The following is a 55,711-nucleotide window of genomic DNA, read 5'->3' as shown; positions in this document are numbered from 1 at the left end:
GTAGAGATTTAGCCCAATCAAATTTAAGTAGAAAGCAAAGGTTTAGAAACCCATTTCCAGAGGCACTGTAGCCTACACAACACATAAGGTAAAATGCGAATTCCATTGTTAGCCAGCTATGTAAACTCTAACATTGATTCATCCCTAAAAAGGTGTTCAGTTGGTTATAGGCTATTCCTATTTGTTTTCCAATGCCTCTTAAAATGAAAGTAATCTAAAAGTAATTCAACGTAATCAGATTACCTTACTGTGTTTGAGTAATCAAAAAGTTACGTTACTGATTACAAATGTGGACAGTGTTATGGAAATTTTGAACTAGGGTACATTTGAGAAATGTCTGTCTTTCTATTGGCTGGTATGTAAATCTTTACTTTGATTGTGACACACGTCTGTATAATATCAGAGGATTATTAGATATTTGGGCCATGTCCTCCTGCCTAGACAAAGGAATGTAGGAGAGAGGGATCTGGTATATGTCTTAGGGGTCATTCTTGATTGGTCACAATGGGTTGTGGGGTTAATCATCTGCCGACCTGGAGGTTGTCTAGATGCTTTAAGTTTCCCTTAAGGGTTGAGAAAGTTAACCACATGAGGGAAGACACCATGTCCCAATTGTGTCAAGCCCAGGACATGTGATAGAACAAAGGGCATGTGTTTGATTGACATGAGACCGATGGGCAACAACTTACCACACCCCTTTTTCTATATAATAAATACGGATTGTTCATGTATGGAGTTAGAGACTCCTCGGATGATTATGTCTGTAAGCGTTTGACGCGTCTCTCATATTTTGCATAATAGTTAATAAAACTGTTAGTATGTGCCGAGATACATTTTTGTCTCTGTGTTCCTTACTCCGAGTGTCGATACATTGTAAATTGCCATCACAACAGGTAACTTGTAACTGTAACGGATTACATTTAAAAATTAACCTACCCCACCCTGACTGTACTGTCAATAGCAACAGCAAAGACTTGATGGTTAGATAGGTAAGGCAGCTACTGGTAACATCCATTTAAAGCAGGTTTGTAATAGTTTTACGTTCTAGAATGCTCACATACTCGAGGAAGATTCAAAGAGAGGGAGGTGTGAACATGTGACAGTATTATAGTGTGATATTGTCGTTGATGTAATGCCCACGTCTGACTGGTTAATTTAATGCGCCAATCACCTGACCTGGAAGGGTTCATATGATTCATATGATGTGGTAGATTGACTAGAAATGAAATAGAACCGTGAGCTTCTAGCACGTTGTCACAAATGTGTCGTTGTGACGTGTCAAATAAAAGGAGTCAAACGCAGGGAGGCAGTAAACGTAGCTGTGTATTGTTTCCTTCTTTAAATGGCACGCAGTAAAACAAGCGCACAAGCGCAAAACACATGTGCATAAGTATCTCCAGGATTACACTGAACATAGAACAATACCTCACAAATTGTTTGGGGATGCTCCCCTCCCGGGGGGGAGGGCGTACGTCTCCCACGCGAGACCTCGCTACACACGTACAGTTAAAAAAATTACGAATGCAAGCCTTTAAATATACATAAATATTATTTTTTATTTTTAGAGCAAATTTTATTTTTTTATTAATTTGATTAATAATAAAGATTAATGTCAACGTTTATAGCAAAATTGTTTTTTTTTTAACAGTTATTGAAAATTTATTTTTGGTGAACAGATTAATGGTTAACAAAGTAAAGTTTTTGATTAACTGTGCCCAGCTTTGGTGTCAACACAGTATTTATTTTACCATATTGATTCACTGGGACAGCATGATATTGACTCATTTTGATAGATATCACTGCAGATATTTGTTCATGGCAAATATATTATAGTCATCCTTGAGTAATGCAATTAGTCACATTCTCCTAATCTTAAAACAGCTAATGGGAGGGGTGAACTGTTTGAAAATAAGTATACAGTAGGCCTATATACCAGGGGTATTGAAATCTGGACCCCAAAGCCAGTTCCACTAATGTTTTTATTGCATCCCTCTAATCAGCAGAAATGTAAAAAGTACAATTAAAGTATTCAACTAGGTCCGGCTGTTTTCACCACTTGAGGGAATTATCTAATTAAGATCTAAGTACCCAGGTAAAGGGAGTTCAAAACTAAACATGGATCAAGAAATTAAAAAGGTAGAGTGTAAAATATAAATTAAATCACGGGTTAGTTATGAACTCTTAAGGCTAAAACATCTTAAGGCTAAAAGTAGCTCCTAACTTGCTGATTTAGGTGTAACTCTTAAAAAAATGGGCGTGTCAGTCCTTTAGGACTCTAAGAGTATTTCACAAAGCATTTTAGCACTAAAACCAGCTCCTAAATCTGTGAAAAGTTAGGAGTAGTCAAGAGGACTCCTATGTCACTAAGACCAAATCATAAACAATCCAAAAGGGCTGCTGCTGGCAATCCGCCTCGTAATCAGGTTGACGTTTTAGAAAAATGTATTGATACTGAGCTTTTAACAAGGTATCACCTTAATCGCAAGGGTATAATGGTCATAGTAGAACCAGTCATTGATGCAGTCACTTCACCAACTAACAGAAACAACCCAATAACATCGGAGATCAAGGCTGTGACAAATCTACACTACTTGGCCACAGGAAAAATGCAACCATGCAGACAAACTACATATATCCCAGTCATCTAGAATCAGTAGAATATTACATCAAACAATAAATGCCCTCCCCCAGACCCCATTTCGTGTGACAAATCATTTGTTTTTGTCATCATGTCCATCAACTACAAAGAAACAAAACCGACTTCATGGCCATGTAGTTGGTGCCACGAATTACACCGATCAGCCATAACATAGAAGTGAAGTGAATAACACAATAATCTTGTTATCATGGCACCTGTCAGTGGGTGGGATATATTAGGCAGCAAGTGAACACTGTGTCCTCAAAGTTGAAGTATTAGAAGCAGGAAAAATGGCAAACATAAGGATCTGAGAGACTTTGATGGCTAGACGACTGGGTTAGGGCATCTCCAAAACTGCTGCCCTTGTAGGGTGTTCCTGGTCTGCAGTGGTCAGTACCTATCAAAAGTGGTCCAAGGAAAGAAAAGCGGTGAACCAGTGACAGGGTCAGACATGGGCAGCCAAGCCTCACTGATACATGTGGGGAGCGAAGGCTAAGGCGAATAACATGCGTGTGCATTTTATAATTTGCACACAGGCTTTCCAGCAGTAGAAACCATGAAACACATGAGTACAAAAGAGTTTTAAACTAGACAACATCAGCCCCTAGCTTTATGCTGCTATATTAGTGTGCAGGGGGACTGTTGTGAGTCTGAAACATATGCTGAGGTATGCTCTCTCTACTTTTCCTGGTGTCCTGTTTAACCTTAAGACCTAAGTCTTCTGTTTGAAGACTCTGGACACATGTCATTTGAACATGTCATTTGAACATGCAAAAACATTGACATGGCCCAAAAGGTTGTGTCCTTTTATAATCTTTATCCGGCACAGCAAGAACAGGACTGGCCACCCCTCAGAGTCTGGTTCCTCTTTAGGTGTCTTCCAAAGGTTGGACCCTATTAGGGAGGTTTTCCGAGACACTGTGCATCAGTTATTTTTGTTGTTTGCTCTTTGGGGTATCAGGCTGGGTATTTATAAAAGTGCTGATGTAAAAAGGACTTAATAAAATACATTTGATTGATTGAACATACTATTAATTATTATTCATGGTAGAATACACTGCTCTGCATATATCCCCAATGCTATCTAAACCTTTGGAACGTTTTGATGCAGCGTTTTCGCAAATTAATATGGTACAACTCATCGAAAAATTTGAAGAAATTACAGAAATTAAAATGCAGATTCACATAGTCCCATAGCAATTTTTTAAATTTAAATTTGTACTAAACTAGTGTTCCCCCTGACCTAAACTTCTCCCGGATACTGAAAAAAGTAGTGGGTAAACTAATTGTGGGACCCAGCTCAGTTTCACAGTCAATGGTGTACACAACCAGGCAGGCACAGTTCAGCTGAACTTCATATCTCATGGACAGTTTCTGTTGGGAAATTTAAAACTGTCTTTTACTGCTGGATAACCCAGATGAAGTTAAATTTGGTTCAGGCCAGTAGAGTGAAGTGTACAGATAGCGACACACCCAGTCTGCCCCACCTTTAAGATGACAGTTAGAGCTATGTTGTAATTTAGCCATTGGTTATTAGTGTTAAGGGACATAACTAGAAAAACCGGAAAGATAATTTGACATGAAAACACCCTCTTACTCACCCAAAGTTTTGTGAATGTGATAAAAACTAGATGGATTTAATTACCTTTTAATGTTGTATGACTATCAGGAATGTGCACAGGTAGGACTCAACCTGTTCAGAGCACATCTTTCTTTGCTAGATTTCCCATCGACACACGTATCTTACTCTGATGAGCATGCACCGTGCGCCTGTTGGTGGCAAAATGATGAATTGCATGGGTTTTCTTCAGTCATTGTCATGTTTACTTTAGGTGACTGTCAATCTTTTGTAAGCTATCCAGTATGGAGGACCAAAGGATTCAAATTTAAATAATTAATTATATAATTAATTGTTTAAATATCTATTATTTTAAGTGGCACATTATTATGAAATATGTTTTATACTGCCCCTTTTCAAAATAATGGTAGGATATTTAATTATAATATATGGTATTTCCCTATGTTTTACTAGATGTATTTCATAAAATGATGGCCTTCTCCATAATATCATGACCTGTTTTGTTATTGCATGGCATATTTCATCATTTTATTACATATTTTAAAATGTTATGCAATATTTCATGCATATTTCATGATCACAATAGATATGACAATAAATGCAAGTGGGGTATTTAGCTACTGATTGGCTTATCCAGCGACAACTAGCTTCACTGACAGTTGCTTGTTTGTGGGCTTTCAAACAAGATTTATCTACTTGCGACTAAATGTTAGTTTTATTTCAATGGGTGAGCAATATATAACTTAAAATAGTGACATGCCAATTGGCCAACATAAATGCCCCTACATAACAACATTATAGTATGGTATGTTATGGTGTAGCCATCAGTATCAATGGTAACCATCTGGACAACGGCGTATTTTTGTATTGTTTATTGGGGCGGTCGGGGTCAATGGATCCCAGGATTTGTGTACTTTTCCTGGGGGTCACATTGACCTGCCTGTAATATGTGGGGGGAGGTCATGACCCCCGGCCACCCCTAATTCTACAACCGGGCTATAGCCCCGGATCTTTTATGAATAGCCCCGGATCTATTCATCTATAATTCTGATTGCGCATTATGACAGTGTAGACGTGTAGGCCGCTAGCATGTACATCATAATTTTTCTCCTGTACGTTCCAAACCCTGAACTTCCTGTCCTGCGGGGCAAGGGTGGTGCTAAGCCCTGAATGTATAGTGATCCTAGCAATGCCTCTGCACACATCACTGATTTGCTTTGTGAGTAACACTGCCAAAACAGATGTGCTATGTTGGTGAAACATGCGGGATACACCATCTGTTTAGCAAGATACAACTTTGCAAAATTGAACGGAAGCATGCACTTTGAAAATGTCTGCTCTCTTAACCACATTCCAGCTCAAAAACAAACAGACGTCTTCATGTATTTTTTTGGAATTGTGTCAAAAGACACCGGGCCCAAACCCCAGAAGCCCAGGCCTAACCACGCTACTGCCAGTGTTAGACTTGCATTTTTATTGCCAAATACTAGGATTGTACTTAATAAGAGTGCTTGTACAATAAAAAAAATTATACAAACTTGCTAAATTGCTTCAACTCAGCACAACCGCTAATGCTGCAAAATCCTGTTTGAAAACCCAGAAACCATAGAGCCAGAAACCAGCAACTCTCCGCGAAGCTCGTGTCGCTGGATTAGCCTATCAGCGGCTAAAGACTTGCATTGATTGACATATCCCTTGTGATCATGAAATATGCTACGAAATATAATATAAAAAATATTTCATGATGAATGTGCCACTCAAAATAATATATTTATTTAAATATTTATATATTTAATTTTGACTGCTTTGGTTCTCCATACTATCATACAGACAGCAGCACAATATTAATTATTCTTACCATGGGAATGGTTTCGGAACATTCACTGTATGTACATTGTCATCTAGTGGTTATTTGTATATAGATAGTCATTATATCCAATCTTGTTCAAGCTTTACGGTAAATGTGTACGCTTCTCGTACAGTAAATCCTTCAGCACGAAAGAAAATTGATTAACCTTCAATACATTATGCAAGCAGAACTAACTCCGATACTTATTTCACAATAAAAGCCACCATGGAAAAGAATGGCAAGGAGCATAATTCCTTAATTCCTTCGAATGCCATGTTCCACCTAACAACGAATTTTTTTTTTATTAGGCAATTTGCATAGGGCATTTTCGGGTATAGTGTATTGCACTGGAGCCAATGGAGTGGGTGGCTTAGAAAGTGCTGCTATAGCCTCTATTTTCCCCCATGAATTGACAGTTTATATCACAGGTGTCAAACCGGTTCCACGGAGGGCCGAGTGTCTGCAGGTTTTCGCACTCACCTTGTACCTGATTGATTAATTAGTTCACTAATTGGTTAATTTCTACCCCCACCTGGTTGTTCAGGTCTGACCTGGGAACCAATTTAAAGGAAAACCCAAAGACCTGCAGACACTCTGCCCTCCGTGGAACCGGTTTGACACCCCTGGTTTATATGGATTCTTCATACCCTAGTGAGTAACTCTCGAATGCCATGTTCCAACATACAACGTCCAGTTTTTTTTTTATTTGCAATTTGCATAGGCCTAAATTTGGTTATAGAGCCTTGCATATTTTATGCTTTAATATTGTTGTTAAAAGTATTTAATTTTAAATCTATATAATTCAATTATTTTCTCTTTGCAGTCATTAGAAAACGTAATCATTTTAAAAACGAATTATACACTATGCAATATATTGATGTTGGCGCTTCTATTCTGAAGGTTTCCTCATTACAATACGATTATGACGTCATCTATGTTGCTGCTGGCAGAATACGTGTATAAAATTTAAACTAGCTGGTATCCGTGGTGCAACTATGTTCTCCCCATTTGAATCTAAGGTAAAGCTATATTTCTTTGTTAGTTTGAAATAGGATTAATATAAGTAGGCCGTTATAAACTCGGGAAATTTGGTGTTAGCGGACAACGTTTCCCCCCTCGTCAGCACAACCTAGTATGGAGGCGTTGTACTAGAATCGCATAGCCCGTTATTACACTAACTCGCTTTTTAACTATTCAGTCGGCAAGTTACAATCAGACGAGTTTTATCGCGCTGTGTATTGCAATTCTACTGTGTTAAATACATACACTAGACATAGGTTGGATACAAACATGCGAACGTCACAGTCTACTCGTTAAAAATAGTGTAAAAACAAAAATGATCCCCATGTCGTAACGCAGTCGTTCTCAACTGGTGAGTTGCGAAACACATATCAGTCGTATGTATAGTAGCGGCTTTTCTATTTTCTTATTGATTTCTTAATGTCTTTCTTAAGTCTGAATTCAAACAGTCAATATCTGTAACAACTGTAACGCACTTTTACAGAAAAATGTTTTGGACCATTTTTGTCATAGGGTAGCGCCCTGTTCCGTCTTTATATATATGCATATACATTAAGTTATGTTTGCCTAGTGTTATTACTAACTACTGGTGAATTTAAAAGTTGCAGAAACTTTCGTCTGTATGAGAAACCAAGATAAATACATCTTTGGCGGACTTTTTTCGTAAGATCTCAACCTTTTAGACCCCCATATAATTCTAGAATGCTGCTGTAGATTACCCAGAATTCAGTTTACTGTTTTAGAGCACTATACACATCTTAAATTTGACACCACATTCTTGTAACTCGGAATAATGAATTCGTTTTCTCATTGTATAGGCCAGGTGTGTTAAAACGGTTCCACGGAGGGCTGAGTGTCTTCTGGTTTTAGTTTTTTTTCCAAAAATGTGGTTCCCAGTTCAGACCTAAACAACCAGGTGAGGGTAGAAACTAACCAATTAGTGACCTAATTAATCAAGTACAAGGTGAGAGCGAAAACCCGCAGACACTCGGCCCTCTGTGGAACTGTTTTGACACCTCTGGTCTAGGCACTAGGATCAAAAAACAATTCAGTCAACACAACAAATAAATGTAATTCTAGATTCCCTTCTATGATGTGCTCAGCCTCCTATACCTCATCCTCCATCTTTCCCTCCTCTTCTCTATTCCTCATTATGAGAGAAGCCCACATTTGCAGCCCAGAAACCTTTCTAAGTAGCTTGACAGATGAACTGAACAGTTAATTGGCTAGTTAACTAGTGTAAGCAGCTGTTTCCATATTAAAATGCTATAGGAAGAAACACAAAAAAACATGACTCATTAGCCCAACTATACAACTAAACACTGCACTCTTTCCAGTACGAGACTGAGCAAGCAATCATTTGAGCGCCACAGCAAATGTGCCTGCCTATCAAGTGATAAGGACAGGGTTCCTACTTTCAAGTAAAACATACCATATTTCAAAGCGTCAAATATGTACAAAATCAAACGTTGTTAATTTTGTCAAATAAAACTTTAATAAGTAAAATGACAGCATACTCTGTTTCTGGTTAATAAAATCACAACCATGCTGTAAGTTTTATTTATATATATATATATATTTATTTATTTTTTGCAAAGATATTTTAAGATTTACGCATTTTTAAGTAACAAGGCCATTCACGGCGGCTCGTTTAATTTCAAGGAAGGCTGTTGATGGACCTTCTAGGGATTAAAGGGTACTGTGCAGAATCCTAACATTTACAAGACTGAATTTAAACAAAAACACGACTTGTCTCCTCTTCCTTTACTGAATGAGAATATAGTAGTATTGTTTGCTAGTCCAGGACGGTTTAGGGCAGGGGGGATACTTCTATGATTGTCTAAAGCGAATATGAGTAGAATACAGGCCAATGTACAGTGATAGACGGACTGGTTAAAAGTTTAAATCAAGAATATCTCTAACAGTTTTGTTTTAAATTATTGTAGTATAAAAACTACAGCTGACTTTTGATCTTTCGTGCTTGTATTTATAGGTCAATTAGTAGTACAATATAAATTGTAAATATTGTCAATAATGTTTGAGAAAGAAGTGTTTGTATTTATGTGTATATTGCTATTTTACCTGAATGTTGTATAAAGCAATTGCTTGTATCAGCTCTTGTCTCATATCACATGCAAATCTGTGGTATGAACCAATATTCTGATATATTTAAATACTATATAATCTGTAAAATACAATTGTTTATTTTTTTTATTCAGTTTATTGTTTTTTGGCCAGGCGCTAGTGCTATTTTGGCCTTTCTCAATGATGGTCTTCACTGATTTATCTAATGACTTTGAAATTATTTTATATCCCTCTCCTTATCTATATCTTTCAGCAATAAGATCCAGTAGATCTTTTGTTCTCTTTTTGTGGACCCTCTTTGCTCTTTGTAGTAGGCTATTTTGCAATATTAATGAAGGACCATTAAGCTGATTTTATTTGGGTCAGAGTCACTTCAGTTGATGTTAGGTGACAGTTGTACATTATTTGGAATATCATTAATTAATTCTGAACACTGTTACAATCACCACACTTATGTTTTTCCACTTGAATATTGTTGATTAAAAGATTTTATTAAAGTTGAAAAAGGTTCCACATGATTTCTCTTGATGTCAGCCAACAGAACCTGCATTTTAACTTAAGTGTGTATAGACTTTTGATATCCACTGACCGTTTAAACTTTGTTTTTTTACCTCCTCCAGGCTATTAATGCTATGCATGAGCCTTCCGTTTCAATAGTATACTAACAAATCTTTTTTTGTTTTACAGATGCCACTGAATCTATGGAGCTGTACTTTTTTTAAAGCTGTTCATTTTGTTTCAAACAACTAAATCCATTATATTTATACAGAGCATTGGTTGAACTCCTCCAGTCTGGTTGCTCTATGTAGATGTTTCTTTGCCCACCTGCTGTTTATTGCACTTGTTAACCATTAGCCCCAACTCCTCTCCCACACACCAAACCAACCAAAAAATTAACAGCTGTCCAAAGGTGCTGCCCAACCTTAAGACTGCAATCAGCTCTGAGTAAATATCTCCTTTTACACCTAAAGCTTGTAAAATCGCTATTAAGACTCAACTATATTCATGAGTACAGCTTCACCAATGCGTCGATGGAAAGCTCTGGCAACCCAACATTTACGATGGTCCAGCCCTGTTGCCAAAGGACTAGTCTTATGTATCATAACGTTCGGCTTCGTTCTGCCGTTGTGCTGCCACAAGCTACTTTACTCTTATTACTACATCAAATCTGTGTATCTGAATGACATGAGTGACAAGTTTTTAGCAGAGAGCTATGAAAGAGGGGAAGAGGCTTTTGGTTTCTGGAAGGCGTCGCGGTCTACTGCCATGTCACCTGAGTTCGCCAACATTGCCAAGGGATCGGAACTGTTGATCACCATAGTGACTGCCAGGCGTACAGAAGGCAGAGAATTCCACTACCTGCTTCAGGTGATGCAGAGGCTGGAGATCCTTCTGACGGGGTGCGGTGAGGGCCGGCGGTGTGCTGAAGTGCTGGTGTGTGACGTGGAAAGCGGAACCATGGAAAACGAGGATGCAGCACTGCTGGAGAGCCGATTCCGGGTGGTGCGGAGGACCACCGAGGAGCAGCGGGGAAACCAGGCTCAGGTCAACATCTTTGAGAAGGAGAAGCAAGACTACGTCTACTGCCTGCGCAAAGGATGGGAGCTTGCGAGGCCCAAAAACGTGGTGGTCCTCGAGGATGACGCACTACCCAGTGCCGACTTCTTCACCGTCATCCGTGATTTGCTCTCACGGCGTTTTGCCCTCCATAGCCTCTACGTCAAGCTCTACCACCCTGAAAGGCTGCAGCGCTACTGGAACCCAGAACCCTACCGCATCTTGGAATGGGTGGGGCTTGGACTAGTTGGGGCCTCTGCCCTTCTCCTAGTGCTGTCATACCGTACTGCCTTTACCTCCGTCTCCGCCACCCACTTCCTCTTTTTCACTTTGTATATCATGGTCGCTGTGGAGCTGGCAGGTCGGCACTACCTCCTGGAGGTGCGGCGCCTGTCACCGCAGCTCTACGCCGTATCCCCAGCTACTGAGTGCTGCACCCCCGCAATGCTGTTTCCAGGTAATTCGTCACTCAGGGTGGCAGAGTACCTGGACGGTTCGTTCTGCGTTAAGGGCAACGCAAAGGATATGGTTCTGTATCAGATGGCTCGGACTATATCTGGGGAGTGGGCGCACAGCCTAGAGCCCAACCTGGTGTCCCATATCGGGGCTTTCTCGTCGGTCAGGCCCAACCCTTTGAGGCCCAAACTTCTTTGAGAAAATAATCCCAAAAGATTTGAGGCTGCTTTCCAGAAGGTGTCCTACTCCCTACATACATTACTATAGAGCTTCTTTTGAACTCCAGTATAGCTCTAGTCAATTGTTGTGCATGCTGAGAATGTAGGTAGGAGACAATTCCACTCCCTGCCCCCAGCAAGTAAGCTGACTTGCCTTAAATAAAATGGAATTCAACTCTACATCAGAAATATTACTTAATATCACCTAATAGTGCCAGTTCAACACTTCATTGCATGGCACTAGGCTAGTGTCTCCCAAATCTAACCTATTCACCAATGGTGCCTGTAATGTTAGACCTCTCCAGCCTACTGTAAGAATTGACCCATGATAATTGACCTGTTTTATCCATCTAGAATCAGTCTAGTTTTCTTATGGAGGAAATGGGTGCAACTCACATTGGGTAAACTTTAGAGCTGGGTGAAAATCTGTATAGCAATACAATCCCTGAATGGATATCATAAAACACAGTAAATGCAACCATATTTTTTTTACATACATATAACAATGTTTTTTTTGTATTGCCCTACAAAGGACACTTTCAAATCACAATTGTTAAAGGGGACAGGCAAATGTGTGTATATTAAATCATAAAATGTATCAATAATGATTCATAGAATATTGTGGTATTTTTGGACTATCATTACACTTGCAGCCAGTACTTTCTGGTGAAGATGATATTTTCTAGCCACAGAACGCCAAGATTGACAATCATTTTTGTTATTCAATGATGGCTTTACTAAATGTTGTGCAAAATAATAGAAAATATGTAGCTCCAGCTCATAGCTGGAGCAAATTTAAAATCTGAACATGTTCACTATAACCTTAAATGAAATCATTACCAATCATTCCAAGTTGATATGTTGTCATGGCTGAAATCAAGGATACCAATTCTACTGTCAAATTGTGGAGATGAATTGTGGAAATGATGCATTTAGCAGTTACAGTGAAACCTTGGCCTGTTTCCTTTAGTGTCAAGTAAAACAGCAAGTTGCAAGACAAACTGGAGAAGATTTGAGAAAATAATGATCCATACTAGCAAGTTATTTCAAATGTCTCTAATTTTTGCTACTTCATCACCTACAGTAAGTGCCTGCAATAAGTGGTTGGTATGGTTGGTGTAAAATTAAGATTAGTGTGTTACAATTCACTGCATATACACTGCCATTCAATAGTTTAGGGTCACTTAGAAATCTCCTTGTTTTCAAAAGAAAGCAATTTTTTTTGTCCATTTAAATAACATTAAATTGGTCACAAATACAATGTAGACGTTGTTAATGTTGTAAATGAGTATTGTAGCTAGAAACGACTGATTTTCAGTAGAATATCTACATTATCAGCAACCATCAGTCTTATGTTCCAATGGCCAGAAACAAAGAACTTCTGAAATTCATCAGTCTATTTTTGTTTGGAGAAGTTAAGGCTATTCCATTTGAGAAATTGCCAAGACAGTGAAGACTTCATGCAACAATGTGTACTACCTTGACAGAATGGCGCAAACTGGCACCAACCAGAATAGAAAGAGTGGGAGGGCAGGTGCACAACTGAGCAAGAGGACAAATCCTTTAGAGGGTCTAGTTTGAGAAACAGACACCTCACAGGTCCTCAACTGGGGGCTTGTGAAATAGTACCCGCAAAACACCAGTTTCAGCGTCAGCCATGAATAGGCGACTCTGGGATGCTGGGCATCTAGACAGAGTTCTTCCTTCAGTGTCTGTTCTTTTGCCCATCTTAATCTTTTTTTTTTGGGGTCACTGAGATATGGCTTTTTCTTTGCAACTCTGCCTAGAAGGCCAGCATCCCGGAGTCACCTCTTCACTGTTGACTCAGTAGTAGTAAGTCTACTCAAATAATTAATTATTGGCAGAAGTCAGTGCTGGAACGACTATAATATAAATACCAAAACGGATTGTCATTGTTGTTTTTTTTAACTTGGGCTACTGATGACTATAGGGATAACAATGTTAATAGGGTTGAACTTTTTGAACACTGGACAATGGAAATATTGCTTCATTGCAAATGTTTGAAATATATTCACATATCTTGATGAAATACAACACATTTTAAAGGCTTTAACTGATACTGTGATACTGTGTGCATACCTACTGTTGTAAATGAAAGCCCACAAGAATCATAGGAATTACAATTGTGTGAGATTTGGTTTACATGCTCTTTCTAATTACCTATATTGTGTTTACTTAAGTCACTGTATAACTGTGTGCTTTTTATCACTTGCTGTTTTTTTGTACATTTATTTTTCTGATATTTACAATTCCATTAAAGGAATACATCATTCAAAACAATTTTCACCAGTACTTCAATTGTACAGAATTGCTGCCTGTTTTACTTTCTCAGGATCAAATTATACTGACTTGGAAGTCGGTCTGGATAAATGTATCTGCTACATTTCTGAAATGTAAAATAATTAAAATAATGTAAATGCGGGTCAGAAGATTGTGCATTTATTTTGTAGCCTATTTTCTACTCGGGAACTTTACGATGCCACCTACCTAGAGTAGGCTTTTGTCAACAGAATCAAGGGTTTGATGCACATTTTTAGGATCTTATATTTGTAAAACCTGTCTGGCAATTCAATATATGTAATTAAAAGTAATTTAATCATGGCTATTTTCTTTGTCAGCATCAGTCTCGATAAGGGAGGATAATATCTGTTATATAGGTAATCACCTATATTTTGGCATGTAGGCTTATTATGTAAAAAAAAATAAAAAATTGTATTTGTTTCTAATTAATTTAATTGTCTAATCTGGTTATTGGCTTTTTGGGAGGTGCAGATAGGGCACCTTGAACGCCAAATCACAAAATGTCAGTCCTTAATGATTCCATGCCACCAGAGAAAAGCGAGTTAGCTACAGTCATTTAATCCATTGAAATTGGTATAAGTTAGTGACAATTGTTCAGTCTTTATGATGAAACAATATTTGGGTAAAGCCTTTACTACTTAATAATCTACTTGAATAAATCTTCATTCCATAATTTGTAAAAACATGATTTAGTTACCATAACATCTGGCCTGGTCTACAAAAATTGCAACTTTCAATGTCATCAACTCTTGCATTTTATAGTGTATGTCCCAAGTGTTAAGCAATTATGAAGACTAAGATAAATAATTTATCTTGGCAACATCCTTATTCAGAATTTAAAAGAAACAATCAAATGTTATTTATGAAGCCCTTTTTACTAACCCAAAACTCCAACAAGAAAGAAAAACAAGAAATGTATGCCCAGTGCCTAGGTGAAAAACACTAGTGAGGGTCAAACATTTTAAAGAAACCCAGACTAGTCCCAGGTGAAGATTACCTTTAAAGGATTTGGAGAGAGAATATCCCAGTTTAGAGAATATCCCAGTAAAGAAGCCAGCTAATGTTAACTGTTAGCTGGAAAGTAGGAAATCCAATGCATTGTGCGTCAAATTCTGTTGAATACAGTATTTGATACTACACAATTGTAAGCTGCAAATAATGTGTTCTTATTATGGTTCATAACAGATTTCACATACACTGGGGAGAACAAGTATTTGATACACTTCTGATTTTGCAGGTTTCCTACTTACAAAGCATGTAGAGGTCTGTAATTTTTAGCATAGGTACACTTCAACTGTGAGAGACAGAATCTAAAAAAAAATCCTGAAAATCACATTGTATGATTTTTACATTATTCTTTAGCATTTTATTGCATGACACAAGTATTTGATCACCTACCAACCAGTAAGAATGCCATCTCTCAAAGACCTGTTAGTTTTTCTTTAATAAGCCCTCCTGTTCTCCACTCATTACCTGTATTAACTTCACCTGTTTGAATTTGTTACCTGTATAGAAGACACCTGTCCACACACTCAATCAAACAGACTCCAACCTCTCCACAATGGCCAAGACCTGAAGAGAGCTGGGACCACAGTCTCAAAGAAAACCATTAGTAACACACTACGCTGTCATGGATTAAAATCCTGCAGCGCACGCAAGGTCCCCCTGCTCAAGCCAGCGCATGTCCAGGCCCGTCTGAAGTTTGCCAATGACCATCTGGATGATCCAGAGGAGGAATGGGAGAAGGTCATGTGGTCTGATGAGACAAAAATAGAGCTTTTTGGTCTAAACTTCACTTGCCGTGTTTGGAGGAAGAAGAAGGATGAGTACAACCCCAAGAACACCATCCCAACCGTGAAGGTGGAACCCCCATTCTTTGGGTATGCTTTTCTGTAAAGGGGACAGGACGACTGCACCGTATTGAGGGGAGGATGGATGAGGCCATGTATCGCAAGATCTTGGCCAACAACCTCCTTCCCCCAGTAAGAGCATTGAAGATGGGTCGTGGCTGGGTCTTCCAGCATAACAACGACCCGATACACACAGACAGGGCAACTAAGGAGTACATTATTTATTGGTAGCTAGGGTTGCAAATGTTTACCTTGATTAACTAACAAGATACACGTTACTGGTAACATTTGTTATTACTAACGGTTAGGTATGAGACTAACTTGGCAAACATGAGGTTACTGTATATTGCATTGTGGGCAATGGGGTGGGCGGAGTAAAACACCAGCAACAATTGCAAATACACAGTGCCCCTTGATTTCTTTGCATATAATCACTGTATAGAGTCTCCTGAACATTTCCTACAATACATTCACTGCGGCGTATAGAATAGTTTTTTCTGTACAGGGCAATATGTATTTCATATCCATTGAGTTGCATGGGATGGGTTGAGTAAAACACCAGCAACAATTGCAAATACACAGTGCCCCTTGATTCTTTTGTACATAAACACTATATATTCTCCTAAACATTTCCATACAATACATTCACTGCGGCATATAGAATAGTTTTTTCTGTATGAGTCAATATGTATTTAATATCCATGAAGTTGCATTGTGGAAAAAAAGGGTGTGGAAATATTGTGTAGCTAGATGTAGTACACCGCACCCCATGATTAAACAGGTTTGTCTTACTCTACACATTCTCCTTGACACTGCTTTCTCTGTGGAATATTCAAGTTTATGAGCTACGTGACCCGGAAGTGTTTCTTTAATGTTGCTCCCAAGACGCAGATCTGATCACTGATCTGAATTTAGCTGGCGCTGTTAACTACTGGGATCATGTTGTGATGGGCAGTGGACGTCTTACAACGGGTTTCATTCTGCAGTGAGTCCATTTATAGTTGTAATTGCTAACTACAGAAAACCAAACATTTAATTTCCGTAACTTGTTATTGCAATACAGTACATCCACCGTATCCGCGAGGGACCGGTTCTGCGAACCCTCGCGGATTTGGAAAATCGCAGATAAATGACACAAAAGTATTAATTCAACACAATAGCATTGTAATGGACAGTTTACTTTATTTTCTTTATATTTGCAATTAAGCGGATCGACGCTTGGATGGCTGAAATTAGCGCATTTTTTGAATTTCGGACTTCTTGAAAAATCTTCACCGATACTTGAGTTCGCGAATTTTGAACCGCGGATAGCTGGGGGTTTACTGTAACAAAGAAACCTCTGAACTGCTGTATGGTTGCTGCATATGGTTGCTACCGTTCGCTGCATGCCTGGCTAGCTGTCTGGAGTTGTGTACCTAGCTAGCTCAGTCACCAACGTAACAGACTGATAATTTAGGGACACGGTGTTGAATATATCCAGGTATTATTTGCAGTGCAAATAATGCTTCGTTTTCCCGTATGGCTAGCTAACGTTAGTTTACATGGACACTTAGCATTTTGCCTCAGCAACGTTTGTCAGCTAGCTCATTAGTAGTCCATTAGTAAATATGCAGCATAGACTTTATAAAAAGTACACGACTTTTTGTTGTTTATCCAGATACATATTAGTAGTACTCTACGTTTGCCAGGCGAAGTCGTTGGCTAGGTAACGTTAGCTTGATATTACCGTGGTAATGAGTTTGACGTTCGATATTTGACAGACATTCAAAGCTCAATAGCTCGCAAACAGTTTAAGCTACAGGCCTCGGGTTAGTCTCGTTATGAAAGAAAAAAGTTGGACAACAATGCACAGGTCGCGTTTTCTCGATTCTGGCAGGAGACGTTTATGGCAACAATGTAGTCAGTGTGCACATCACCAACGAACGTCAACAAATTGCATCGTCAGTATATTCACATCTCAACTCTTTGACAATATCTCCTAAATACCTCAAACCAATGTTAAACTATTCAGGGAGAAAGGGAAATGGCCTGCTCTTTATAGAATGCTAGACCTTTGTATGGATAAGCTAGATATCAATATATTTTATATGAAGACATTTTAAAACGTAATGTATGAATCTCGATAAAAATAAATACATATACATGACCAAATCACTTGCAAATTCAGTAGCAAGTGATTTTGATGTCTCAAATCTCTGATATTATCTTATCGTCAGACATTGCACAGCCTTTGGTTTCCCAGTTAGGCACCTATAAAAATTTAGGGAAGCATTTGCTAATTTAACATTTCAATAGCATTCTCAGCATTAGACTGAGACACATCTGTTTGATGCTAGATTATTCCCTACATTGAGCTGCATGTTGCACAGGTTTACACAAAATATGACAAAATTGCATTTACCAGCAGTAACGAGAGCACGTGTGAGCTGTAACTTTTGTCTTGCATTGTAGACTGCAAAAATGTTTAGAAATGGTTAGACAGCTGCTGTTTGCCATTAAATTAATCTGGGTGCTGAGCTAGTGTCTAACAGCTTAATTATAAGGCATGACTAAAGTTCCAAACTATGAAGAGACCTCAGCCGAACTGCAGAAAATCACAAGTTTAAATCACTAAATCGTGAGAAAGGCATGAAGGGGAATCCCTGAATATGTAGATCTATATTTGTTGGAACATCCAAATCACACCATTGAAGTCATGGCACACTCTTAGGAATAAGACCATCCTCAAGGATGTGTGATGGATGGTTGATATTTGAGAGTGGATACTACTTTGAACAGTGCAAATGTATGCTAGTTAGGCTATTGAAAAACTAAGGGGTTTTTAGAAAGTTAATAGGCTTGTCGGGGCTCTCACGGGGGTTCTGATGGGGATAATGTGTTGATTTTAACGCCAGTGCAAAGGTCCAAACTGAGAGGAGTTTTGGGAAAATCTGATTGCTTAAATTATCTGTTGTTTGTCCAGACATTGTGACTCCTCATGAGTTGAGAAGGTTATCCATGTGAGGGAGGATAGCCTGTCCCTTTGTTTGAAGCCCAGGATATGTAATGGAACAAGTGGAATGTGTTTTATTGACAAGACAAATGGGCAGCAACTTACCACACCCCTTTTTGCTCAATTAATACATACTGTTTATGTATTAAGATAGAGACTCCTTGAATTATTATGTTTGTAAGCGTTTGATGTGTCTCTCTGTTTGCAAATACTCTATTAAATTGTGCCAAGAGAATTTTGTCTCTGTACTTCCTCCTTTAAGAGTTCTGATCGATGGAATTGCCATCACAACAGGCACTGAAAATAACCCATTTCAATGCAAGGGCTCATGGGACAGACCATATGGAGACCTATATCAATATACCCTGTCATTCCGGTTTTGGAAAACCGAATGTATCATATAATTTCAAACACTATATCCGTTGCCCTGTTCATCTTCATTTTAGCTGGGAGAGGCTTCCTAAAAAAAAATCATGCTCTCAAAGCTGTATTAATTCCAAAAAGGAATGTCTCCACAGTTCAGGATTAGGCTAGATAATCAGAAAAAAGTCACCTTGCACATATCTTTTCATGTGCCAACACTGAAAAAATTACGCTACAACGTAAAGTAGTGAGTGTACAGCTTGTATGACAGTGTAAAATTGCTGTCCCCTAAAAATAACTCAACACACAGCCATTAATGAGTTAAAAATCATTAAAATTGAAAATGTGCACAGGAGATGTGCTCGCAATCTGACAGATTTGGAGCGTTTTTGCAAAGATGAGTGGGCAATTATTGCCACGTCAATATGTGCCATGCTAATAGACTCCTACCCGAAAAGACTGAGTGGAGTAATAAAATAAGGTGCTTCAACAAAATTTCTGTTTATGGGCGTGCACACTTATGCAACCAGGTTATTGAGTTTTTTTATTTTTCCCCCTCAAAGATTTCAGTTTGTTTTTCAATTGAAGGGGTTTAACAGGGGTGTGTAGACATTTTTATATCCACTGTATGACTGCTTTAATTATTATATAATACTGGTAAATGTTTAGCAATTCATCCACTAGCATTGGCTACATTGTCCATATTACTACTACTACTAACCCTGTGATTTGCCATGTTTAGACCCTAACCTTCTGTTATTGACTGTACTTACTATTCATCATATTGACCCTATTTGGAGTGCCCCAGTTTATTGTTGCTGTGCAACCATATTATTAAATTTTGTATTAATATACAATAGAAATGTATAGACATGGTTTGGTCCTTATTATAGAACAGAGAGGACAAACCCAGGCTGCTGCTCTCCTTTCACACAGAGACCAAAGAAGAGTCACTGGGTCCTGATTGTGAATGTGGAGCCCAGTGTCTGCTGCAGGATCCAGAGATGGCATCAGCGAAACAGGAAGTCTTCAGTAAAACTCTGGGATTGAATGTCATTAAAGCTGAAGAGGAAAAAGATACTGGATATGAAGATAATCATGGTAAGAGCTGGTTTTATGTAGAGAGAAATGTCTGTGTTTTTATTCAGTCTGCATTTTACTTTTCAATTAACAATCACGTTTCCTGCTAGGTACTTCTATCGATTTTATTTTGTTATTATAATTTTTTTCTGGAGTTAACTAAAGAAGCCTTTCTCATACTGTTTGCTAGGAATATTTTCTTTTCTCTGGGCCTGCTTGCGCAAAACATATTGACCCTATTATTTTAATAAAACAAGTTTTATATTACAATTTTTACTACCTTTTACATTGTATTGTTTTAACATAGTTGAAACATGTTCCTTCAAGCAATTTCATTCTCAATTTTAGTGTACACCAACACCTTTATATGTCAATGTAGGTCAACCGAATTCAAATCTGAATTTACATGTGCTAACTGCTAAATACTAGACATTGACTGGCACCTTTCCAATTAGTCCATGGCCTATCCCTCAGAAAAAAAAATCCTGGTGATTGTATTGACTTGGGTTTGAGAAATCCTAATCTAAAATCTACAGAAATTAGTAATATAGAATTTGAACATATTTTCTTTTCTTTTTTCAGTTTAAACTGTTTATAGTAATAAAATAAAAAAATCTCAAATCTGTCTTGGTCTAATAGCCTGTTTTTATGGAATTTATATCTATTACTCACATTTGGGATTGCATTTGTCATTCACTCAGCAGAGAGTCCTGAGATGGAATCATGTGCTACATCTGGAGAGAAACATCAGGAAGACTACGAAGATGAGAGGCTTCACCATTGTCCTGACTGTGGGAAGAGTTTCTCTCAATTTAGATATCTCCAACATCACCAGCTAATACATGCTGGTGTTAAACCTTACTCTTGCTCTGACTGTGGGAAAAGTTTCATTAAGTCATCTTATCTTAACATTCATCAGAGGGTGCACACAGGAGAGAAACCTCATTACTGTTCTGAATGTGGTAAAAGTTTCTCTCAAATTGGAAATCTCAAAAGTCACAAGCAAATACATACTAGAGAGAAACCATTCTCCTGCGCTGACTGTGGGAAGAGTTTCTCTCAGCTTAGATATCTCAAACGTCACCAGCTAATACATATTGGAGAGAAACCATACTCATGCTCTGACTGTGGGAAGCGTTTCTCACAACTTATTTCCCTCACCAGTCATAAACAAATACATTCTGAAGTGAAAAATTACTCCTGTTCTGACTGTGGAAGGAGCTTCTCAAACCTGAGTACCCTCAAAATTCACCAGCTGAAACATACTGGTTTGAAGCCTTACTTTTGCTCTGACTGTGGGAAGTGCTTCTCGCAACTAAGTAAACTCAATAGTCACCAGCTAATTCATACTAGTGTTAGAACATACTCATGTTTTGACTGTGGGAAAAGTTTCATTACATCACAAGAACTTGCTAGTCATCATCAAAGAGTGCACACATAAGACAAGCCTTATCACTTCTGACTGTCCAAAATCTCTAGTAACTAATCTCTGAAGGCACCTGGCGATTGCATAGTAGTGTGAAACTGCACTCCTGCACTGACTGTGGGAAGAGATTCAACATAATACCCTGAAAATCACTATTATGTTGTTAGTCATTAAAGCTGGTTTGAGGGTTTAAAATGCCAAACTGTGCCAGGTAATCTAAAGGTCACACATAGGAGAAAAGAGTTGATCATTTCAATCTTTTGTACATATTTGGCTGGGAAACCACTGTGATATACGTATTTCCAGCAAATGCATACACACTATCCACAAATTACTGTTTTATTACACAACCTAATTTGAGCCATGAACCCCACAGTGTAACAGTATGCAATCTCATCAGTGGCAATTAAATATTACCAGTTGTGTATGTTTATTTAATTTGAAATCAATACCAATGTTAGATCACCCTGTACTTAAGGTTATGATTGTAATTAACATATTTTGTCTGCTCCAGGTTTGGATACCTCTGCGATATTTTCAAAATAGGATGCTACCCATAAAAAATTGCATGTCTAAATTTGTGGAAGAGAACATAAGAGTATATAAAAAATGCCCAAAATGCTAGCAGTAGTGCAAATTAACAAACAGACAGGTGACACATTAAAGGAAAAACCAAGGTGTCTCAGTACGTTGTTGGGCCACCATGAGCTGTGAGAACTGCTTCAGTGTGCCTTGGGATAGATTATACAAGTTTCTGTAACTCAGCTGGAGGGATGGAATGTTATTCTTCCAAAGGATATTCCCTCATTTGGTATTTCAATGATGGTGGTGGAGAGCGGTGTACATTTAAGTATTTTCTTTCCATCTTCATTGTAAAAGCAAGGTCAACTGGTTCTGCTCAGCATTTTTATAGATATTACAGAACATGATAAGATGGTAATTGTTCTATTGTATCATGCAGTACACCTGTATGGAATGATATGCTTTTGTTATGTTCCTCCTCAGTTATTGAGGGTTTTTTCTGTATTTTCATCTTCCGTCTGTGTAATTAGACAAGAGCGATATTTCATGAAAATGGCTAAACACATTCTGGGTTCCTTGGACATATCTGACTTCTCATAGACAGATCAGAGAGTCGCTGAGTTTTGGTTTCCATAATGTCTGGATTTCGTTTAATTCATTAGTGAAATGTAGTTTGGTTGATCTGACATCTCTCACGTGTGAACGGAATGTTTAAAACCACTGATAAAATGTGGAGGACACGATGGAGTTAAAAGATTGCGCACAATATTTTATTAATAAAATGTTATTGTTACCGCCTACAATCATTAGGTCTATATCCAAAATAATTTGTATGATGTTTTGATGTTATGTTAATCTGCTGCCAGCTGTGGGCCTACTGTCCTATTGAAATGATGACATGCTGTATGCTACTGTAATTAAGTTATAAGCTTGACAGTATAATTTGCATTGCAATAAGTGCTCAATTTACAACATTATTAATAATTGCCCATTTATGGGTTGCCCCATTTGATAATTTATTTGTGCCACGTTACCAATTTACTTCAATTTGGTAATTTTCCGTGATATTATTTTGAGGAAAATGAGAACATCCATATTCTGAATTTCTGAAGCGTGCCCTTAGGTAACTCCTTTGATGATGTTGTAGTAATCATAGATGAGTGAATACAGGAATGCTAATGAGGGTCCACGTGGGATTTTAACAATGGCCATGGCTGTTGTTGCCCTCCGGTCTGGCCGTGATGCCCCAAAAATCAAGGTACACCCTACTGCCACCATGGCTTTTGTGCCCCTACTACTGTCAAAGTCTAGCGGTCAGCAGTTTGTTTGTAAGTTTCTAGTTTGCAACTGAGAACAACCACAAGAATGAACTACATGCAGGTAAGTGAGCTAGCTAGTTATTGATTGATAGATAGCTGATTTATTTAATGCTGAACTGAATTAAACCTCTCCGTTTTGGGAGGTGTTAATGAGCAACTGGGAAAATTCCGACCTCAGAGTGTGAGAATACATCTGACTGCTTTTTGGGAGCTCCGAGAAGTACTGTTAGGTTTGACATCACTCGACATGGCCATGTTTGTGGTAAAAGATAAAAAAAACGTACTTGCTCTGCGCACAAATAAGTCACTATACAGGTGCATCTCAAAAAATGTGAATATAAAGGAGATGTTCATGTGTTCTAGATACATTATACATGAAGTGAAACATTTCAAGCCTTTTTTGTTTAAATTTGGATGATAACGGCTTACTGCAAATGTACATAAAAGATCCAGTATCTCAAAAAAAATATTCAATAGAAAAAAGTCGACCCGAGAAGAGCTGTAATCAGTGAATTAACCCAAAACACCTGCAAAGGTTTCCTAAATATGTTTATTTATGCACTCACTACTTGAGCGGGTCTCCTTTTGCACGAATGACTGCATCAATGCAGCGTGGCATGGAGGCAATCAGCCTGTGGCACTGCTGAGGTGTTATGGAAGCCCAGGTTGCTTTGATTGCGGCCTTCCCCTCGTCTGTGTTGTTAGGTCTGGTGTATCTCATTTTCCTCTTGACATTACCCCATAGATTCTCAGTGGGGTTCAGGTCAGGTGAGTTGGCTGGCCAATCAAGCACAGTAATACCATGGGCAGCAAACCAGTTACTAGTTGTTTTGGCACTGTGGGCAGGTGCCAATTTTTTCTGCAAAAGGAAAGCGGCATCTCCATAAAGCTTGTCAGCAGATGGAATCATGAAGTGCTCTAAAATCATTAACTATGGTGGCTCTTGATGTACTGACTCTAGCCTCAGTCCACTCCTTGTGAAGCTCCCCCAAGTTCTTGAATCGGCTTTGATTGACAATCCTCTCAAGGCTGCGGTCATCCCTGTTGCTTGTGCACCTTTTCTTACCACACTTTTCCCTTTCAGTCAACTTTCCATGAATATGCTTTGATTCAGCACTCTGTGAACAGCCAGCCCTTTCAGCAATTACCTTCTGTGGCTTACCTTCCTCATAGAGGGTGTCAATTAGTGTATTCTGGACATCTGTCAAGTCAGCAGTCTTCCCCATGATTGTGGTTGTGTGTACGGAAGCCTCTGGGAGTTAACTAGCTGATTAGAGCTCTTCTCAGGTTGACATTTCTGTATTGTACATTTTTTATTCCAGTATTTTGAGATACTGGATTTTAGATTTCCATGACTTGTAGACTGTAATCATGAAGATTGAAACCTAAAAGGCTTGAAATGTTTCACTTATAATCAGGGCCGTGCAGAGACTTTTGGAGGGGCAGGTGCTCAAAGTATAAAAGGGGCACATGGAACAAGGCTTTAAATAGGGCTTTGCTCAAAATATCAACACATCAACATATTGTGACACATTCCTTTCTGATACGGGTATCGATTCGGATGCTGCTGTATTTATATGGCAGCAAATGTTATGCAGTTTTGAAAAAGAATCAAAATAGAAAAGAAAATTTTAATAGTTAAAAAAACTATTTTCTTTGCACCTATTAATAACTCTGGAATTACAAACTGAAGTGTCTTAAGTTGTCCCAATCTGTCTTTTTTTCTCTGTTATACAGAATAGTAAAGAATAGCTGTTATAGTAAACTCTGACTAGGACATCGTCATTATTCAAAATCAACGTGGCCCGTTTCGTACAGTACACACACCGCTTCGCTGAGAACGGCACGTACCAGCAGCCGCGGTATTGAAGAGCCTCTCCTTCTGGTAGTAGTGCGCGTGCGCGATATTGAAAAACGCGCGTGCGGCAAATCGTCCCGGTCTGGATGAGGTCGTAAGGTGAAAGGTCATCATGTGGTTCATTTTATTTACGAATAAAATAAATTATTATTCATACATTTTACTAATAGTTAGATTTGGGCAGGCCTTCACAAAAGGGCCTTTAATTAATGTTTTTTTTTTTTTGCCTTGTTATTGTTTGTGCTGGGCATTTATGTAACCTTGCATTGTAAAGTGACTTTGAGTCTAAGAAAAGCGCTATATAAATAAAATGTATTATTATTATTATTACTTGCACATGGAACTTGTTTATATGTTAGGTGTTCGCAAATACTACATTTCTTGACAAACAAAATTTTGAGGAAAGATGCCTCACTAGTCAATCAATTTATTCTAATAGTAATGTCTGTGTACTTCAGTTAAAGCTGCCTGCTATAAGATACTCAGTGATGTTTTACAGTTCTCTATTTCTCCATCTCCATAATTCACAGGTTCATTAAGCACACTGTGGAATTATGGATATATTCTAAAACGAAAAATATAGTCTGTTGTAATTTTTTTTTTGCAATATTAGGAAAAATACTTAACTGCATTTATTGCTGGAAATTTTTACAATCATTTTAATTAAAATGTTAATCAACTGATTAATCTAATAAAAAAATAGTTGATAGTTTAATTGTCGTTGTATCATTTCAAATCCAAAGTTTTGGAGTTCAGAGCCACCTAAAAAATAACCTTGTGTCAAGGTCCAAATACTTAATGATACTGTTTTTCAATTTTAATTAAAAAAAATATTTCACATCATAACAAATGTCAACTTACAATAACTGAATTTCAGTTTCAGCATTACAAAATAAATCAATCAAACAGAACATAATTCCAATGCACCATTTGTAATTCAGTAAAATGAGAACTGGTCAGGGTTCTGAATACTTCTGTAAGGTACTGTTACACAACAGTGAATACAAATATACAAAAAATAATAGAAGAAACAGGTTAAAATGAAGATAGAGAACAGCAGAAGAGTCAAAAAGCTGTCTGCATCTGATACTTAATTTTCATTTCTTTGAAGGACTGACAAGTGCTTGGTCAGCATCTAGAAGAATGATTTGCAGTAATCTTGAACCGTATGGACCATCTTTGATTGATTTGCAAAATAGCACGATATTGACCCCAAAAAACTGATGTACATATAACTACTTATTCTAGCTGTGATTTACTGGCAACATACCACACACCACACCATGTCATGACTTAATTAGAACATAAACATACTTACAAAATAAATTTATAATGAAGAGTTGGTGTTTTGCAGTTTAGCTTTAAGTCTTTTGCGTACACACTATTAGCCTTGATTTGTCACGTTCTGGCATAGCAGGCTTACCGTGCCAGTAAATCCAACACCCTCTCTTCCTCACTTCATCACAGACACCTGTTTTCATTGATTATTGCCCACACCTCTTGTCCCTCGTCATGGACCCTATTTAAGTTCCTGCTTCCCCATTGTATCCTGTCGGTCTTTCTTTGAGTATACCCCAACAATCAAAGGTTTGCATACCCTTGGAGACTTGGTAATACAGTGGGGAGAACAAGTATTTGATACACTGCCGATTTTGCAGGTTTTCCCACTTACAAAGCATGTAGAAGTCTGTAATTTTTTATCATAGGTACTCTTCAACTGTACTGATGAATAAAATTATGAGTACCGTGACGTCGCCCGGTATGGCGCAGCCGGGGCCCCACCCTGGAGCCAGGCCCAGGGTTGGGGCTCGTATGCGAGCGCCTGGTGGCCGGGCCTTCCCCCATGGGGCCCGGCCGGGCTCAGCCAGAACGGGCGACGTGGGGCCGCCCTCCCATGGGCTCACCACCCACAGGAGGGACCATAAGGGGCCGGTGCGAAGAGGATCGGGCGGCAGTCAAAGGCAGGGGCCTAGACAACCCGATCTCTGGACACGGAAACTAGCTCTAGGGACGTGGAATGTCACCTCGCTGGCGGGGAAGGAGCCTGAGTTAGTGCGTGAGGTTGAGAGGTTCCGATTAGAGGTAGTCGGGATCACCTCTACGCACGGCTTGGGCTCTGGAACCACACTCCTTGAGAGAGGATGGACTCTTCACCACTCTGGAGTTGCCCATGGTGAGAGGCGGCGGGCTGGTGTGGGTTTGCTTATAGCTCCCCAGCTCTGCCGCCATGTGTTGGAGTTTACCCCGGTGAACGAGAGGGTCGTTTCCCTGCGCCTACGGGTCGGGGATAGGTCTCTCACTGTTGTTTGTGCCTACGGGCCGAACGGCAGTGCAGAGTACCCGACCTTCTTGGAGTCTCTGGGAGGGGTGCTGGAAAGTGCTCCGACTGGGGACTCTATCGTTCTACTGGGGGACTTCAACGCCCACGTGGGCAACGACAGTGACACCTGGAGGGGCGTGATTGGGAGGAACGGCCCCCCTGATCTGAACCCGAGTGGTGTTCAGTTATTGGACTTCTGTGCTAGTCACAGTTTGTCCATAACGAACACCATGTTCAAGCATAAGGGTGTCCATCAGTGCACGTGGCACCAGGACACCCTAGGCCGCAGGTCGATGATCGACTTTGTTGTCGTCTCATCTGACCTGCGGTCGTATGTCTTGGACACTCGGGTGAAGAGAGGGGCGGAGCTGTCAACTGATCACCACCTGGTGGTGAGTTGGATCCGATGGCGGGGGAGGAAGCTGGACAGACTCGGCAGGCCCAAGCGTACTGTAAGGGTCTGCTGGGAACGTCTGGCCGAGTCTCCTGTCAGAGAGATCTTTAACTCCCACCTCCGGCAGAGCTTCGACTGGATCCCGAGGGAGGCTGGAGATATTGAGTCCGAGTGGACCATGTTCTCCACCGCCATTGTCGAAGCGGCCGCTCGGAGCTGTGGCCGTAAGGTCTCCGGTGCCTGTCGAGGCGGCAATCCCCGAACCCGGTGGTGGACACCGGAAGTAAGGGATGCCGTCAAGCTGAAGAAGGAGTCCTATCAGGCCTGGTTGGCTTGTGGGACTCCTGACGCAGCTGACGGGTACCGACAGGCCAAGCGGGCTGCAGCCCGGGTGGTTGTGGAGGCAAAAACTCGGGCCTGGGAGGAGTTCAGTGAGGCCATGGAGAAGGACTATCGGCTGGCCTCGAAGAGATTCTGGCAAACCATCCGGCGCCTCAGGAGAGGGAAACTGTGCCCTACCAACGCTGTTTACAGTAGAGGTGGGCAGCTGTTGACCTCAACTGAGGATGTCGTCGGGCGGTGGAAGGAGTACTTCGAGGATCTCCTCAATGCCGCTGTCACTTCTTCCATTGAGGAAGCAGAGGATGAGGGCTCAGAGGTGGACTCGTCCATCACCCGGGCTGAAGTCACTGAGGTGGTCAAGAAACTCCTCGGTGGCAAGGCACCGGGGGTGGATGAGATCCGCCCTGAGTACCTCAAGTCTCTGGATGTTGTGGGGCTGTCTTGGTTGACACGCCTGTGCAACATCGCGTGGCAGTCGGGGACAGTGCCTCTGGGATGGCAGACCGGGGTGGTGGTCCCTCTTTTTAAGAAGGGGGACCGGAGGGTGTGTTCCAACTACAGGGGGATCACACTTCTCAGCCTCCCCGGGAAAGTCTATGCCAGGGTTCTGGAGAGGAGAATACGGCCGATAGTAGAACCTCGGATTCAGGAGGAACAGTGTGGTTTTCGTCCGGGCCGTGGAACACTAGACCAGCTCTATACCCTCTACGGGGTGTTGGAGGGTTCATGGGAGTTTGCCCAACCAATCCACATGTGTTTTGTGGATTTGGAGAAGGCATTCGACTGTGTCCCTCGCGGGATCTTGTGGAGGGTGCTTGGGGAATATGGGGTCCTGGGTCCTTTGCTAAGGGCTGTCAGGTCCCTGTACAACCGAAGCAGGAGCTTGGTCCGCATTGCCGGCAGTAAGTCAGACTTGTTCCCAGTGCATGTTGGACTCCGGCAGGGCTGCCCTTTGTCACCGGTTCTGTTCGTAATTTTTATGGACAGAATTTCTAGGCGCAGCCAGGGGCCAGAGGGTGTCAGGTTTGGGGACCACACAATTTCGTCTCTGCTCTTTGCAGATGATGTTGTCGTGTTGGCCCCTTCTAACCAGGACCTTCAGCATGCGCTGGGACGGTTTGCAGCCGAGTGTGAAGCGGTGGGGATGAAAATCAGTACCTCCAAATCCGAGGCCATGGTGCTCAGTCGGAAAAGGGTGGCTTGCCCACTTCAGGTTGGTGGAGAGTGCCTGCCTCAAGTGGAGGAGTTTAAGTATCTAGGGGTCTTGTTCACGAGTGAGGGAAGGATGGAACGGGAGATTGACAGACGGATCGGTGCAGCTTCTGCAGTAATGCAGTCGATGTATCGGTCTGTCGTGGTGAAGAAAGAGCTGAGCCGCAAGGCGAAGCTCTCGATTTACCAGTCAATCTACGTTCCTACTCTCACCTATGGTCATGAGCTTTGAGTCATGACCGAAAGGACAAAATCCCGGATACAGGCGGCCGAAATGAGCTTTCTCCGCAGGGTGGCCGGGTGATCCCTTAGAGATAGGGTGAGAAGCTCGGGAGGAGCTCAGAGTAGAGCCGCTGCTCCTCCACATCGAGAGGGGTCAGCTGAGGTGGCTTGGGCATCTTTTTCGGATGCCTCCGGAACGCCTTCCTGGGAAGGTGTTCCGGTCCCGTCCCACCGGGAGGAGACCCCGGGGAAGACCTAGGACACGCTGGAGGGACTATGTCTCCCGGCTGGCCTGGGAACGCCTCGGTGTCCCCCCGGAAGAGCTAGAGGAAGTGTCTGGGGAGAGGGAAGTCTGGGCATCCCTGCTTAGACTGCTGCCCCCGCGACCCGGCCCCGGATAAGCGGAAGAAGATGGTATGGTACTCTTCAACTTTGAGTGACGGAATCTAAAACAAAAATCCAGAAAATCACATTGTATGATATTTAAGTAATTAATTAGCATTTTAAACTGTTTTATTTCCGGCTTACTATAATGTAGATATTAACGGTTTTAGCCAGCGAAGTTTTCGTCTATACAGAATAATTCATAATGCGTACTTTGCTTCGCATGCAAGGAGATCCAAACTCAGGACCTATAGTTCACAACTCCGCTATTTAAGAACAGTCGGTCGCTCGCTCGCTCGCTCTTCTTCGCCGGCTTCAGCAAAAATGATTTTCAATGGCTGTTCATTTTACTTATGAAAATTATGTCAATACAATGCAAATATATAGATTTTCTCTCTGAACGTAAATGTTTAGGGTTGCGTTTACTCAAAAAGATTGGGTTTAAACTAAATTTGATTACTTTGGGTAGAGCAGCTTAATACAATTACTTCACTTACGTTCAGTCTACTTGATGCAATTGAATAGCATCCTGATATGATGAAAAAGGAAAGTTATCACAGGATAAGAGCAAAGTACCATCGACGTCTGAGAAGCAGGCCTTTACACGCGATCAAAAATGTCAAGCATCAATGATATATTTTTTTCTCCATCGAATAACAAGACACTAAATGATTACAGTAAGAATGTATGGCTTCATATTGTTGTTATGTTGTGTAGTACACTGAAAACCCTGAAGTATTTTGTACTCAAATGTTTCTAAGCGAATGTCAAACTTAGAGAAATGTAAAACATTTATGTTATACTGACCTTTACTCAATTAATTTAAGTTTAAAATGAAAAAGTTCCCAGCATGCTTTGCTTCAGGTTGATATTTTGGAATTGTTTTATCATCCTTTTTTGCATGTACATTGACTAATTAAGTCATCTTAGCTACACAAAGGTCATACACATCCGTTTGTCTAAAGTAATCCAGTAATTAAAGAACACTAGATTGTTATCAATTTCATATGAGTAGATTCCAAATGAGAACAAAAATGATTTTTTAACACCTTTTTGTTTTCATTTGGAATCTACTATATGAAATATATAACTATAAAGAGTGTTCTTTAATTTATATTCACTTAATGTCATACATAGTTATATTTAATTAATTAATTTAATTAATATTATTGCTTGTAATCTGTTGCCTTCATTTTATTGAGTAGATATGATGTAACTTTTTTTTACAGTGAGTGCTGTGCTGTGAGCACAGGTCCCACTAGAGGACGCTAGGCCCTAATGCCACCCTCATGGAGTCGGTTTCTGACAGTTTTCTCAGAAACTTGCACACAAGTTGCCCGCTGGAGGTCATTTTGTTGGGCTCTGGCAGTGCTCCTCCTGTTCCTCCTCGCACAAAGGAGCAGATACCGGTCCTGTTGCTGAGTTGATGCCCTTCTACGGCCCTGTCCTGCTCTCCTCATGTAACGGCCCATCTTGTGGTATCTCTTATGATATATTGTTAGGCTTCTTGATGTTGTACCACACTTCCAAATGTACCAGTAACAGTACATATTTGTAAAAACCTTTGAGATTACTAAATCTGACTAGTCAAATCAGTCTATCTATCTAGTGTGCACTCTCTGATGGACTTAACTGAACTTGACTTTTGAAAGCACTTCCCACAGTCAGAGCAGGAGTATGGCTTAACACCAGTACATATTTGTTTGTGACATCTGAGGGTACTATTTTGAGAGAAAGTCTTCCCACAGTCAAAACAGCAGTAAGGTTTTTCTCCAGTGTGTACTCACTGATGATTTTGAGGTTACTAATACTAGAGAAACTACTCCCACAATCAGAAAATGAGCAAGGTTTCTCCCCAGTATGTATACGCTGGTGAAATCTGAGGTGATCTAATTGAGAGAAACACTTCTAACAATCAGAAAAATGGTAAAGCTTCTCTCCCCTGTGAAGTCTCTGATGGACAATTCGATGACTTTATTTTGTAAAGCACTTCCCACAGACAGGGCAGCGGAAGGGTTTGACACAGTTTGTATTCCTTGGTGACTTTTGAGGGAACTATTGTAAGTGAAACTCATCCCACTGTCAAAACAGTAGTATGGTTTCTCTCCAGTAAGTATTTGCTGGTGACTTTTCTCTCCAGATGACAGGAATGTTTCTACTTCAGGTCTGTGTGCTGTGTCAATGACACCACAAAAATCTGCTTATGCATAAATACTAGGGCTGTCAATGTTAACGTGTTAGCGCGTGTGATTAATTTATTTATAAAGCCCTTTTTATATCAGCAGTGATCACAAAGTGCTTTTACAAAACACCCGGCCATAAACCTGAAGGAGCATACAAAAGTAGTGTTGAATTTCAGTGGCAAGGAAAAACTCCCTAAGAAGGCCGAAATTTAGGAAGAAACCTAGAGAGGAACCAGGTTCAGAGGGTTGACCAGTCCTCTTCTGGCTGTGCCGGGTGAACATATTAAGAGTACAAATTGTAATAATTAATAAATGCATGTGTGCTGAGACCAGAGTCTATTTAAACCTAGTCCAGGTTGGAAGCATGCCCAGGAGGACTTTGGACAGGGACAGCAACAAGTCTTTCAAGCTTGGTACTTCGCAGGTGTGGGCCAAGACCTCATCCTCCTCAGTTTAAAATGGCAGGAAACAGGGAAAATTTTGAAAATGCATGGATCTACAGGGATTTATAGTGGAGAAGGAGAACTGACCCTACTCCCCCGGCAATAATATAGCAGCATAAGACCTTGGGGCTGAGAGAGGGGGTTCCAGTGACACTGGGGCCCTATCCGGGGGGCCCAACAGGCAGGAAATAAATCCACCCACATTGCCAAGCATCAACTAAAGGGACCCCCACCAACCGCAACCACCCTGAAAAGAGGGCTGAGTACTGCCAGCAGAGTACAGCCCAATTGCACAAGTGCGCAACAGAGAGACAACAACAAGCCAGTGACTCCGCCCCCGAGAGGCATTGGAGGGAGGGCATCCCAGTGGTGATGAGAGCCCACCTGGCAAGACAGCAAGAGTGGACAGTATCAAGCCTTTCTGGTCACCTTCATGCCCCTGGGCCAGACTACACTTAATCATAGACCATGCTGTAGAGATGAGTCCTTAGTAGACACTTGAAAGTTTGCACTGAGTTTGCATTTCTAACCTTAATTGGCAGATCATTCCACAGGAGTGGAGCTCTATGAGAAAAGGCCCTGCCGCCAGCTGTTTGTTTAGAAATTCTAGGTACAATTAAAAGGCCTGCATCTTGCGATCTAAGGTTACGTGTAGGTATGTAGGGCTTGATCATTTCAGCGAGGTAAGTAGGAGCAAGTCCATATATTGATTTATAGGTTAACAATAAAACCTTAATATCAGCCCTAACCCTAACAGGCAGCCAGTGTAAGGATGCTAGTACAGGAGTGATGTTGTTCTAGTTAAGATTCTAGCAGCCGTGTGCAAGCAATAATTTACCGGAAAGAAGAGCATTGCAGTAATCTAGTCTAGAAGTAACAAAAGCATGGATTAGTTTTTCTGCATCGGTTTTTGATAGAAAGTTACTGATTTTTGCAATGTTTCGAAGATGAAAAAATATGAGGAGAGATCAGGGTCAAGGGTAACGCCAAGGTTTCTTACAGTTTTGGGATACGACCATGCAGCCGTCGAGGTTCATAGTGTGTCAACAGCATAGCAGTGAAAATTGACATTGTGATTCTGGATTACATCACCCAGAGGTAGCATATATAGTGAGAACAATAATGGGCCCAGAACCTAGCCTTGAGGAACACCAAAACATACCTGTGATTTGTTGGAGGATATGCCATCCACACATACGAACTAATATCTTTCAGATAAATAAGATTTAAACCGGGCTAGAACATATGTCCACATAGCCCAATATGGGTTTCTAGTCTGTCTAATAGAAGGGAGTGATCAATAGTGTGATCAATGGTGGAGTGCCACTTTCGATCACATTTTCTGGAGGCTTGCTTGAGTGATCTAGTATTGAGGGAGCAATTGGTTTCAATTGTTGCGTATTTCTTTTGTTTTTAGTGGTGCAACCGTATCTAAAGAATTTCGCAGTTGAGTTTAAAACCTCCATTAGATTGTTTGCATAATTTTCTACTGTGTCGTTGATGAGCAATCTTGTAAGAATATCAAGAAATCTATTTGTAGTCCGAGAACTTATAGTACAGCGTTTGAAACTGTTTGCGGAGAAAGTGGATTTCTGGTTTTAACGGTAAATGTAATAAGACACTGATCCGATAATCCAGGATTTTGGGTGGAAAATATTAGATCTACAATATCTATTTCTCGTGACAGGACTAAATCTAAGGTATGATTGTGGCAGTGCGTTGGACCTGAGACATGTTGGATAAAACCCACTAAGTCAATGATGGCTTCAAAGGCTTTTTGAAGAGGGTCATTTGACTTTTCCAAATGAATATTAAAATTACCAAAAATATGAATGCTATCTGTCATGACTAAAAGGTTAGACAAGAATTCTGGAAGCTCATTGAGGAACATTGTGTATAGCCCGGGGGGCCTATAAATAGTAGCTATGTAAAATGATTTATCAGCCTGGTTAACTTTCATGAGTAAAACTTAAAAAGAATGAAAACCAGTGATGTGTTTAAGAGTAAATGTATATTAACTGTCATAAATATTAGCAACACCCCCTCCTTTTCGGGATGCACAGGGGATATGATCACTAGTTTAGCCAGGAGAAGAGGCCTCATTTAGGGCAGTAAATTAATCAAGCTTTAGCCATGTTTCACACAAGCCAATAACATTTAGTTTATGATCAGAGATTAATTAATTTACTGCAACTGCCTTTGGGGCAATGGATCTAACATTTAGGAGACCTATTTTGAGATGTGAGGTGATACTGTAATTTTTATTTGTGACCGAGCTGGAGGAAGGTTTTATCTTAATAAGGTTGCTATTGTTAGCACTACCTTGTTTAACTTTTCTCATCCTGGAACGAGTCACAGTGGCAATAGGTAAAACTGTACAAACTACTCTGGCTATGCTATCGACAGACTCCACTATGCTAGCAGGCTGGCTAACAGCCTGCGGCCTGACCTGCAACCTATCTCATGGTGAGGCTATAGGAGTGAGACTCCTGTCAATTTTCCTAGATAAAATGAGAGCACCACTCCAGCTAGGATGGAGTCTGTCTCTCTTCAACAGATCAGGCCTGGCCCTATTTCTGGGAGAGTCCTCAAAAGAGAACCAGTTATCTACAAACTCTAGAGCTCGTCACCACCCCTAGCTGGAAGGGGGCCAGAGACAATTACTCGATGCCGACAAATATTTCTAGCTAGTTTACACGCTGATGCTATGTTCTGCTTCGTTACCTCTGACTGTTTCATCCTAACGTCGTTGGTGCCAACGTGAATAACAATATCTCTGTACTCTCTATACTTGCCAGTTTCAGACTTCTCTAGCACCAACCCCAGATTTTGTGGCCTAGAGTGGTACCTGCACACATATAACAGGATGTTGGCAATGTGAGCCCTGTTCCTCAGCACAGTGGCCACATCTGACATCCAGACCTGTACGTCATCCAGACAGAACCATGGCTGTCCAAGAGATCTGTGATGTAGTGGCCTGGAGAATAAGGGACATGGAAACATTGAACATTTGAGACTTTACACTCATAAATGTTTGTGAGCATGATGTGTTTGTTTTACCATTCAAAACCGATCATATTCAAGCAATTTTCACAACTTTTTAATTGGCTAATAAACCTCTCCTCATTCCATTGTATTTCAGAGCCAGCACACTTGAATCAACTTTACTAAATATCAAACCCTTTACTAATTGATTCAGGTGAGTTAGTTCAGGGCCACAATAAAATTGTGAGCTTCTAGTGGGGACAGGTTCAAAAGCCACTGCTCTAGGGGACTGCAGTATGTGAAATCTGTGTCTGTATTTGCATATGAAATGTTGTCTATTCATCACTGTGTTATCAGTCATATGAAATGTCTGTTCATCAATCTGTTATCAGTCATATGAAATGTCTGTTCATCACTCTGTCGTCAGTCATATGAAATGTCTGTTCATCAAGCTGTCATCAGTCATATTAAATTTGGTCAGTTTGGTACTGTCACTAAGTATGATCAGTTATAGGGGGCATTCTTCCCCCTGGTCTATATCGTAATCAATTCTCAATGCCCCAGCAGACATTTCTAATTTGGACCTCATTCTACATGGCAACCTAATCCTTCCCAGCTTCTAACTGGCTCATTCATCCCCACCCTCTTCCCTGTAACTATTCCCCTGTTAATTGCTGTAACTGAGAAATGTGCTCAACGTACCTGGTAAAATACCAGTTAAAAAGAAAGATCGATCATCCATGCCCTCGTCACTTCCCGACTGGATTACTGCAACCCTCTACTCGCCTGTATTCCCAAAAAAACTCACTAACAGATTGCAACTGGTTTAGAAGTCATGCTAACTTTACTAAGAGTGTCTGGAAAGGCAACCATCAAACCAAATGTATTATTATTATTACCCGGGAGGCGTTGTCAATTCTGTTATGCATGGCAATGTTTTCTCAAAGTGAGAAGAGAAATGCAACAAAATTATGTGTAAAACCTTCACCTGTGAGAAAATGTGACACTGCATGTGATATCAGGGAGTCTAGGCAGAACAAAATTTGGACTGCAAACCAATAAATGTCAATTACACATGTGATTTGTTGAAACAGGTGTTGGAATTCATTCCCAGTGTGATAGAAGTATTTGTTGCCATTTACAAATAATTTCCAAAATCTGATTGAAATCTGATTTGGATATTTTTACATTCAAAATCAAATTGCTAAAATTGTAAACCATTGTATATTTTAGATTGAACAAATGGGCATTAAGAGAATGGAGAAGATGATTTACAACTCTTCCATTACATGTTATTATAATTCATTATTATTAACAATTACAATTTGCACACATGCTCAATGATATGAGTCTAGTTAATCGATGCAATTTCTCGGACACAAGCATCTCAATTTTAACAAAATTAAATGCTTAATTTTGTCAAAGACTGGTGAGTTTTTCAGATATAAAGAGACGTGATAGTCTTAGAAAAAAACTACTTCAGTCTGCTTTATGACAGTCACTGAGAGAGGAATTTTGGTTGCTCACCAAGAATACAGTGAATGTACCTGAGAAGCCAAGTTACAGCTTTGATTTGAATGAGTTTTAAGTCTTGTTAGGTGACAATCCAATTTTTAATTGACTATGTAGCGGGCCAAACTTGATTTAGCCGCCTCTGTTTCAACATCTGCTAAGCTGTGTAAGCAACCACAAATTTGATTTTATATGCAGACTTTGATCATATCAAATAAGACAAATATCAACCAAGATTATTTAAAATTGAAAAATATATATTTTGGCCTTTCAAAGGCATTCCACAGACTAAACCTTAAACATTTCTGTCCCAAGCCTGATGTCTTAACTGGATTTTGGAAGTAACTATGGGACATTGCATTTGGAAGTGGTCATGAAACATTAATTAAACAATAATTAGGTTTTATAAATTACTTTTCAAATGCTATACAGTCCTTACAGTGTGTAATGGCAGCACAGCAAATGTGTTAGTTTTCAGCAATGTTCATAACCTAATGGGAAATGTTCATGTACACATGACTACGAGTTGACTTCTGATATCACGATAATTAGAAAATTACCTCAATAAAAGCATTTGAGCACAAATGCATTGTTTGTAAAACAAAGCGTTACATTCATACACAGATGAATGATAGGTAAAAATGTGCAGTTTGTCCATTAGCAAATCTCAACGAATTTAAACCTAGTAAATGCACCCAGCTGGTCACATTTGTTACATTCCCAACTCCCATTTGATTACGAACGCAGCATTAGGCCATAAAACGTTCCTTGCAGTCCTTCTCCGGTATTTCCGTTAAAAGTGTGTCACATGACAGATAAAGAAGGATGGCAAGCAATTTTCAATGTTTCTGTGATCAGTCAAAAAATATTGTCTCTACTCCATCTACAGACTACGACAGGAGGTCAAGTATGTAAACATATCCAACTCGATAAAAAAGTGCATAGGCTACGTGAAGAGGGAACGTATCATTTTACGGACGCTAACAACTTGCAGGAAAACACAGGAGTTAACAATACTTGGGAGACGACTCCCAACTCAAGCACGGGATATCCTGCAAATAGTTGATCTACGAAAAGGGAAAGAGTTACGTTTTCAAGGACATTCACGCACAAAATAATGTCTGATTCAGATAAAAAGGATATAACTCAAGAAGAGGCGCCCGAAAATGCAAAAGGGATAACAAACGGTAGAAATGCATCTGAAACTCTGAACGGAAAGACCAAGGATGTAAGTGTTTTACTTTGTATCCAATGTTGCTGACGTATCATACTTCCCCGTTACATTTACTAGTAGACACATTATGTAAGTATTTTCTTTCTTTCACTGTTTTAACATTTAACACCTACTTAAATTACATTTGCATTTACCGTTTTTTATGAAGGTGTTCTAGATTACAGTAGGCTGTGAAAACATAATACTTAAAACCGTTGGCTAATTAATTGACCTAAAATGCATCCGCTACAGGCTCTCTTACTGCCATCACAATAATTAGTTTCGTGACAGTCTATAACCGTTGTTGACCTCGGATTTTTTTCATTAAAATGTAGGTTGTCATTCAAGTCGTTTTATTTTATACATGTTTTATTTGTCTGTATTGGGCGGAGCCTTTCTGCCTTGAACTTAGATTTATGTTAAATACAAACGAATTGATTCTGATCTTCGCTTTATGTGTTGTCTGAATTCATTACACTATTAACCTACGAACACAATACAATTTACCTGTGGATCACCCGTAAGTATAGAGTAGGAGGATGTTGAGTTGGGATCAGTTTTGCCTCATAATGACAAAAAAAAAAAGGTTTTCAGAAATGTGCCAATTTATTGAAAATAAAACCTGAAATATCCCATACTTATGTATTCGACCCTTTATTCATTAATTATGTAGAAGCGCCTTTGTCAGTGTTACAGTTTTCAGTTTCTTGGGTATGCCTCTTCCAGCAATTCACACCTGGATTTAGGCAGCTTCCCCCATTCCTCCTTGATCCTCTCAAACTCTTCCAGATTGGGTGTGGAGTGTTGGTGAACTGCGAACTTCAGGTCATCCTACAAATTTTCAATGGGCATTAGCCACTCAAGGACATCCCTCAGCCTTGACCTGTCTGCCAGTCCCCACTGCTGAAAAGCAGGGTTAGGGACTTTTACAAAAACAAGCTGTATCTGTCATGTGTTGTGTTACTAGCAAGACAACTCTAATAGGATACCAGATACTTTAGAAAAAATGTGTTTACTTGTTGGATTACTTTGAAATGCAGAAAGGATGAATTGGTGATCTGGGTTCAAAATATAGGCCTTTGTCTTAATATTGTTTGTGCTTCATAATCAAAGTTCTAGCATGCATATCCAAATAAGTGACCAAAATATATTTATCTATCCATAGAAAACACATTATAATCTTCTATGGAATAATCATTTCAGATCAATAGGTTATCTGTTCCTGGTAATTTATTTCAGATAGGATGTTTAGGTGGCTGCCTTATGTTTAAAGACTGCTGCAACATTGTAACCCATTTAATTAAGTGTGTGTGTGTGTTGGGGGGTTCTGCAGGCTTTAAACAACTTAATGCCCATTGTCGTCAGGCAAACACTTTTGAGAACCACTACAATTATTCATTGTTTGGGCAATAAATAAGCATATCCCAATTGTATAAAAATTATTCTATATACAATCGTGTGAATACCATTGCTGCTTTCATCATTTATGTTTTTCTATGAATGTAGCAGGCCATACTAAACTACCTATAGATTTTGGGAATCATGAACAGTAACAATAGGCTGTTAACGGTCACAGGTTTTGCTCATTCAATATATATATATATATATATATATATATATAAAATTATTTATTTTTTTTCCTCGATGGCCTAATAGACATTGTGTTCAGCTGTGCAATTGAACAGACTTCAGCTGCTTAAATATTGAGATATTGAAGCCTCACAAACAAAAATGTATTTCCCTTTTGGTAGTACTTATACATTTCATTACCTGAGAGCATCTTTTTTTTTTGATTTTTTTACTTCCCAATTTCATGACATGATTAGGCCCCTCTTATCTCAGCAACTCCCAGCGGACTTGGGATAGTCAATGTTGAGATGTTGCAGATTACAATTTTGGGCTGGTATCTGTAGCGGATTGTTGTGTAGGACGTTAAAGAACAAGTTGTCTTCTAAATCTTCTAAATTATGTCCAACTAAATAAATTTACCACAGTGGACTCCAATCAAGTTTTGGTAACATATCAAGGATCATCAATGGAAACAGAATGCGCCTGAGCTAAATTGAGTGTAATAGCTAAGAATCTGAATACTTATATATTACTTAAATACTTACATAAATGTGGTAAAATTTCTAAAAGCCTGTTTTTGCTATGTCATAATGGGGTATTTTGTGTAGATAAATGAAACCACTTTTTTCATCAATGTACAATAAGGCGGTACAGTAACAAAATATGGACAATGGCGTCTGAATACTTTCCAAATGCACTGTGGAATATTCACTTTCTGTGGTGTTACAGGATTTCGACCTTGCAGCGGTATATGTGTCAGACGCCCAGTATAATAGGAACATCTTTTTTGACACAACACCTGAAGCTATAAGGTAGGTGGAGATGGATATGTTTAACACTTTGCCTAAATAAATGGACTGGAGAGCACTGTTCTCCTGCTTTCATTGTGTGTGCGTACGCATTTGTGTTTGCATGTATGTTTTTATATTAAACAGTAAGACAACATAAAGAAGACTAGAGAGCGAGAGAGAGAGAGAGAGAGAGATATGCATATAAGAAATTCAGAGGTACATCCATTCTGATTGTTGTTTTCTTCCACAGATTGTACTTGCTATATAATCATTGGGTGTTACGCATCGTGGTGTATGCCTTCATCATAGCGGACCTGGCGTTGGCCATCTTTGAAGACCCAGCAGTTATTCCTCTGCCAATATGGGTAGATATCCACAATGATATTCCTCAAAATTTGTTTTAGATGAATATAAAATGTCAGTGTTTTGGAGATTAGTGTTTTCTGTTGAACTTTTACTAATTTTAATGTATTTTTAGATTTGTTATTGCTCTTTGTTATATCCACAGCTGTCCAACTACTATATAATTGTTTTTGATGAGGGACATGTTCAGTAGGCTTTGAGCACATTTTACCTTTTCAAATAAGGTTTTCCTGTTTGCTCCAGATGACCACCACTCAGGTTAAACTGGGTTAAATTGTTAACAAATTTGTGCTCTATTTATCCTTCAGATTCTTTTTAATTGATGTGTTGTTTTATTCCTCCTTAGGCGACCACATTGATCGAGCTTGTTTGTCTGGCGGTCTTCACTGTTCGGCTTGTGCACTACGCCAAAGTCATCCCCCGGGAAAGGTTTTGGAAAGACCCCAAAAACATCTGCATCATTGTCATCATTTTGGTACGTTGATTCTTATAACCACTTTTCTCTTTGGGTGCAGGAATAAAGCTCCATGAACGAGCAGTAATATGTAAGCAGGCGTCTCGTTTCTTAATATTGATTGAAAATGCTCTACAACCAAACTCCTGGAGGACAAAAACCTTTTTATCAAAGAAGTTCATTTACTACTGTACATTTTTTAGCGCAATTTTCTACGATGTCAGGCAATACTGCAAGAATCAGCCAAAGACCAACTAGCCTTTCCAAGGACCATGTGGTAATACCAATGGGTGTACAATGCTCAGTTCTCATATTTATGCAAAATAAATTGGCTTCAGATCCTTTTTTAATTATTTGAATCAAATTCAAATCAAATGTTTTTGATGCACAGTGGCTAGGAAAACCTCCCTCAAAGGCGCCAAAACATTTGAAGGTATATATGTTCCTGATGGCCCAGGCAGAAGCCATAGCTTTCTCATCCCTTCTGGCCCCTCACCTAATTCTGTGTGAATGAATGCCTGATACCCCATCATACCTGAGAGTAACATCTCTGCTGACAACATGATGAAACGTTTGCAAACCCACCCTTTTATTTATGTTGTTATTATTAGTAATTTCTGTTTTGGTAATTGTATTTTGAATATTCTGTCTGTGTATATGCATGAACAATACCTGTGTGCTTTTAGGTGTGTATTTGTATGTATAAAAACAAACATGCTGTGATTCATTTAATATTCTGACAGATTTACTACTATATTATTTTACTTATACTTTCATATAATTAATCTGAAGTGGCTGCTCAAGGATATGTTCTTTTATCACTGTTGGTTATGTTTTGTCTTTGTCAACTTTCAAAAACATTAAAAACAGTTGCGATAATTTGACGTGATTGTATCTTGCTTAAGCTACTCTTTAAGTGTTGGTAATATGTATTATTTCTTTCTGGGGCACCAAAAGAAATAGCATACCCGTTTTGCCATAAAGGATATACACATCTCATCCGGTGACTATTAGTGTATTCTCAAGAAACATTGCAAGTTAGGAATGTGCTGAGAAGTGTTTTGCACATTGTTGTGAAACAACCTTTAGCCCAAGGTTTCACTGTGTCAGCAATTCTCAACTGACAGTCACTTCCTACTGTTGTGTGACAGCTATGACTGAATTTACTTTGAATAAATAACTTATTTCAAATGGACTACACTACTATTATATCCCGTATTGACATTGTTGCAAGGAATGCAACCATGTCTTGATAGGAATTGCTGCTCTATAATATACAGCAGCTAGAGAAAGTAAAAAGTTCCATTGGTTATTTAGCAATGACAGGAAGTAAGCCCTTTGATAAAGAAAGTAACTGGGTAATAATTGTAATTCTCTCCTCAGCTCTCACTTGTTGACATGCTCATATATGGATCATTGAAAGCCACGGGTTACTTTGCTGTACGCTGGTCGCGGGTACTGAGGCCCCTCCTCCTTGTCAATGTCACTGAGGGACGACAGGTAAAAACATCAATTTTTTTTCTTTTTTTTTTCTCAGTCTGAATTCATACTTCTGTCTGTCTAACACGTGCACACATTGTCACCCACATACAGAGAGACAGACACACGACTTGATTTTCCTTTCTCACTTAGGTTCTTTATTTCTTTCTCTAGCTCCGTAGAGCATTCCGAAGCATCCGGAATGCATTGCCACAGATCCTCTATGTCTTCCTTCTCTTCATGTTCAGCGTGCTCATGTTCTCACTCATGGCCCTCAAACTGTTTGGGAAAAAGTAAGTCTGCATCAACAATATTCCACTGTCATATGTCTGCCGGTAGTGTAAAATGTTGATCATTGCTGACCAGTCTTGTTTGGAGAAGACTGGTGCGAGTGCAAGCCGTAGCGCAACCCACCTGATTTAACCAAAATGTTTGAGTCAGTTTGGAATAATCTTTCAGATGAACAAAACAGGGCAAAATATATTTTCAGGCTAAATAAAGCTTGCTGTCTTTTAGCTTTAACAAGATGGGTTGTCAAATAAATGCCTATGGATTTGCCAGTGTTGACATCTTAAGCCTGACCGCAAGCTAACGTTACATTACAGTACGACCAAAGCTTCATCAGGCACTTTCAACCATTCCATCCTTTTCAACCATTGCACAGGTTGGGAAGTGGTTTTCCATCACTATTTGACATTTTTGGCATGTGAAAATGCATGTCATCTTCCCTCAAGCTAACTGATTGAGATATTTGTAGTTATATCACAATTAATGAGAGATTGAAGTTATTTTGCCTCATAGATATTAGCTACTAGTATAATGCAGACTGTTCCATGCTATTTTCATACAGTTGCACACAGGACACTGTATGAGTTCAACAAATTTGGCTTTGTAACTTATAATAGGAGGTGAGTAAGTAGTTATTGGCATGCACATTTCTAGTCCGGTATGTGTGGCTCGAGGTAGAAAACATCATTATATATTTTAATCCATTTAACATGGCACTTAAATGGACACAATGTTAAACACTTAAAACCTGTCTTCCTTCACAAGAGCAAGGCAAGGATCAGTTATTCAATCCCAAACCCTTATCTTAACCATTGTAAAGGAAATAACTTGCCTGATTTCAGAGCAGTGCTCTGAGGGTCTACCTGTTTGAAAGATATTTATTTTTTATCAAGTCGCTCTTGACACTGACCCAGGATGACTTTGTGCAGCTGAAGGTATAATGATTGGGGTTCTTGTTTTAAAAGAGAAAGATGATCCTAGATCTGTGCTGAGGGGCCAAAGCAGGGTATGATGTAATGCAAAACCATGTCGGCTGCCTCTTCCTCTGTAGGGGCCTTACAACAAACGATGGGGGCGCCTATTTCAACGACTATCTGGAGATTGTCTTTGATCTCTATGTCTTAGTAACAACTGCCAACAGTCCTGATGTCATGTGAGTATCCTGGACGTATCCACTGTTCACCAGTCCTGCTCGTGATCTGTTATAGATTTGAGATTTATTTATTTAGATTTTCATGCTTTTTAACTGATTTTTTAAATGTAGTGCAACTTTTCTATGAACTATAATCTATAATTCCTGTGTGTAGATGATAGATTTTACTATGAATGCACTCTGGATTAGAGCCTCTGCTAAATTACTAAATGAAGAATGTTGATTGCTTATTAAATTGTTTAATCTGCACCCGCAAACAAATTTTTTTTCTTCTTATTTTCCAATTTAGGATGCCAGCTTATAACTCCAGTGTTTTCTTTGCGGTGTTCTTTATCATCTACATCCTCATCAACACCTACATCTTTATGTCAGTGTTCTTGGCAGTCGTGTACAACAACTACAAAAAGTATCTCAAGGTAGAGTAGGTATACAAGACTTGTAAACAGATTTAATTCCAGATTTTCACATTTTGTTGGTTCTGATGTTTTCTTACCTTCTGTTTTGAATAAGCTACTAGAATGTTGTAGCTTTTTGTCATCATTTTAAGTGTTTTTATGTGCTTATTATAAAATGTATAATGGAGTATAAATTATTAAGTAGCTTTCACTCGTGCAAGCCGGGACAGATAAAGGAACAGTAAAATATCATGTTTTGATGTGTAGAACTGCTTGATGTACAAATATACCCTCTTGAAATGATGCTAGTCTATTGCACAGCTTTACTTCCAAATCTCTTGAGTACCAAGCAAAGACTAATACCCCTGCTATAGGATATGCAGTCTTATTGCATCCACACAAAGACACAACAATGATGCCTTTCAAGGCCAGTGATGGCATAGGCTCCCATTCTTAGTCTTCTGTTGAATTCTGCTGAGGAGAAATCAAAGCAGAGTCAGAAGTTGTTGCATGGGCGGTTGATATTTGTGGTGTTATAAAATGTCATCAGTCTACCAGTGACCTGACAGTTATTGTTTTTAGGTGGGTGTAAAGGGGTTCAATTCACCTTAGCCATCAAACTATGATTATTACACATTGGACAAGATCTCATGACCAGTTTATTTTCAGTCAGTAAGTTCAAGTCTTGGCTGGCTAACTATCGACTGACCACTGAATTTAGGAGGGTCACTAAATGTATTGTAGCTGAAAACAAGTAACGTAGGAATAGCTGTTGCCTCATCAGTGCAGTTTGGCTAATCCCCTTAACTCGCTAAAAGATGCAGGAACAAAGATTTCTCAAAACTAAATAAATTAAATGGAGTTATTACATAGCATTGTGGCATGAATACAGTCCAGAATCAGGTTTTTAATCTGTGCTAAGTTGCCAAAGATTTACAGTAATTTCCCCTAAATCCCAGGTAAAAATTTGCTTCCATGTTTATTTTGTATTTTTAAATACCAAGTCTGTGAGAAGTTACAAATGTATCACTTCCCTCTGTCATTTCATGCTTCAACTTGTTTGATGCCGATCTCAGTTTTAACAGGACCCATATGCATTATTTCTAGACTAATACCACCAGCAAATTTGTATGGGTCCTAATTTTACAACTCATTCCACATCTTGTTTACCTGGGCTAGGGGAAAGCACTGACAGTGGGAGTGGGCAAGGCAGACAAATTGTTAATATTCAAATTCCTCCACATTCATGTAACAATGTTCCAAAATGTTCTTGGTTGGTAACCACAGGCAACAAATGGTTGTTTGTAAAGCCATGCCTTTACTTGCCTGATTGCACTGATTCCTTGTTTCTCAGAAAGGGGCTATTTGAGGTTTTGCACCAGAGCAGGTGTTTATGCTGGATTAGATCAGACCATTCAGAGCTAACGCTTATTGCTACGGTCTTACTTGATGGGGGCATGTTTATTAACAACTGTAAGGAAAGTAGGAACAACTGACTTCACCTGAGGTATATGGTTACTTCTAGGGCAGTGTAAAGATGCCAGGTTGTGTATGTTTATTGAATAAAAAGAAAAGGGCATTTAACAGAGGTGCCATTGTGGACACAAGCAATACTGCAATGGTCACTAAGGTCTATGGCAGCGGTGTACTTTACAGGCATTAGTGTTGATAATGAGAGTAGCATTACCTAAAGACTTGGGGGTTGAATTAGGTGGGGTCTGTACAATTTGGAAAAGATTTAAGGCGTCCTACTGGAGCTGCACAGATTTAGGAGGGTAAGTCATATACCAGTTTAAATCGCTTAGTAACCAACACTGAGGAGAGATCCGGGCCAATAAGTTCAGTTAGGACAGTGAGAGCACAGACTGGAACCGAGGCATGTCTGTAGCAGATATTAAAATTTGAGATTTTCTTTCCTATTGGCAACTTTTTATGAACCACAGACTAATTCTCCCACGCATGTGCCCAACCAGGAAGAAGTGCGGCAGCTCGTCAGAGCCAAGAGGCACAAAATGGTAAGAGCCTTTGGGGTCCTGCAGGAGAGGAAAGGAGAAGAGGGGCCTGTGGTGACCCAGGCCAGTTGGAACCAGCTTGTGCGTTTGGTCCAGCCAGACATCAGCAACGCCCACAGGGAGCTGCTGTGGAGCGTCTCTGACGACAGTAACAAAGGCTGCATAGGTGAGTAGGTGGAGTCTGCAGATACTGAAACAGATGTTTTACAGGCTGGCTAAAGTGCAGTTTGAATATGCAAGATCTCCCAACACCTGGATAGGTGGTTCACTGTTATGCATTTCTACCTGAAAGGCACCCATAGCGTTTGAAACCTAGATTAATTTAGTCTATTCATCCACCTCCGCAGGTAAAGTGGCATTTGTCCAGCTGGCAGACCTCCTGAACATGCAGGTGATTGTGGTAAAGTCTCGGCCACACCCCCTCCAAATGTGGCTTCCCTCTCTCTACCTCTCCTCCCCCAGCCGCCTTATATGCCGCATGGTCCGGCACCGGTGAGTGTAGCCGCTGACCGCAGACGTAAGGTAGAATGCAAATATTTCAGATAATGTTAATATACAATTCCTTGTAAAGGTATTTCAACCCCTGAAATATTCTCTCCTTTTATTGAACTACGGAGGGTAGATGGCTGGATTCTAACCCAGGGCTCCCATGTGAGTGGCTGTCTTTAGTCTGTATAGCATCTCGACATAAGATCATTTTGTCACATCCTAACATCATGCCGAGTTTGAATATTTCACTAGACAAGTGTTGTGAGACTGAATATGAACTTTACACAGCCTACATTATTTCATGGCACAAAAACGTTAGTCTTTCTTTCATTCGTGAATGACGTTGGTACCATGACTTAATATAGGTGACAATAACTGACTTTCTCGTTAAGTGAAAAGATGAGAGAATTGAGGAAACCCGTACTCTTTTACTGCTCAAGGGGTTTTGATCAAGCCTATATTACCCCAAAAATCATGCACAGATGCATTCTTTGAAAATCCCCCATAGTTGCAATATAACCGTATAACAGTTTTATTTTAGGCTTGCTATAGCTTAGCTCCTGAAGGTAGTAACCAGCAATGTTTTTGTCTCTGGGACAAATCCTAATGCATAATTTGCTTTGACTGCGATGATAATTTGAACATGGGACCGATTAGTTGCAGGTCCGCGTCTCTAACCACTACGCTATTTAACAAGGGTCTGTCAGTCACTCAGACATTCACACTTACATGGTCTGGCAAAAACTGAAATTTGCTAACTAACTGCGTTATAATACTCCCATAATTTCATCGCAGAAGTAATAAACCTAACTTGGCAAATGATCTAATGTTGCTTTCCTGCAGTAGTTGGGTCGAAGTTTTAGCTAGCTGACAAGTCATCTGCACTGCATAACTCAATGTTCCTCATGCTTGAATAAAGGACTTTTTAAGTTAATAGTTAATTCCCGAATGGTGTACTATTACATGCTTTTAGCAAGCGGACTAATGTTGTTGTGTAGTAAACTCTGCCACTGTCCATACATCTGAACAACTTTGACCATAACGTTATATAGTTAACATTTTGAAAAAAGTGCATGGTTATTGCAGTAAAGCTGGCTTGTTTTGGGAACTAGCTACTATGCTACACTAGCTAGCTAACTCTTGATTTGCTGACAGAAAATGTCTTAGCTGCCCAAGATTAAGCAAGACTATTTCTGAAATCTGCCTATAGTTGATCAAAATCTTCATTGCAATATTACTTTTGATCTGCTGTGCACAACACCACCTGGCACAGAAGACCTCAGGTTTTGCGGCAACCGGCAAAGCAGCTGACTTATTGAAAACTCATCCAATGTTAGATTGCAGATGTAGTAGCATCCCCTTTGTCTCATATAAAGTGGATCTATAATGCTGTCTGTGATATTGTCAAATGTCTGAAATGGTGCCAATGTTTCTCCCCATTTTCCTAGTAGTCTCCCAGTTAAATTCCATTCTTTGCATAACACTTGCTGAATTCCTTTTAGTATATGACTGGTCCTTATGTCCAGCACTGCATGTTTTTCCCCCCTCCTGTAAGAACAAAGTTCTGTTCCAAGTGAGCCTTGAAACTAATTACAAGAGTGATAGAATGGGTGTTATTTTTATTGCAGCTTTGAAAGATCTGACCTATAAACACTCATAAATCAGAGGCTGATATGCTATAACTCTAAATAAATTCCTGTTTGTACCTGTTTCTTTCTGTGTCTGTCCATGTGTGTAATATCCAGGTTGTTTGTGTATGCCTTTGACCTGATCATCCTGGTTAACGCAGTGTTTATTGGCCTGGATGAGGAAAATCCACTGATAGCCAACGCAGAGTGGGCTTTCCTGGCCCTCTACCTCCTTGAGATTCTCCTCAAACTGTACACCTTCGAACCAAGGGCCTTCTTCTCCAAACATGAGTTCTGGAACTGGTGAGAAGCCCAAAGCGTGCTTCAATTTTCAACGTCGAGCCCACCACTGATACGTGTGTCTGAAGAGCTCTATTATAATGTCTGGCCATAGCACCACTAGTTTTGGCACTTTGATTGGATTTGTAGCTTTGGTCAGATGCTATGAAAATAGAGCACTTTAGTCACATAATGGTGTTTTTTGTTGTTGTTTTTTTATATTGAAAGAAAGATGCATATGAAAAAACTGACATCATACTTATGGTCAAATATGGTGGTGAGTCTTGAATTTGTTTTTTTGCTTTCCCATGTCTTTGGCTTGTTGTTAAGAACTTTACCAAAGTATCGCCATATATTAGTCAAAAATCACATGCCCTTTGCCAGGAACCTGAGAATTGTCCGCAAGCAGATTTCAGTCTCCGGAGGTGAAACCATTTGAAAGCATGTATTACTGCACTGTCCTATTTAACAGTCACATTTAGAGGGTGGATAGAGCTGGCTAGACCTCAAATTCATCATCCTCTGGCTGAGAAGCCTGCATGATATCAAACTATCTCCTTCCTGCCCCGTCTGCAACTAACGACTTGGCCAAAGCTGAAGTTGAGGTGATGGAATGTCGACTTCCAACCTTCTCAGGTTCTATGGAACACAATCCGTCTACAGAGTAAATTGTCTCAGTGAGAGTAATCGTTTAAACTGGGAGGGAAGAAGTGTGTACCCCATATTGTTTCCAATTGAATGTTTGACTGAAAGGGAACATGTGGTTTGAACTGAACCAGGGAACTTCATATATGTAGACCAATAAAATGAAAGATCTGGAAATATTTAGTTTGAAGAATCATCTAATAGTAATTTGTTGCACACAGGTTTGACACCGTCATTGTCATCTCTGCCTTGATAGCTACGATCATCAATTCGGTGCTGAAATCATGTGAGTAAAACCTTAATCTGTCTCAGTACAACAGTGTGTTCTGATTAAACACACCTTTAATTGGGTTGTGTAATTGTCTGCATGTGTGTTTGTTCCTTAGGGATAGTTCAGGGTTTTAGCAATGAATACATTTGGCAATCTACTTCCCATAGTAATTATAGTTGCATTCTTATGCCTGTGTTTTGTTTGAAAGAAGTGGTCTACTGTACTAGCATTAGCGCAGTTGCTAACTACGGTCAACACAATGACTAGCAGTAGTATCAATGGATAAAGTCAGGGCTTCATTACCATTATCCCAAACAGTCTATGTTGATGGTGCCTTATGGGTTACAGTAAATGACTGAATTTCAAAAGATTTACCCTAGTCTGCCTGGCATTCATGGTTTGACTTGAATGTATTTTGTCCTAGCTGGGGGCTATACTAGCCGTCAGATTCTGGACATAGTATTCATCCTTCGTGTCCTGAGGCTTATACGAGTGGTAGACAGCATCAAAAGGTCAGTTTTTCAAGACTTATGTTTCCTACATGAGCTGGGATATGTCTTTGGGTATACATTTGCATATTTGCGCTCTTGCTTGCTTATACGCATGTGAGATACTTTTTCAAATAATCAGCTGAAACATTAACAAACCTTTTTCAGTAAAATTGCTAGAGCTACATTATCTGCAGGACTAAGACATTTACTTTGCAAAAACACCTACTGTACTTGTACAAGTCTGTTATTTATTTTCATTAATCTGACTCAAATATTCTTCCTGAATTTCTTTCTCCATTCAGGTTTCGTGCCATCATTAACACCCTCATCAAGATTGGACCGACCATACTCACATTTGGCCAACTAATTGTTGTAAGTTTTTATATTGTTTCATTACACCAAGAAAGCCAGAATTTGAGTAAATGAATAACCTCTATTGGGTTACATTCTGCACATTTTGCATTAAAAAATATTACCATGAAATAATGTGTTCCACCATTGGTGTAAATCCAACTAGAAAATCCCTCAACCCTGAATTATTATATAACAGTATTATATAATAAAAATACTGTTATGTTCATTTTGGATTATAGTGTTCAGATGTATTTTTAAGGTTAAACTAGATCTCGCAAAATGTCTGTCAATGAATTGACTGTGCCCCATATATTTTTTAGGTGGTCTATTACATATTTGCTATGATTGGAATGGAGCTGTTCAAAGGAAAAATCAGATTTTTTGATGCAGAGTCTACTGATCCAGAGAAGGCATTTTGTGGAAACCCCCTGCTGAAAAACTCATTGTTTGCCAAACACAACTACTGCAAGAACAACTTCAACAATGTGGTTTCTTCTTTCATTCTACTACTGGAACTAACTGTGGTCAACCAGTGGCATGATATCCTTTTCAAAGCTTGGGAAAATACATTGAGATATTAATTGTAGGTCCGCTAAAATACACAACAAAAAAAACATTTACTTAAAGGGAACATTTAAATCACACCGGGTCTTGATTAACTACATATATTTAAGATCAAAATCTTCACTATACATTCTGTTATTCGTTCAGAACAAAATGACATGACATAATGGTCAATGGAAACCAAAATCACCAACCAATTGAGGACTGGATTCAAACTCACTGAAAATCAAAGAAGACAATTTAAGTCACAGGCTGTTTCAACTCATAATGTTACTCTGTGTGTATGGCCCCCACATGCCTGGATTAATTCCTGACAATGTCTGGGCTTACTCCTGATGAGACGGCAGATGGTATCCTGGGTGATCTACTCCCAGACCTGGATCAGGGCATCAGTGAACTCTTAGACAGTCTGTGGTGCTATTTGGCGGTGTTGATGCACCAATACATAATGTAACAGAGGTAACTTAATTGGATTCAGGTCTTGGGAACGTGAGGGCTAGCCAAATGGCATCAATGCCTTCATCATCCAAGAACTGCCTACACACTCTGGCCACATGAGGCCAGGTATTGTCCTGCACCAGGAGGCACCCAGGGCCCACTGCACCAGCGTAAGGTCTGACAGTGGGTGTGAGGCTTTCATCCCAGTACCTAACAGCAGTCAGGATACCATGGGCTAGCACAGGGAAGTCTGTGTGACCTTCCAAGGATATGCCTCCCTAGACCATCACTGACACCAAACTGGTCATGCTTGGCTAATCCTTCTGCAGTCACACCAATCTTAAAGAAACCTGGTCTGGACTCCACTAATTGTCATAACTTCTCCTAACTCGCAAATACACTCTAAAGGACTGTTGCCTCCTAACTGCAATGTCACCTCCTCAATAACAGTTTATTTGAGTCTCTTCAGTCTTGGTTCTGACCACTCCACTGTACCAAATCTGCCCCCTTCAAGGTTGTCAACAACCTCATCGCTGCTGATGCTGGTTCCCTCATCATCCTTATCCTCCTCGACCTGAGTGCTGCGTTTGACACGGTTTCACCAACCGTATCCACTACATCTCCCTCAATGGCCATAATTCGAATTCAGTTGCAGTTGCTCTTCATCTACATCCTCCCCCTTGGTCAGATCCTCTGTCACTTCAAACTTGACTTCCACTGCTATGCTGACAACCCTCAAATTCACACATAAAACAGACAGTCAAATCCAAATTTTTGGATTTTTGGATCCAAGTCCTGGCAGCACATCACCCTATCCTCCGGGATCTCCACTGGCTTCCCGTCCCTCAGGGCATTGATTATGAAATTATTCTGCTCACCTATTAAGCCCTCCATCAGCTCGCTCCACCCTACCTCTCTGATCTTATTCTTGATACCAACCCTCTCCGTCACTCTGCTCTGATATAGCTGGTCACCTCATCATCCCGGTCCAAGCTACGGAGCTTTGGAGATAGGGCTTTCTCTAGGGCTGCTCCAAGGCTTTGGAACTCTCTTCCATAATTAGTCTGTGACTTGGAATCTGTTACCATCTTCATCCATCGCCTCAACCCTTATCTGGTCAAACAAGCCTACCCCTAGCCACTGCCCTTCCCCTTTGTTCAGTGTCATGTCAGAGTCCTTTTCTTTATGTGTGTCTGTGTACTGTCCAATCGCTCTTCTCGGATGGTGTTTTTGTATCTGATGTAAAGCGTCTTTGGGTCCCAAAAAAGTGCTATAGAAGTTCAATTAACACTTAAATTGATTTATATAAACAGATTGATATCCCTGAAGTCTAATTTACTTGGTGTTATACTGTGATAATGACGTGTTCCCTTAATTATTTTGAGCTGTGTAACATCAAATTGATCAGAAATACAGCATAGACATGAAAGTGCATTACTTTGCATTAGGCTAGTGTTTTATGTAGCAACTTACTACTAAGTCAGTATTGCATTATGATTGCCCACAGCTTACTTTTGAACTGATAACTTGTTCATTTTATTAGTTTCTTTAATGATGGTCCCACTGCTGTCCAGCGGTTTTACTGCAGTCACTCATGTCTCAGCCCGGATCTTCTTTGTCCTCTTTCACATTGTTGTTGTCATCATCATCATCAAGTAAGACTGTATCATCAAGTAATACTGTAATGGTGAACTCCAAACTGATCCCTTGTACCTACCTTCCGGACATTCCTGTACACCTAAAATTATTCTAATAATTTAATTTGAGCAATATGGTATCATTTTCCCTTTGCTAAGTAATTAGCTTGGTAGGACCTCAGCCGTTTAGCTTATACCTATAAAAATGTTCAGCTTTGCAGGAGTGCCTACAGGATCATTATATATTACATTTGGAGTTCAAATGGTGACTATATATGGTAATTCGTATGTTTTTCTAGAAAACGGAGTAACACTTGCTTTTTTCCCTTAGTATTTTCATTGCTTTTGTGCTGGAAGCCTTCTTCGTGGAGTACACCGTGGATAAAAGTAATCTGCAATCTTGTCTGGAAAAGAAAATAGAGGAACTGGAGTTGGGTGTGAAACAGTATGTGCTTGATAGTTTTGCAATTGAGGATGGGCTTGATTTTTGTATTGAGTCAAAGGGGTGTAATGTAGCATAAGTCATCAACAATTCACTGCCTCAATTTAAGGGTCTACCAGCTACTCATCTGAAAGTTTTGGATTTGCTAAAAGTGAAATTCTTGTAGACTGTATATTGTTCTTGTATATTAAAAATATATTGTTGGATAACTCCTGCTTTTAAAATAAAGGGTTTTCTTATGGTTATTTGTTATTGTTAACATTAGAGAAATATTTAATTTCGTCTGCCACTATTTAGTTGCATTAGGATAATGCAACTAGTAGTTCATTAGGATAAAACTCACTTAGATTGTAACAGATGGATATGTGATTCAGAGACAAGGTTGCCTATTTAGCATGACAATATTATTTTTTGTGCCAATCAGAGATCATCTAGTTGGAAACTTAGTGGATGCAATGGAAACGGATGACAATGATATGGGCACCTCTGAATCAACCAAGGCAAAACCGGCACTCATGTTCAAGATTGCCTCTAAAAGTAAGTTTTGATTTAAGTGCTTAATAGTCTGTATGATGATCAAATTCTTTCTGGAATGAGGCTTTCAGAGTTTCAACTGTCTGTACTGACCGTAGCTTTCTGCCCGCTTCTTCCCAGGATACAAAACTGTGGATGGTTTGTTACAGAGGATGTTTGAAGCAGACCTAGATCCAGAAGACTTTGCAGAAGATGAAGATTTTGATCCCAATAACCCATCGAATGTAACCTTCCCAAATCCAAACTTTGATTCTGTATAGTTGTGCTCTATTAGGGAATACACAAATACAAAATTAAGCTTTAGTTTTTTTGTACTGTAATTCCTCATGTTATCATACATTGTCATTAAAAAAGAATATATTCTATTAAATATTTCTGGAGGTTTATGTAATATACAATATAAACGGGTCACATACCTCAATGAAGTGTTTAGTTATTTTTATAACTCATATACTGCTTCTTGTAAATAGCTTGACAATGAATTAGAAAGGACATTTGTTTTTTCTTTGATAACCGTTTAAGTGAAGTGATATTTAAAACCTACAACCCTGTTTCCAATAAAGTTGGGATCCTGTATAAAATGTACAAATCATTTATCCCTATATTTAATTGAAAATAGTACGAAGACAACATATGTTGAAATGTTTGTTTTTGGATAAATACATGCCTATCTTGCAACATGTTTAAAGAAAAGTTGGGACAGGTGAATGTTTACCACTGTGTTGCACCACTTCTTTTAACAAAACTTCGTAAACATTTGGAATATGTATTCCCATTCTTGCTTGATATAGGATTTCAGCAGCACAACATTTCGGGGTTTCCTTTGTTGTAATTTTCGTTTCATAATACGCCAAATGTTTTCAGTGGGTGACTGGTCTGGACTGCAGGCAGGCCGGTTTAGCACCAGGACTCTTTTACTAAGGAACCATGCTGTTGTAATAGGTGCAGAATGCGGTTTGGCATTGTCTTGCTGAAATAAGCAAGACCTTCCCTGAAATGACGTCATCTGGATGGCAGCATATGTTGCTCCAAAACCTATATATATATATATATATACACTGATCAGCCATAGCATTATGACCACTGACAGG

General features: G+C 39.6%; 2 protein-coding genes and 1 long non-coding RNA gene across 4 annotated transcripts; all 3 read left to right on the top strand.

The window, feature by feature from the left end:
• The first annotated feature begins 6,996 nt into the window (after positions 1-6,996).
• On the top strand, positions 6,997-14,024 carry pgap4 (post-GPI attachment to proteins GalNAc transferase 4). Its single transcript, XM_010898569.5, has 2 exons — positions 6,997-7,085; positions 9,859-14,024. Exon 2 carries the CDS (start codon positions 10,177-10,179, stop codon positions 11,380-11,382), a length of 1,206 nt encoding a protein of 401 aa, XP_010896871.2. The 5' UTR covers positions 6,997-7,085; positions 9,859-10,176; the 3' UTR covers positions 11,383-14,024.
• A 2,422-nt stretch (positions 14,025-16,446) lies between these two features.
• On the top strand, positions 16,447-22,763 carry LOC106024464. Of its 2 annotated transcripts, none has more exons than XR_002197220.2 (3): positions 16,447-16,559; positions 19,866-20,030; positions 20,711-22,763. It is a non-coding gene; the product is annotated as an uncharacterized LOC106024464 (long non-coding RNA). The 2 variants fall into 2 exon arrangements; XR_001198325.3 differs by having other exon boundaries at positions 19,823-20,030.
• Positions 22,764-37,929: 15,166 nt separating this feature from the next.
• LOC105026830 (two pore calcium channel protein 1) lies at positions 37,930-55,209 on the top strand. The gene is made up of 19 exons (XM_010898570.4): positions 37,930-38,359; positions 40,643-40,725; positions 40,955-41,069; positions 41,414-41,542; positions 42,905-43,021; positions 43,175-43,293; positions 44,340-44,441; positions 44,731-44,857; positions 46,810-47,014; positions 47,196-47,340; positions 49,083-49,268; positions 50,111-50,175; positions 50,585-50,672; positions 50,954-51,023; positions 51,326-51,545; positions 53,572-53,662; positions 53,976-54,089; positions 54,511-54,623; positions 54,741-55,209. The coding sequence occupies exons 1-19, from the start codon at positions 38,249-38,251 to the stop codon at positions 54,878-54,880; spliced, it is 2,340 nt and encodes a 779-aa protein (XP_010896872.1). The 5' UTR covers positions 37,930-38,248; the 3' UTR covers positions 54,881-55,209.
• The last annotated feature ends 502 nt before the right edge of the window (positions 55,210-55,711 follow it).

Source organism: Esox lucius, chromosome 9, assembly GCF_011004845.1.
Source record: "Esox lucius isolate fEsoLuc1 chromosome 9, fEsoLuc1.pri, whole genome shotgun sequence".
In the NCBI taxonomy this organism is placed as follows: Eukaryota; Metazoa; Chordata; class Actinopteri; order Esociformes; family Esocidae; genus Esox; species Esox lucius.
This window is presented reverse-complemented; position numbering and strand designations above follow the sequence as displayed.

Coding starts and splice junctions, on each gene's coding strand:
- pgap4 (XM_010898569.5), top strand. CDS start 10,177: ATGAGTACAGCTTCACCAATGCGTCGATGGAAAGCTCTGGCAACCCAA.
- LOC105026830 (XM_010898570.4), top strand. CDS start 38,249: ATGTCTGATTCAGATAAAAAGGATATAACTCAAGAAGAGGCGCCCGAA. Junction 40,726..40,954: donor ACAACACCTGAAGCTATAAG/GTAGGTGGAGAT, acceptor TTTCTTCCACAG/ATTGTACTTGCTATATAATC. Junction 41,070..41,413: donor TTATTCCTCTGCCAATATGG/GTAGATATCCAC, acceptor ATTCCTCCTTAG/GCGACCACATTGATCGAGCT.